This window comes from Rana temporaria, chromosome 2 (genome assembly GCF_905171775.1).
Source record: "Rana temporaria chromosome 2, aRanTem1.1, whole genome shotgun sequence".
In the NCBI taxonomy this organism is placed as follows: Eukaryota; Metazoa; Chordata; class Amphibia; order Anura; family Ranidae; genus Rana; species Rana temporaria.
The window spans coordinates 240,877,135-240,949,223 of record NC_053490.1 but is presented as its reverse complement, the minus strand read 5'-3'; the positions used below and the strand labels follow the sequence as shown (position 1 = coordinate 240,949,223).

Genomic DNA, 72,089 nt, shown 5'->3' with positions numbered 1-72,089 from the left:
GAAGTCATTTTTCGAGCTGCGCTGAAGTCGTGCTGTACGGGGCGGCTTTAAAGTCGGAAGACTTCAGCGCGGCTTGAAAAACGACTTTTGTATAGAAGTCAATGCAAGCCGCCCCAAAAGTAGCACAGGAACCTTTTTCTAAGTCGGAGCGACTTGAGTTCTGTGCGTTTTCTGGTCCGTTTCGGGTCCCAATTCAGACAAAAATGTGGGATGAAATCCAACCTGAAAACGGTGAATGGAGACGCACCGGACCCCCCCCGCTCCGTTCCTCAGTGTGAACCCAGCCTCACACAGCTCTGATTCATAGCAGTGCTACTTCATAAGCCGCAGAGCAGTGCGATTTGCCCTTCATTGCAGCTTGTGACTTCAATTAACAGAAGTCGCCCCCCCCCCTCCTGTAGTCATAAAAAAAACGGGCCCTTTAAGGCTTTTAAAATGTTGTTCTGCAGCGCCGGGCAAATAACATACATTAATTATGTTTCAAATACACAAAAATCCCAGTGCAAAAACTGAAAAAAAGATTAGTGCAAAAAGTCCATATAAGATGTATCACAGAGGATTGCAAAAAGTGACAGGAAGTTCTCCGAATGGGTGAAGCAAAATATCCAGTTAAGAATCTTGTGAATCAGATGATAAATCCACCACCACTTATGTATCAGCTGCTTACCAGAGCAAGAATATAATCAAGCATGTAAGACATAGGTCTATAAGGGTCCTGGATAAGCTGCCACTCTCTCTCCTGTATCACCAATCCTCTATGTCAGACCAACTCTCTCCATAGATGCGACCCAGAGGAGAAAAACACATAATACATAAATACAGAATGACTTCTTCCAGGGGATCATTCTTGTGACGAAACGGCGTAGGGAGGAGCGACGTGCTGACGTCACCACGATCCACGCTGTCTACCCGGAAGGACGAGCAGACAGCAGAGCGGGCCGGCTATACTATTATCGATCGCACTTTTTATACTGTTTACATGTGAGTGCAATACCTTTTATACATTAAATATTTTAAAAACGTTATTACACCATGTGAGTGTTTTTCTCCTCTGGGTCGCATCTATGGAGAGAGTTGGTCTGACATAGAGGATTGGTGATACAGGAGAGAGAGTGGCAGCTTATCCAGGACCCTTATAGACCTATGTCTTACATGCTTGATTATATTCTTGCTCTGGTAAGCAGCTGATACATAAGTGGTGGTGGATTTATCATCTGATTCACAAGATTCTTAACTGGATATTTTGCTTCACCCATTCGGAGAACTTCCTGTCACTTTTTGCAATCCTCTGTGATACATCTTATATGGACTTTTTGCACTAATCTTTTTTTCAGTTTTTGCACTGGGATTTTTGTGTATTTGAAACATAATTGATGTTTTATGTTGATTTAATTTGCAGCGCAGCTTTTCCTTTTTATATTGTATTTGTGTGTGTATCTTACATATAAGTTGCAGCAGCATTTTTTTATTTTCTTTTATTTATTTATTATTATTTTCCACATATTTTCTATAGTGTCATCACTATTCCATTTATTAGACCTGCGCAGTATCTTCCTATTATTTTAAATAACATACATTCATGGATTGCATTGCAAGAATGTATGTTATTGTGGCCAGCTGCCGCTGGTCTATTCAGATGGCCGGACATAGGGCGCCGGCTAACTGAATAACGGCAGCTGGTTGGCTGTGCGGAAGTGCCTATCAGAGCCAGCGGCTCTGATAGGCTTTCCGAGTACAGCCCTTCGGCTCCCGGATGTCTTATCCTCGGAACGTACGGGGGCTGCGTCCCTTGGATAAGACTGACGGCCGTCCCAGCCAATCAGGTTCACCGATTCTGGTTATCGGTAACCTGATTGGCTGAAGCATCATCGAGGGCGGCAAAAGACATCGAGGGACCGTGGAAGGAGGATGGCTAACCCCAGAAAGGTAAGTGCCGGGCGGGGGGCAATCAGACTGGCAGCATTTTACAGGGCACAGTGGGGACAATTGATGTGGGCACAGTGGGGACAATTGATGTGGGCACAGTGGGGACAATTGATGTGGGCACAGTGGGGACAATTGATGTGGGCACAGTGGGGACAATTGATGTGGGCACAGTGGCTACAATTGATGTGGGCCCAGTGGGGACAATTGATGTGGGCACAGTGGGGAAAATTGATGTGAGCACAGTGGCTAAAATTGATGTGGGCACAATTGATGTGGGCACAGTGGCGACAATTGATGTGGGCACAGTGGCGACAATTGATGTGGGCACAGTGGTAACAATTGATGGCATGGCACAGTGGCTGCATTTGATGGCACAGTGGCTGCGTTTGGCATGGCACAGTGGTGACAATTGATGGGCACAGTGGTGAAAATTGATGGCACAGTGGCGACAGTTGATGGCACAGTGGCTGCGTTTGATGGCATGGCACAGTGGCTGCGTTTGATGGCACAGAGGCGACAATTGATGGCACAGTGGCGACAATTGATGGCATGGCACAGTGGCTGCATTTGATGGGCACAGTGGCTGCATTTGATGGGCACAGTGGCTGCTTTTGATGGGCACAGTGGCTGCCTTTGATAGGCACAGTGAGGCTGCAATTGTCTTTTTTTTTTTTTTATTGTTTGCGCCCCCCTCCCCCCCCCCCAAATTTTTTTTAGCACCAGCCACCACTGCAGGAGCTTCTGAAGGAAAAGAAGTGGAATATTCTGCAATGCCGGAGTCAATCACCTGATAACCCAATTGAGTATTTTTCTTGCTGAAGACAAAACTAAAGGCAGAAAGACCCACAAAGAACAACTGAAGAGAGCTGCAGTTAGAGCCTGGCAAAGCATCAGAAAGGAGGAAAGCCAGTCTCTGGTAATGTCCATGGGTTCCAGACTTCAGGCACTCATTGCCAGTAAGACCCCTTTTCACACTGAGGTCATTTTGCAGGCGCTATTGCGCTAAAAATAGCGCCTACAAACCGACCCTAAACAGCTGCTGCTGTGTCTTCATTGTGAAACCCCCGAGAGCTTTCAACCTGGAGCGGTGCGCTAGCAGGACGGGAAAAAAAGTCCTGCTAGCTGCATCTTTGGAGCGGCGTGTATACCGCTCCTCCACCGCTCCCACCCATTGAAATCAATGGGACACTGCGGCTATACCACCAGCAATGCGCCTCTGCAGAGGCGCATTGCGGGTGATTTTAACCCTTTCTTGGCCATTAGCAAAGGGGTAAAACCGCCCCACTAGTAGCCGAATAGTGCCGCGAAATTAGCGGTAAAGAGCTGCTAAAAATAGCGTCGCTTTAACACCACCGCACCTCCCGCCCCAGTGTGAAAGGGGCCTTAAAGGGGTTGTAAAGGTAAAAAAAAAATCACTAAATAGCTTCCTTTACCTGAGTGCAGTCCTCCTTCACTTACCTCATCCTTCCATTTTGCTTTTAAATGTCCTTATTTCTTCTGAGAAATCCTCACTTCCTGTTCTTCTGTCTGTAACTCCACACCGTAATGCAAGGCTTTCTCCCTGGTGTGGAGTGTCGTGCTCACCCCCTCCCTTGGACTACGAGAGAGTCAGGACGCTCTCTAGATTGCAGATAGAGAAAGGAGCTGTGTGTCAGTGGGCGTCCTGACTCTCCTGTAGTCCAAGGGAGGGGGCAAGCACTATACTCCACACCAGGGAGAAAGCCTCGCATTATGGTGTGGAGTTACAGACAGAAGAACAGGAAGTGAGGATTTCTCAGAAGAAATAAGGACATTTAAAAGCAAAATGGAAGGATGAGGTAAGTGAAGGAGGACTGCACTAAGGTAAAGGAAGCTATTTAGGGGGGAAAATTACCTTTACAACCCCTTTAAGGACTCCCAACAAAATATTAAAAATGAACATTTTATTTATGATTATATTCATTTGTCCAATTACATCTGAGACCCTGAAAATGGGGGGACTGTGTATAAAAGTGGTTGAAGTTGCTAAAATTTGTACTTGATATTCATGTTCAACCCCTTGAATTAAAGCTGAAAGTCTGCATTTGGATTGGTTCGTTTTTATTTTATTCTGGTGACACACAGAGCCAAAAGTATGAAAACTGTGCCTGTGTACAAATACATACAGTTTTGGTCTCATCACTCCAAATGACTTCAAAGTATATATAAAATAATATGCAAAGTGTTTGGAGGGAAGCTTCAGAAAGGCAAAGATGTTTTTATTACAAATTATGTGAGCAGACGACTGTTCAAGTGGCATTGGCTTGTAATAAATGTAATTGGCCACAAGATGGCGCTCAGTGACAGCATCACATGCTTGTTTTATATACAGTAAAACCTTGGATTGAGAGTAACTTGGTTTGAGAGCGCTTTGCAAGACAAGCAAAACATTTTAATACATTTTGACTTGATATACAAGCGAGGTCTTGATATAAGAGTAGTGTCATGTCACCACTGAGTATAAAAGAGAAGAGAGGAGCCTCTAAGTGTAGCAATATGGTTACATTTAATGAAGGTACAACATTTAGAAACATATTGCTACACTTAGAGGCGCCTCTCTTCTCTTTTATACTCTGGAGCGCCTGCTGGATTCCATCTGTGGATGGACATTTAATGGTTACACAACTTATTACATTACCAGGCCTGCCATCGGGGGGGGGGGTATGGGTACAGGCAGTACACCTGTAAGGGGCCCGGATTGCAACTCCCTTCCTTTGTTTTAAATTTTATTATATATATTTATTAAAGGGCCTAGAGGTTCCCGGATGGCAACCCCCCCCCCCCCCGCTTCTCAATTTGCGGCAGCCCCCTGCTTCTGAATTTGAGGTGGCAGCACCCCTCCCCCGGTTCTCTGCTCCAGGGGGCCCATGCCTGAAGCTGTGTAAGGGGTCCCATAATTCCTGATGGCGGCCCTGCACATTACTAGAATATTTTTATATGGACTATAAACTAAAGGACTTATGAATAAATGGCTGTGGAGCAAATTATTTGAGTTTCCATTATTTCTTATGGGGAAATTTGCTTTGATATACAAGTGTTTTGGATTACAAGCATGTTTCTGGAACACATTATACTCGTAATCCAAGGTTTTACTGTAATCCAACGTTAGAATGACTTCAAATAAATAAATGTCACAGCCTTCTGAAAGTAAAGACTTCATTTACTATAAGCCTTATTTGAAAATGCTAGTTTCCTGGCTGTCTCTGGTTTTCTTACTTTCCAAGTCACAACTCTGGAGGAAACGTGCAGCAAGCAAAGTCAGCATAAGGTAAGCATTGAAGCCATTGGATCGGAGAGACAGTCAGGATTTTTGGAATGAAGCCCTCCTCTGTGTCCTTCTCATGACAGGTGTACTTTATTGCAGAGGTCTCCTGGTCGCTGTGGAGTGACACACAGCAGACGCTCTTTGGGATCAGACAATGTAAAATGCACAATATCCAGGACCAGGCAATCTGGCGGGAGAGAGCCGAGTCCGTATTCTGCAGCGAGACGACAATTCTCATCAATTAGCTCTCTGAGTGGCGAGCTCCAGGAAATATTGCGGTTTATTCCATTCTCTTCTGCCCCCACCCAAAGACAATTACCATGAAGCTGGAGGACACATGGAGCATTTAAAGGGGAACTCATTTTATGTTCAGTAATTTTGATGAATGTGTTTCATATACAGATTCATAGATTCTCCTTCCATCGGGCAGTACAGTCAGCACTACTGCTAAATTCCTCTGGGATCAGCCAGGCAAAGGGCCCGCCCTGCAGAAGGAGGCAACCTCAGAATTGCTGTCCCTATAGGCAACCCATGGGAGTCTTTGTATTTAAATTAAAGCTAAATATTGCGATTAGCAAATATTGTCTAAATCCATTCATCATGTGTATTCTTCCTGAATCTTGGTGCTCTTCTGTATTTCTTCCAAATCTGTGCAGTAATCCAGAAACTTCCTGTGATAAAGACCGCTCTTTGCTGCTCTCCCTTCTTGTGCAGGGGGACTTTTTGACCATCACATTATGGGCAGCTTTAGTGAGATTGGTGGCAGATTTGTACCTCTCCAGTGAACTGACCTTCCATGGCTCTCCGGGCACACCAGAGGAGATGGCAGGCGCTGTGGCAGATTTACTAATCTATAGAAAAACATATAAAGAAAGATATAATATCATTTCATTATCAATATGTAACAGATTTAATCCACAAACTGAATAAAGGGGGAGCAGATAAGCTAGTGACTTTATTTTACACAGTGTGCACCATGTCCTGGAGTACCGACATCTTGCTGCAATCCCGCAGTCTGGACTTTGTTATCGGTACAGTTTGTACTGAGGGAGAGGTGACTGAAGGTACATATAATCTGTGTATTGCATCAGATGGTACATGCCATATAGATCAGCACTCCTCGTTCCTCATCTGAAGCCCCTTATCCAACAGATCTCATCCAATGCTCCTCATCTGAAGCCCCTCAACCAACTCTCCTCATCCAATGCTCCCCATCTGAAGCCCCTCATCCAACGCTCCCCATCTGAAGCCCCTCATCCAACACTCTCATCTGAAGCCCCTCATCCAACACTCTCATCTGAAGCCCCTCATCCAACACTCTCATCTGAAGCCCCTCGTCCAACACTCTCATCTGAAGCCCCTCGTCCAACACTCTCATCTGAAGCCCCTCGTCCAACACTCTCATCTGAAGCCCCTCATCCAACACTCTCATCTGAAGCCCCTCGTCCAACACTCTCATCTGAAGCCCCTCGTCCAACACTCTCATCTGAAGCCCCTCGTCCAACACTCTCATCTGAAGCCCCTCGTCCAACACTCTCATCTGAAGCCCCTCGTCCAACACTCTCATCTGAAGCCCCTCGTCCAACACTCTCATCTGAAGCCCCTCGTCCAACACTCTCATCTGAAGCCCCTCATCCAACACTCTCATCTGAAGCCCCTCATCCAACACTCTCATCTGAAGCCCCTCGTCCAACACTCTCATCTGAAGCCCCTCGTCCAACACTCTCATCTGAAGCCCCTCGTCCAACACTCTCATCTGAAGCCCCTCGTCCAACACTCTCATCTGAAGCCCCTCGTCCAACATTCTCATCTGAAGCCCCTCGTCCAACACTCTTCATCCAATGTTCTTCATCTGAAGCCCCTCATTTAACACTTCTCATCCAATGCTCCCAATCTGAAGCTCCTCATTCAACATTCCTCATCCAAAGTTTCTCATCCAACGCTCCTCATCTGATGCCTCTCATCCAATGCTCCTCATCACAAGCTCCTTATCCAACACTCCTTATCCAATGCTCCTTATCTCAAGCCCCTCATTCAATGCTTCTCATCCAGTGCACCCCATCTGAAGCCCGTCATCCAACACTACTCCACTGAAGCCCCTCATCCAAGACTTCTCATCCAATGCTCCCCATCTGAAGCCTCTTGTCCAACACTCCTCATCCAATGCTCCCCATTTTAAGCTTCTCATCCAACACTCCTCATCTAATGTTCCTCATCTAAACCCCTCATCCAACGCTTCTCATCCAGTGCTACCCACCTGAAGGCCTTCATCCAACACTCCTCATCCAAAGTCCCTCATCCAACGCTTCTCATCCAGTCCTCCCCACCTGAAGCCCTTCATCCAACACTTCTTATCTAAAGCCCAAAACTGCTCATCCTACCCTCCTCATCTGAAGCCCCCCATCCAATGCTCCCCATCTGAAGCCACTCATCCAACACTCCTCATCTGAAGCCTTCCATCCAGTGCTCCTTATCTGAAGCCCCTCATCAAATGCTTCTCATCTAATGCTCCTGATCTGAAGCCCCTCGCCCATCACATTTCATCTGAAGCCCTTCATCCAACACTTCTCATCTATCCAATACTTCCCATACAACATTGCTCATTCAACTCTCCTTATCCAACACTTTTATCATCTTAAAGGGTCACTAAAGGAAAAACTTTTTTTAGCTGAAATGACTGTTTACAGGGCATATAGACATAATAGTTAACTGATTCCTTTTAAAAATTATTAAAAATAGATAAAAAACAATAATATAATATGCCTGCAGTGTAGTTTCGTTTTTGCAGTTGTTTGCTGGTTCTCTGATGTACAGAGAGCCACTAGAGGGCAGTCAGCCAATAGAGAGCAGTGATACTTTGTCTAAAACTCCTCAGCACCAATCCAGTTTCGTTTTACACACAGTAATCACACCTCCTTGATTAGTGACCACAGTGAGAAATCTCCCAGTACTGTGGTTATCAGGAAACAGGCAACCAGGAAGTGTCCAGAACAGAGAGGATTTACAGCAACTTGAAAGCAAAAACGAACAATGAGGACATGAAACCAGGACTGCAGTAAGGTAAAGGAAGCTATTTAGCTAAAAAAAAAAATTCCTTTAGTGACTCTTTAATTCCTTCATCCAACGCTCCTTATGCAACACTCCTCTTTCAATATGAGAGAGGGGGGCTGGGGAAGGGTAAGTTGGGACTTTAAATGAGGTAATGGGTCAATTACCTCCATCGCTGGTTTTGTATAGAAAAAGGAAGCAAAAGCGGGACTTTAAATGAAGCATGTGCGGGAAACAGATTGTAATAAATGGGGGGAAAAAATAAACCAAAGATAATAAATCTGAAATACGTTTAAATATTTTATTGCTTTCACATAGTGCACCGTCCTTCACTATATTGCACTATTGAAGAAATAGATAGACATATGTATTTTACAGATTAGTTGGGGGAAAAGGTATGCGGGTAATGACCCAAGTATATAAATACAGCAAGTACATCAATCTGTACTGTATCCATTAAGACATAAAATAGGTATCACATGTTGAACAAAGATTACATCACGTCATACTGCAGTGATTATACATTGATGCATGGAGTATGTAGCTCTACGCGTTTCGCGACTATTGGTCGCTCATCAGGAGCAGGCAGAAGAACGGGGAGAGGTGAGTGTAAACACACCTTCCCCCTTCTTCATTGTGGCAGTGTCACTGATCATCTGTTCCCTGATATAGGGAAAGACGATCACTGACGTCACACGTCCAGCCCCGCCCCCCCTACAGTTAGAAACACAAATGAGGTCACACTTAACCCCTTCAGCGCCCCCTAGTGGTTAACTCCTAAACTGCAATTGTAATTTTCACAGTAAACAATGCATTTTTATAGCACTTTTCGCAGTGAAAATGACAATGGTCCCAAAAATATGTCAAAAGTGTCTGATGTGTTCGCCATAATGTCGCAGTCACAAAACAAATTGCTGATCGCCGCCATTAGTAGTAAAAAAAAAATATTAATAAAAATGCAATAAAACTATCCCCTATTTTGAAAACGTTATACATTTTGTGCAAACCAATCGATAAATGCTTATTGGGATTTTTTTTTACCAAAAATATGTAGAAGAATACGTATCGGCCTAAACTGAGGAAAACATTTTTTTTTTTTTTATATCTTTTTTGGGTATATTTATTATAGCAAAAAGTAAAAAATACAATTTTTTTTCAAAATTTTCGCTCTATTTTTGCTTATAGCTCAAAAAAATAAAAACCGCAGAGGTGATCAAATACCACCAAAAGAAAGCTCTATTTGTGGAGAAAAAAAAGGACGCCAATTTTGTTTTGGAGCCACGTCGCACGACCGCGCAATTGTCAGTTAAAGCGACGCAGTGCCGAATCGCAAAAAGGGGCAAGGTCCTTAAAGCGGAGGTTCACCCCAAAAAAAATGTTTTAACATTACATTCAGCCGAGTTGTCATAATGACAATCGGCTGTTTTTTTAAATGTTATCCCGTACATACCGTATTTTCACCGCCGCTTCCGGGTATGTCTTCTGCGGGACTGGGCGTTCCTAATTGATTGACAGGCTTCCGACCGTCGCATACTGCGCATCACGAGTTGCCGAAAGAAGCTGAACGTCGGTGCGCAGGCGCCGTATAGAGCCGCACCGATGTTCGGTATATACACACACACACACACACACAAACAAACAAATAAACAAACACACACTCTTTAATAGCATCCCAGTCTTAAGCCTCTTACACACGATTGGATTGTGTGATGACGGGCTGTTGTCGGAAAATCCAACCGTTTGTACGCTCCATCGGACAATTGTTGCCAGATTTTCCACAAACAAATGTGGGATTGCATGCTTTAAAATTGTCTGACAACATATATGTTGTGTGTTTGATGGATTATCCTATCGTGTGTACACAAGTCCATCAGACAAAACTCCGAAGTACAAACACGCATGCTCAGAAGCAATGCTCACTATAAAACAACATTAGCAGAATTTGCCCAAAGGGTGGCGCTAAAGAGCTGAAAAGCCGCATTGTTTCGTGTTTGTTGGCTGACAATTTTTTGCCATTTGTATGTAGGACAAGTTCCTGGCCAACGCACTTCGGACAAAAGTCATACACTTTGTCTGCAGAAAATACGCTTGTGTGTATGAGGCTTAAGTCCGTAGGGTTTAATATTGAGTTGGCCCACACTTTGCAGCTATAACAGCTTCAACCCTTCTGGGAAGGCTGTCCACAAGGTTTAGGAGAGTGTCTATGAGAAGGTTTGACCATTCTTCCAGAAACACATTTGTGAGGTCAGGCACTGAGGTTAGACGAGAAGACCTGGCTCGCAGTCTCCACTACATTTTTATTTCATACCTGCATATGCAAAGTAGTAATTTTGTATATATATATATATATATATATATATATATATATATATACACACACACTTTCTTTTTTTTTATGTGTGTGTAAAATATATATATATATATACATGCACACACGTACTACTACTACTATGCAGGTGTGAAAAAAATGATGTTGATAGTTTTTTTTTTTTTTTTTTTTCAATTAACAAAATGGAAAATAAATGAACAGTAGAGAAATCTAAAATCAATATTTGGTGTGACCACCCTTTACCCTCAGAATGGCACCAATTATTCTAGGTACACTTACACACAGTTTTTGAAGGAACTCTGCAGGTTCGTTGTTCCAAACATCTCTGAGAACTGCCTCAAAATCTTCTGTCTCTTCGTGTAATCCCTGACAGACTCAATGATGCTGAGATCAAGGCTCTGTGGGGGCCAAGCAATCGCTTCCAGGACTTCTTGTTCTTCTTTACACTGAAGATGGTTCTTAATGACATTTGGCTGCATGTTTGGGGTCGTTGTCTTGCTGCAGAATAAATCCCTGAAATACATGCACATTTCTTTAAGTATTTTCTCTTTTAAACATCCTTCAAGTATAGAAAATGACCTGCTAATATGCTGGAAATGCACTCTGCACCCAATGCCTGTTGTGGAGGGACAACACTTGCCTTTTTCTGGACTGAAATTGAAAGAAATGTCATTGGGACATTTTATTCATATCTATGTAGCGCAACAAGAAACGGAGCGCAATGAGATGGGATGGGCTCACCTGAAGGCTTTCAAGTGGGAACAGGCCACATAGAAAACAATTGTTTCCTGTGTACCCTTGCAGAGAGCTGCAGTTTTACTAGTGCTGAATATCGCAGCTCTCCGCACAAGTGTGAAACATCTGCCTTGTCCTATTGGCCAGTGCTCTGAGACACCCTTGATCAGGGATCCTCAAACTACGGCCCTCCAGCTGTTGTAGAACTACACATCCCATGAGGCATTGTAACACACTGACATTCACAGACATGAGTAGGCATGATGGGAATTGTAGTTCCTGAACAACTGGAGGGCTGTAGTTTGAAGACCCATGCTCTTAATAATGCTTCTCTGTGGCACTTTTTTGATAAACACCTTACTATGTTGCCACACAACTAGTCAACAGATTGGGTAATAGGCTGGTTAGACCATATATAGCTAAACTGACTCCAGACCAAGATTGCTACGTAGTAAGTGGAATAGGCTGAGATTTCAATAAATGAAAGCTCCTTGGAACCCTAATGGAGATGTCCATCTATAATCTAGTAATTGTAAATCTGGATTCTTTTCTCTTCCTAGTCTGCTGTAGTTGTGACAGGGCTCACTCACAGTTCCCAGAGTGGACCTTTACTCTTCCCTGCTTCAGTGATGCAACAACTGTAAGCTCCCTTGCCAGTACTGGCATCTTCTCGAAGGCTTTTTTGGAATCGGGTTTCCCTGTCATGACATCACTTCCAGTTTTCAGGCCAAGTTTTTTTTTTTTTACCTGCAAAGTAAAGGCATAATGTGCTAGTATGCATTCTCATACTAGCACATTATTTTACTTACCTGCAAACAAAGCCCTCCTTGTCCCCTCTGGAGGCTGCATCCATCTTCGCCTGTCTTCCTCTGGGTCCACAGACTCCAGAGCCCTGTGTCGTCACGTCCACGACTGGCCAGAGCCACGTGTCGTCACTCCCACGCATGCTTCTGAAGAAGGCGCGGGCGCATGCACCCATGACGTAATCGGCGGCATATACAGTAAATATCTCCTAAACTGCACATTTAGGAGAGATTTACAGTAACGATTGTTAAGCCTCATTATAGGCATACCTATAGGTACAAACAATACATGAAGGTTTACTTCCTCTCCACGGGTAGAGGAGAGATTTGGGATCTCCATAAAGAGGACCTGTCATGCTGTATTGTTGTGAGAGATGTATGTCACCATAATCCAGGTCAATATATGTTTAACATAATCTAAGTGCACCACAGCAATTTTCCAACAACACACTATAGCAGGGATATGCAATTAGCGGACCTCCAGCTGTTGCTGAACTACAAGTCCCATGAGGCATAGCAAGACTCTGACAGCCACAAGCATGACACCCAGAGGCAGAGGCATGATGGAACTTGTAGTTTTGCAACAGCTGGAGGTCCGCTAATTGCATATCCCTGCACTATAGCATGGGTCTTCAAACTACAGCCCTCCAGTTGTTCAGGAACTACAATTCCCATAATGCCTAGTCATGTCTGTGAATGTCAGTGTGTTACAATACCTCATGGGAAGTGTAGTTCTACAACAGCTGGACGGCCGTAGTTTGAGGATCCCTGCACTATAGCGTTTTATGCTGCCAAAAGCGTATATAAGTATCATCCATTTCGGGGTATCGGAATCAAATTTTTAAAGAAATGGTTTTATTGTAAAAAAAAAACATCTGCAGGGTCTGTTGTGTAATAGTATGTTTTGTTAATGGAAATGTATAGTCCTTATTTATTTATTACAACCAGGGTAAAGGGTCTTGAAATCTTGTGTCCCTTGTGATTATTATTACGTATGTAGATTCCGTTTCCTGCTTTGTAGTGCCACATAAGAGTTGTCCCATATTTCTCATGAAGCTTTTACACAAGCAATCCTTGGAAAACCGTGCACGTGATGTCTTAAAGTAGACCGTACGACCAAACTCCTATCTATTGGCCGCCCATTATCCCAGGCAAAATCGCTAACAAAAAGTTTAATAATGAAAAAGAAAGGTTGAAAAGGTTACCTACCTTGAGGATCCCAAATCTAACAGGAATGCACTCCATATACAGCCCTTTATATCCCGCATTACTGCTACTGTTTTATGCATTATGAAAATATGGACTTTATATTTACATACTGATGATTTTTATGGATTAGCGAGTTTGGGGTGGAGGAACTTGACTGGCCTGCACAGAGTCCTAACCTTAACCCAATAGAACACCTTTGGGATGAATTAGAGCAGAGACTGTGAGCCAGGCCTTCTCATCCAACATCAGTGCCTGACCTCACAAATGCACAATGTACACTCACAACTTTACATTGTAGCAAAGTGTCATTTCTTCAGTGTTGTCACATAAAAAGATAGAATAAAATATTAACAAACATGTGAGGGGTGTACTGACTTTTTTGACATACTGTATATATCAGGGCTCAAATTTCAAGTCCTGAGCTACTAGCAAGGACTTAAGGGTTACTTGCCCCACCCAATCCCTAGCATGCCCTGCCCCTAAACCTGCCCTCATAATTTATCTCATTCAATGACACTTAAATGTTTATGCAAAATTAAGTTACAACAATAAATATTAACATCAACTTTATCAGTGCAGCCTGACTTGTGCCCATCAATGCAGCCTGACTTGTGCCCATCAATGCAGCCTGACTTGTGCCCATCAATGTAGCCTGACTTGTGCCCATCAATGCAGCATGACCTGTGCCCATCAATGCAGCATAACCAGTGCCCATGAATGCAACCTGACCTGTGCCTATCAATGCAGCATAACCAGTGCCCATGAATGCAATCTGACCTGTGCCCATGAATGCAACCTGACCTGTGCCCATCAATGCAGCGTAACCAGTGCCCATCAATGCAGCCTGACTTGTGACCATCAATGCAGCATGACCTGTGCCCATCAATGCAGCATAACCAGTGCCCATGAATGCAACCTGACCTGTGCCCATCAATGCAACCCGGCCTGTGCCCATCAGCGTGATCTGTGGCCATCAGCGAGCCAGCCAGATTATCAGAGAGCGGGGACTGCCCGCTGTAAAAGCCCCCCTCAGTCTCCTCCATGTGTCTCCTCGGCCGTACGTCTTCTCACTCCTTCGGCCAATAGGATGGCTTCTCCTTTTGGCCAATCAGGAAACAGGTCTCACTACCTGCTTCCTTATTTGCCAGGAGGAGAATTATTGTGATAATGCCCTTAATGGACAGGCTGCTACTGCCAGGAAGTGAAGACATATAAAAAAAAAGCTTAAAACAAGTAAATATGATATACTTTCTTTTACAAAAGTTTTATTGTCATAAATCGACAGTACAGGTTCACTACAGTGTCATATAGCAATGTACAGAGTAAATACGGACCCAAAAGCCTGCATCAACATACAAGAAGTAAGGGTCAGATTCACGAATAATTGCGGCCGTGTAACGTAACCCGTTTACGTTACACCGCCGCAAGTTTTCAGTGTAAGTGAGCACTTACCTGGAAACTTGTGGCGGTGTAACGTAAAGTCGTCCGGCGCAAGCCCGCCCAATTCAAATAGGGCGGGCACCATTTAAATTAGGCGCGCTTCCGCACCGGACGTTCTGCGCATGCTCCGTTTGCAATTTTCCCGACGTGCTTTGCGCGAACTTACGGCGGCCCGACGTGTTTGTGAATCGCGACGTGCATAACGTACTTACGCCGGGAAACAAAAAAATTCAAAATCGACGCGGGAACGACGGCCATACTTTAACATGGTGGAGTCATTTTACACCATGCGAATAGCACACCTAACTTTGCGTCGGAAAAAAAAGACTTGCGCCGACGCAGGGCTCAAGTCCTGCGGGAACGCGTGGGAACGGAGTTCCTGCACTTTTTTCACAGCAGGAACGCAGTTCCCTTTGCAGGACTAGAGCAGCCGAGCCGCCCGAGCCAATCCTTCACTAAGCGGCGATACCCAGCTCGAGTCACTGTCAGGGGCAGGCGAACCTTAGTAATCCTTTATGTTACTGGTCGCTTCCTGTATATGGATTCATCAGGTAGTGTGCGGGTATTCCGTCACTTCCTCGATGCCGCAATGTCTCCTGGGAGCTTTTGTCATTATTCCCAGGAGACATTGCAGAGGTCTGCAGCGAGTTATCGCGGGATTTAGAAAAAATGCATATGAGCGTATCATTTTTTTTTTTAGGTGGGGGAGTGGATCTTGGGTGGGAGTTCCCACACTTTTTTCCCCAGGACTTGACCCCTGCGCCGACGTAATGACGGGAAAAACCTTTGTGGATCGTCGTAAATCCTCATTTGCATACCCGACGCTGGAATACGACACAAACTCCCCCCAGCGGCGGCCGAAGTATTGCATCCTAAGATCCGACGGTGTAAGTTAATTACACCTGTCGGATCTTAGGGCTATCTATGCGGAACTGATTCTATGAATCAGCCGCATAGATACGACAAGAGATACGACGGTGTATCAGGAGATATGCCGTCGTATCTGTTCTGTGAATCTGGCCCTAAGATCTTATGCTATAGATAATTGAAAAGAGAGATGAAAATATAAAACAAAAACGAAAAAAAATGTGTAGAACAAGATAATCTAGAACCCAGGCATCGCCCGGCTGTTTGTAAACCTGTAGAACAAGTGTGCAATTCACAACAACAACAGAAAGAATGAGAAAAAACAGGTTAGCATCCTCTAGAAAGAGTACAAAGATAACAGCCAGAGAAGAGACTATAAAGGAGTGGAGAAAGAATGGAAGGTGAAGTGTGAGAGAAAGAAACGAAAAAGGGGATAGAAGGTCCACGGGGTGCGCAAGAGGAAAATATGATATACTTTCTATCTATTTACTAATGGTCGCAGCGTGAGTATAAGCCATAATGACTGTTGATTGACAGTGAACTTCCATGCTGCACACATGAATGAAATGCTCCACCTCCTGACCTTCCGACACTCCCCTGTGGGCTAATTCCATTGGATGACAGTGTCCTTTCGTGACATCCGCTTATCCACTTCCGGGGTGAGAGGTGTCAAGGTGTCCTCTCGTCACACACGTGGGTCACGGCTGTAAGCATGCTGTCCTCCTTGTCTCGCTCCGTGTTCTCTGCCGCCGCCAGGGTGCTGGTCGCTCGGCCGCTGCCACTGCTGAGTAGTCGGGGCCCGGCTGTGTCCGTGTGCCGCTCTCTATGGTTACATGGCGGAGCAGGCAGTGTGCTCAGGCCGACCTTCCTGTACCCACATAGAGGTTTCCCGGCTGTATCGTGTGGATGTGGGGGATTACATACTGAGGGTGAGTGCGGCTCCTCCATAATGATTCCTTTCCTCCTCTTCCTAGGATCACACAGCTTCCCTTCACTTAGATGACAAGGTTATGTAGTACGATCACCTTCATGGATGACTGCATGGTGTCCTGGGATGGGCAGCATTTCTCCACATGATAGAGGTTATCACTACAGCTCATGGTACACTACCATAGTATGTATACTACACAATAGGACATACTGACATACTTTACACCCACAGCTCATCATTTCTATCTTCATAGAAGAAAATCCATTTTTATCATGAAACAAGAACAAGTGTTTGCCACCTAGGGGGTGAGTGCAGAAAGGCCTCCCTTGATTGTTGGTGGAGAAAGGGGGGATGCCCCCCTTGATTGTTGGAGGATTCCCCTCTCCTTCCTCGATTGTCAATGAGTGGTGGGAGATGTCCCCCTCAATTGCCGGTGGGAGAAGGGGTGGTGGGAAATGTCCTCTTTGATTGCCGCTGGGAGAAGCCCCCTTAATGTCTGTGGGAGAAGGGGGGATGCCCCCCTTGATGGGGGGGGTGGTCCCCCACTTGATCTACCGTTCCATTGAAGGTGAGTGGTGAATTGTTGCCTCCAGTGTAAAGGGGGCGGCTCTTGATTCATTCCCGTATTAGAGGGAAGTGGAGAAATACCCCCTTTATAGGTTAAAAAAAAGATACAAGTCCATCTGGTTCAACCAATAAAACTAAGCAAAGCACACAAATAGAACACCTCCATAATACCCAATCATATACCTACAGTTAATCGAGAGGAAAGCAAAAAAAATAAAAAATCCCCCAAAAAGTATGAACCGATTCACTACAGTTGGAGTGGGGGGATTCCTTCTAAAGGCATTTGGATATTCCCTGGATCAGATTCAACTACCCCTGGCATTATCAGTATCCAGTTATATTTTTTTGCATTTAGGAATGCATCCAGCGCATTGCATGGTCCGTTAGACAGTTGACATTGCTCTGGAAAACTTTAGAGATAGCTTGTTCTAAAGTGGGGAATTGCACATACGGTAAGTAGGTATAGAAGTGATAATGAAGGAGAGAGTGGTGATGTTGAGGTCAGAGATAATAAGCTGTCGGGGAGGCACAGAAGATGATCCCATCAAGAAGGTTACTTGTTAGTGTTTAGAGTGGTCGAGGCCCAGGCACGCTTTACAGAAAGTGTTTTAACAAAATCTTTTTGCACCAGGGCCACTCTTGGCTCAGGAACATGCTCCCTTATACAATTAACTTTGCACTTCTCCTATTTAAAAAAATTCTCTTGAAATGTTAAAGTGAAATATTTCTTGTGTAACTCATCTTTAAGTCCAATGTCGTTTTGTGTTGCTATATTACAACTTCCATTGTTTTAGGAGACAAAGCCTTTGCAGAATTTTTGAACGATGAACTCAAAGAAGAGAGAAAAATCCAGAAACACAAGAGCCTCCCCAAAATGTCTGGTGGGTGGGAAATTGAAGTCAATGGAACAGAAGCCAAGTTGACCCGCAAAGTTTCTGGAGAGAAGTATGTACCACAAACTGTAACTACCATAAACATAAAGGTGCCTGCCTTCTTATTAGTAAAATGCTACAAAGCGATAAACCCAAAAAGGAATCCTCATTTCACCCTCAATATAAAACTACAAACGGGTCCATAAATAAACTCGATGGAATAACCGTGGTAGTCCCACACCATGAAAGTGTCATCTTCTTATATCTGAAAGGTGATCTTGCAACTAAACACCAATTGCCACCGCCGCCCACCCCCCATAGCTCCAGTGACCTCTAAACAAATAAAGGTCAGTAAGTGCTTCAGGGGTATTTGATGGCCCATCGAAATCGATCAGTCTCACCATTGGATCTCCAGATAATTATCCTAGTCTGTCCCCCTCTCCAAATGATATCGCCACCATAAACCAAAGTAAATGCTTTAGTGTAGTGTTTTTTTTTTTTTTTTTTATCGCACCAGATTAAAAGTAAGTTAGTAACAAAAAGGTGATGCAATTGTGCTCTGTTTCGGCACAAATGTATACAGCCTTTAATTTTGGTAAATGCCGCGCTTCTCCCATTTGGGATGGGCATGCGTTCCACCACAAGGAGGGCTGGGCCAGGCGTTCCTTCACCCATGAGGCTTCAGACTGGTTTCGCAAATTGCATCTACTGTAAAGCCACCGTGGTTTTTGTGAAGCTAGATTTGCGTAACTGACCTTTGTTCATTTAGAGGTCACTGAAGCTATGGTGAGTGGGCACTTCTCACATTGACAATTGGTGTTTTGTTGGAAGATCACCTTTCAGATATGACACTTTCATGGTATGGGACTACCATTGTTGTTCTATGGACTTTATGTACCTTTTTTGTAGTTTTATGTTGAGGTTGGAATAGTGCCCATTCCTATTTGGGTTTCTTGAATTATTTTTATTAGCTGTAAGCAAAATGTTTCCTTTTTAATGCACAATTCTACTTTTGCTATAAAAACTTCCAATACCCCTTCCCTAGTTTCCCAAGCTCAGAATCTCCCATTCTGGTGCATATTTTTTTGCACTACAGATGTAAATGCTGTAGGAAGCCACAAGTTTCATGGAACGTTAGAGGAACTCCAGGAATTTGATTAGTGTAAAGCAGAACTTAAAGTGGACATAAAGGCAAAACCTAACTGTAAACCTGCTTCCACCTTGTTAAAGCGGATGTCTGCTGAAAACAAAAATATTAAGTCAGCTGCTACAAATACTGCAGCTGCCGACTTTTTTAATATCGGCACACTTGCCTGTCCTGGAGTCCATCACTGTCCGCAGCAGAGGATGTGCGATCGCTCGCAGCCCCCCCCCCCCCCCCCGCCATCCTCGGTGAGGGAACCAGGAGGCTGAGTTGTCAGCGGGGGCTTCAGTGTGTAGGAGAGGCAGCTGACAACTTAATTTTCAGGGATTTAATCTCGCTTCTTCACTTTGTCTATAGTTCTAGTGGTTAATGCATTATTATAATCTCTATGCCTACCCTTCTATTAGAGGCTGGCATAGCACACTGTTTAAGTCGTATTTTAAAACGAGCAGTGTAAATACTGAATATCGGCTGTCTGCTGGCCGGTCACATCACTCGCGGCCGCTTTCAAACTCTGGATGTCTTCTGCGGAAGGGGCTGTGATCTCCTTCTGACGTCATAGGGAGATCACATGACCGCTCGTCTTCTCCGCAGAAGCCACCCATCGAATCTGGAAAGCGGTCGTGAGTCGCGTGACCGACCTTAAGACGGCTGATGATCGTTTTTAAATACAACTTGCAGTGTGCTATACCAACCTCTAATAGAGAGGCTGGTAGTGACAAATTTAATATTAAAATAATAGCGGGGGGGGCCCGGGCTGGAGACACACAGAGGGTGAGGAAGGAGGGGGAGAGGCACTGCACAGGGACCAGGATCTACTTTGTTACCCCCAAAAAAACACGAATACATCTCAGCTGTTTCTTTAGAATGGGATCATCTCAATTTGAGCCTGCCTTCACTTATAAGTGCATATTTGAATGTACGTGCTCCTTTATGTATTTGTAGGTATCCCAAAGCTTTTTTTTTTTTTTGTAACCTTGTAGGATTACTGTGACATTTAATACAAACAACAGCATTCCACCATCCTTCGAGGAGGAGTCTCAAGAAGGTCAAAAGGTTGAAGAGGAAGTAAGTTTACTTTTTTCTTATTAATTTTTTTTTTTTTTATAATGCGAGTTTTGTATATTTTTATAATCCAAGGAAATATAACTGCAATATTTGTTTAACCACTTCCTGCCCCCGCCTATATCTTGACTGGGCATCATAAGACGCACCGATCTCGGTAAAGAGCCTGTGATGGAGGCTTTTTACCACATGATCAGCCGTGTCCATCACGATGTAAACAGGAAGAGCCATTGATTGGCTTTTCCTGACTCGTGTCTGACAGCAACGAGTAGAGGATAGCCGATTGGCTTCTCTCCTGACGGGGGGGGTCTCTGTGCTGATCATCAGTGCAGCTTCCCCTCGTATGCCTGCCCAGGAGCACCAGAGATGACCACCACACTGGACCACCAGGTATGCCACCCTAGACCACCAGGCAGCTGCCAATCAGTGCCCATCAGCAATGCCTGCCAGAGACACCCATATGTGCCCATCAGGTGACACTGAAAGGAGGTGATCAAATACCAACAAAAGAACTTTGTTTGTGGGAACAAAATGATAACAATTCTGTTTGGGTACAGCATGACAATTGTCATTTAAACAGCAACAGCGCTGAAAATTGGCTTGGGCAGGAAGGGGGTGTAAGTGCATGGTATTGAAGTGGTTGAAACTGCAGCTTGGTCAACAAATTTGCTTCTAAAGATGCAGTTTAGTCGCATACTTTTAATGAAGTATGTACCCCATTTGTCAGGCTGCCATATCAAGTAGAAAGCTTCTCTCCAGTGATGATCGATTGTCTTCCAGCTGCTAAACTTCAGACTCTGAGGGGGATAATGGCTCCAAGTTTTTTGTCCACTGCAGTGAAAAAGATGCAATAGGGACTGAGAAAAGCCCATACATTGGTTACATTGCATGTAACACAATCTGTGAATAGGGCAGAGTCTGAATGACTGGATTATGTCCCTCATTTCTCAAATAGGATAAGTTCACCCCAGATGTTCATCCATCTGCATCCTGTACGCCCAGTCCCCCCCCCCCCCCCCATTCTCCCTGTGATACCCACTGTCACAATTTGAAAATGGTTGTGCGATGCTCCACCCACATGGCCATGTTGTTCATTCATGGTCTCCTGTGAATGGATAGACTACAAGTACAACTACATTGTGCCTGACAGTTTGTAGTTCTCAGTAGTGAGCGCTCTGGTAGTTCATTGATTCGTATGATGTATGGGCAGACAGCTATGATGAGTCTGCAGAAAAAATAAATGCACATTTGTTTTTGTTTTATATAATTTTTTTCCAAAAGGTGAACTTGGCCTTTAACTTGGCGTTGGAGGTTCAGTAGTGGGAAAGGGATCTACCATCATTGTAGAGAAGATTTCTACAAGATCAAGCTGCCTGAAATGTTTTTTATTTTACTAAATTTCAGCTTTAAAAATAAATTCTGAGATAAAATAAAACTAACCACTTTTTTTTCTTCTCCTTCTCCTACAGCCTGAACTAGTTTCCACACCTAACTTTGTTGTAGAAGTTACAAAACTTGATAGCAGCCAGACATTGGTTCTTGACTGCCATTATCCTGAAGATGAGGTAATGTGCCAACTTCCCTCACAGAGTTTGCAAAGTCTGTCTATTGGTGTATTTATACAAAATTAGCATTCAGGATGATCTGATTTCTATAAAGCATTATTACTAAGCTATTGTAATTTTTAGCAATGAGAGTTGCAAATCACACAGGCATTAGTTTAGCCTTGTACAAAAAAGGGCTACATACTCTGTATTATTATTATTATTATACAGGATTTATATAGCGCCAACAGTTTACGCAGCACTTTACAATATAAAAGGGAGACAATACAATAAAATACAAGAGGATTAAGAGGGCCCTGCTCAGAAGAGCTTACAATCTATATAAGCTGTGGACTGGTTATTACAATTATTTTTCCTTCCTATATATGAAGACAGTAATTGTGCAAAAAAAAAGCTGAACTGTAGGCAGATAGGCATAATTCAACCCAGCTTTGGATGCATTAGGTGTATTTTGCATATAGCTTGTAGAAGTATGACTTTTTCTTTCTTTTTTCCTATCTTGATATAAGCCTCTTGTATTCTTTGTACAGCTGCACTGTAAGGCACCAGGGTTTAAGGACTGCTGCTTATCTGACAGTGAGAACTTCCTGACAGTAGGAGGGAGCAGAGTGATGACATCTGTGTACCTCTGCTTGTCCTGTCATAGGCTCTATTGCTTAACTGCAATGTAGTCTACAGAGAGGTCTCCGGGTGTACAGGACCTAGCTATGCTGTTTGAAACGGGTGTTTGGTTTGTAATACTGGTTGAATAGCATAATTTATTTAATTTTTTTTGTTCACTTGTTAGACAACTTTCATATTTGTAATTTAATGGTTTGTGTCCTGTTCGTTCACCATTTAAAAAAAAAAAAAAAGGAAAAATTAAGTATAAACGCCTATTCTTTCAATGTAATTTTAGGACGTCTTAAAGCCACAGTAAATCCTAAAATATAAAGCAAAATCCTTTATTAAACCTACTTAAAAATAATGCAAGGTAGGTACAAAAGCGTTTTTTGTACACACTGGTCTTTATCAAATCTTTGATTTGATTCACAATGAGTCTCATTAAATCACCCATCCCATTCATTTAACCACTCCTGTCACATGGACCAACCAATTGAACCATTTTAAAACATGCTAAATATTGTAACTGGTGGACAGGAGAAGGAACCAGTATATAAATTGACATTTTAGAAAATGCAACAAAATACTCATAAGAAGCAGCCAAGATAAAACAAAACACGGAAAGTTTATCTAAGATGTAAACAAAAGAATACAAACTGTAAAAAATATATATATTCTTGTGAAGGAAAAAGAACCCTTCTCAGGAGAAATTCAAAATGCACACAAGTACTTTTTCAAGGTAGTAGAAACCATTTTACGGATTTTCACTAATTAGAAATAAAGCGGTTCTAAAGGTGTGTGTGTGTTTTTTTTTTTTTGTTTTTTTTTTTCCTTAATTCAAGGACTGCATTAAAGTGATTGTAAACCTCAGACATGAAATATTAACAAAACTGTCAGTGTGAATTACTTCTGACAAGTTTTCCTGACAACAAAACAAGGCGACACGGGAGGGAGCTCCAGCTGATTGACAGCCTCAGCTCTGTTCCTTTGTCTCTTTCCTCTAGAGCTGCACGATTAATCGTTAATCAAAATTGCGATCTTTTTCCTTTTCCGATCTTCAAAATGGCATGTCACGATCTTTCTAACAAGTGCAGAGAGTTCTCACAGCTGGGGGTAAAAAATTGAGGCAGACTGCAAAGTTTAATCACAACACACAAATAAGTAGAAACTTCATTCTTTTATCAAAGGAAAGAACTCTTAAATGAAGTTAACCATTTAAAGACCAAACCTTTTCTGGTATTTGTTGCTTACAAGTAAAAATCATTTTCTGCTAGGAACACCCAAACATTACATTTTCCTTTTTTTTAGCAGAGACCCTAGAGAATAAAATGGTGGTTGTTGTATTTTATGTCGCACTGTATTTATGCATAAAAAATCCCTTTTTAGTGAATAAAAAAAAAAAAAAAACAGTAAAGTTAGCCCAATTTTTTATTTTTTTTTGTATAATGTGAAACATGTTACACCGTGAGAATAGTGATCTTTTTTCTAAGCAAAAAAATTGATTCTCATTTTAGCCCGAATTGTGCAGCTCTACTTTCCTCCAACCAGCTCTCAGAGCTTTCCTCACCGAGCTCTGTAAAGTGTAATTTCAGCTCTGTCCCCTTTTTTCTGACTGCAGATATGCTTTATCAATTCTGCACTTTTGAATGGATGTAGTGAAGAAAGGATAGTAAATAAACGCCTTATATAGGAGGATTTGTTGCCAGGTTTATAAGTTTTTCCACCTGATCTTCCTATTCTATATAGTTTGTAAGTCAAACCCCATACAGTTCATGGCTGCAGTTTTATTTCTAGCCTTCAGTGCCAAGTGGTTAGGACTTTCAGGCAGAGACTTTATTTTTGCCCTTGCTCATTGTGGAAATGACAGTCCTAATCTGTTAATATTCATAGGTTAATGTCAAACAGCAGGTCGCCCTCAAGTGGCTGTGGCAGAAAGGCTGCATGGAGGCAGTCTGTCCTGTCCCTGAAAGACCTTCCGTGTCATACCCTTGGCCCTACCCTGTGCATGTCACTACTGAGCTGCTCTGGCTAAGTGTGTTGTGTTTTTTTTTATCATTATTTGGAACCTAAATGACAAACCCATGCCAGGTTTCCTTTTTTTTTTTTTTTCTGTCACTCCGCACAAGTATTCACCCATTCTAACTTTCAGATCCAGCAACTGGTAGCACGTAAGACATGTTACCAAATACATGACATTCCTAGTGTTACAAGTAGCATAATGGCACATTTTTAAAAGACTTGCTGTTTGCAGTACAAAAGGATTCTTTACTCACTTTATTGAAATGTCATGGCACAAATATTGTAGGCTTTTTTCCTAATGTATTATACTGATGCCACCCTTATAAAATGTAACCTTTTGCTGTTCCTGCTGTATTTAAGGTTGGACATGGTGAAGAGGAAGAGAGTGACATTTTCACTATCCGAGAGGTTAGCTTCCAGCCCACCGAAGAGACAGACTGGAAAGAGAACAGCTATACTCTCGGCACAGATTCCCTTGATTGGGTTGGTATAAACATTTCTGCTTGATTGTAATCTTCCGCTAACATTTTTATTAACTCAAACGATTGCCTTAAGGGCCAGTTCACACCAGGAATTTGCTCATGTTCCTGTGCAATTTGAGAGCAGTTAGTTTTTCAGTCTATTCATTTGAATGGACTGAAATCCAAACCAAAGTAGTGCATACCTTGGTACCATGCAATCCAGTGCAGGCAAATGTACTACGTTTGCTATCTGTGTTTGGGGAGTTGTTACCGTTACACCTGCTGCAGTTTGCAGACACAACGCGCATCACGTTCCAATGTGAACCAGTGTCCTGCCGAGAAAGGTCCCCCGGTGCATAATATGGGGGGGGGGGGGGGGGTGCTGCGCAGTACGGAGCACAATGGAGCTGCTGAAGATGAACAGCTGTACACGGCGCCTGCGCAATGAGCACGACATTGTGCCGCACGCTCCAGATGCTCGTGCAAGGGGCGCTGTATTACTGTTATATCGTGTAAGGGGCGGATGGCATCTCTGTCCATCAATTTAAAATACAGCCTCTTCTGTATCCATCCGACCCTTGCACGCTTCTCAATAACACATCCACCTCATTGTGTTGGTTAATTGGGTCCTGCAAACCCACCCATCAAAATTGCAAAACCCGCCCTTCAGTTGTTTAAACACGCTCTGCCATCCGCCCCTTGCACGATATAACAGTAATACACCCGCCCTGTAGCAGAGTTGCACGAGCATCGAGAGCGTGCGGCACAATGTCGTGGTCATTGCGCAGGCGTCGCATGTACAGCTCATTCACAGCTGTTCATTTTCGGCGGCTCCGTTGTACTCCTTGCTGCGCAGTACATGGCGGACACTATCCACCGGGGGGACCTTTCTCGGCAGAACACCGGCACTAGATGTTCACCATCTTCCTCCCCCCTTTTTTTTTTTTTGCTTTCACATTGGTTAAGACAGATTACATAATTATACAGTATATTACATTTAAAAGATGGATTTCTAAAAAAAAAAAAAAATACCTCTAATCACTCAGTTCTTCCCTCCGCTCTGAGCAAAGTACCAAGAATATCGGTCACTGACTCTCTGCCCCTCCAGCACTCAGTGGAGCACCAAGCTGTGGGGGCAGTATTGACTGCCTCAGTCTCCCATTGGCCCACTGAGAGGCTGGTCCGGGCTTTTGGGTGGATCTCTACTATAAAGTCGGGATCAATCCAGTGCCTGGACTGGCTGAGTGACATCCGGCATCAGCGGACTTTAGCCGATGTTGGCTGAAAACGGGTCAGAATGAACTGCACACCTGTGATCCATAGAACTAAAGCCAGAAAAAGCTTTGGCCATTCCTTTTACGTTTTTTATTCAGAACAATATTTTAATTAAAAAAAATATGTCTGTATAAACTTTGCAAAGATTTTTAGTAGATTCATATATTTATGTCCTACTGAAATGGCCAGTTACACCAAGGCCTTTCCCTAACAGATATGAGAGGGGCTGCCTTCATTATGATCAGCTGGCACAATGTTAGTTTGGTTAAAATAAAAGCTCCAGTTTCTGCATCCCTCAGTGTCCTCACCAAAAATGGAACTCCTATTGTAAGGAAAGTACAATATTTGTCTTGTATCTCAGTTTAAACTTTTGCAGAAGGCAATTAACCAATAGTTTCAAGAGGAAAAAGGAGTTTGTTTTTAGTCCACTGAAATACTCTGAACATTGGGAGATTGCAAATGTCTTTTAAACTAGGCTGTAATACTGTCTTTATTTCATACACAGTCACATATCTAAATTGTAAGTACATAATTTTTATTTTATTTTTTTCCAGGCCCTTTATGACCATTTGATGGATTTTCTGGCAGACCGTGGCATTGATAACACCTTTGCTGATGAACTTGTGGAACTCAGCACTGCTTTAGAACATCAAGAATATATCCATTTCCTTGAGAATCTGAAAAAGTTTGTTAAATGCTAAAGATGTTAGGATTTGTTTTCTTATGGTGTTACATGTATGCCATTTTCACAGCGAAAGCGTATACGTTCGAGGACTAGGAGAAATTCACTTATGTGAAGATAGCGGTGCAGGGGTTGCCATGGCGACTTTATTTTTAAAGGCGCAAGCACTGTATCCTGATCTTGGTTTATCCTCCTAGTGCATTACTGATCTGATACAACCATGCATGCAGTGAAGTCTGAAATGTGTTAAAATCCTGCCATTTGCGATTGTTTCAGGTCAGTGACTGACTAGTTGGTAAAGCCTATTTCTAGTCCCACAGGTTTCCTATAAAATTGTCCACCCAGCTAAAATGTCATGTCTAATTAGTGTTTACCATTTCATTGGATTACTTGGCAGGACATTTCTTCTTCTGAATGTCATATTAGCTGTGGAAATTTTTTCTGTGGGTTTATGCCTTTTTGAAAAGATAATTAAGTAGTCTGTAGGGAAGTGGAAAACCATTTCACAAGTTTCATTTAACAGCTAAAAAAATGGTTAAGATTACTGATCATGCTGAAGAAGTGTCCTGTAGAAAATCCTACTAGTTTTTTTTTTTTTTTTTGTTTTTTTTTAATTTAACAGTATGTTCTGTGCACGTTTTTGAAGAGGAGTTTTCTTTATGCCGTTTTTTTTTTCCTTTTTGTACAAGTCCCATTAAAATGTAACATTCTATTTGATGGATTTCTTGATTATGTAACTAGTTTACAGTCTGCTTGTATAGACTTGGTCTAAAATTCAATATGCAAAAAAAAAAATATGCGAGGTGATTTTATAAACATCATTGAAGGAGACTTGGGCATAGGATCTTTCCTACATGTAATGCTCCACTTAACCAGTTCAACTATGGGGGGGGGGGGGGCGGGGTGTGGGTGTTACAGAGTGGAGTAGATTATCAGCACAGCCCCCCGAGGATGCCCACTGGACCACCAGGGATGCAAGAAAAGTATGCCACCTGCCCATCTGTGGCCACCCATTCAGTGCAGGAGAAAACGATTATTTACAATGTTTCATAACAAACAAAAAAATCAAAATTTTCGGTCATATTTTTTTTATTTATTTTTTTGCAGAAAACAAATATCCCAGAGGTGATCAAATACCACCAAAAGAAAGGTCTATTTGTGGGTACAAAATTATAAAAATTTAGTTTGGGTACAGTGTAGCATGACCGTGCAATTGTCATTCAAAGTGCAACAGCGCTGAAAGCTAAAAATGGTTCTGGGTGGGAAGGTGTATAAGTGCCCTGTATGGAAGGGGTTAAATACTTATTCTGCCAGATGATTTATAATAAAGTGATCTTAGGGCTTATGGGCAGGTTTACACTTGTGTGGAGAGCTGGGTTTCCATGCAGAAGAAAAACTGCTCTCTGCAAGGGCACATGCTACGTAGACTCATCCCGGAAGAGGACACAGCAGTAGTGGTTGGTACAATCACCAACTCACGACTCGACTACGCAAATTCCCTCTACTTAGGACTACCAAAATACCAGATTTCACGTCTACAAGTTGTCCAGAACACGGCAGCCAGACTGGTAACAGGTAAAAAGCCGTGGGAATCGGTCTCCCGGGTCTTGAGGTCCCTCCACTGGCTGCCCGTACAGGACCGGTGACACTCTGCCTCACCCACAAATGTATACAGGGGAACGCTCCCCAATACTTAAGTGAGAAAATAAAACCCTACGTCACCAAGCGCGTGCTCCGGTCAACCAACCAAAACCTTCTCCAAATTCCTAAATCCTGCTACAAATCGAAGGGAGAATGTAGATTTTCGGTCCAAGGACCACGGCTCTGGAATGCTTTACCCACGACCATCCGCTTGGAGGAAAACCATCGGGCCTTTAGGAAAAAACGAAAGACCCACCTCTTCTGAAAGACCGGTACGACGCTGGATGTAAAGCGCCTTGAGGCGATTAAGTTCGCATTTGTTGCGCTATACAAGTTACTCACTCACAGAATAAACTGGTGCTCAGTTCACACTTTAACACAGCTGCAGAGCTGTGAGGGAAAACTACCCATGCCACTCCCCTGCACATAAATCAGTTAAAGTGATACTAAAGCTTTAAAAAAAAAAATTATATAAACATGTCATACTTGCCTCCACTGTACAGCTTGTTTTGCACAGAGTGGCCTGATCCTCCTCCCCCGCATTAGATGACCCCCTAGGAGAAGTGCTCTCCCAAGGGCTTGCAGGCACGCTCCTGAGTCATCCTCGGCATCCATAGATGCCGAGTGTATGACTCTGTCACGGCGCCCGCATCATTGGATTTGATTGACAGCAGCGGGAGCTAATGGGATGAATTAAGGTGAAAAGAAAAAAGGTTTAACAACCACTTTAAACTCAAATTTGCTGTAACCGAATGCAGCAGAAGGTAAACAAAAAATAAATAAAATAGTTTCATAACGGATATTGGCTTGTACCATGACAGCTTCCTGAAACCGTGCATAAAAAGGAATAAAAGCAGGTGAATGCATGAGTTTTAGTATCTGATTAGGGTGCCGAAGGCGTTGAAACAGGTTTAATGTTTTACACCAAATATGGGTGTAACATGTTCCAAAGGGTGGACTTGGCCTTCACCTTAAACAAAAAGCATTCAACTCTATGCACAACAGATCATTGAAAATCCGTAAAGTGTGAACAATTGTTATCTGTGTTCTTGCTTTGATCACTGCAGCTCAACAAATATGGTGTGGATTAGCCCAAGTGAGGGAAAAATTAGCTGCACACCAACATCCGTCCAACAGGTTTATTATTGAAAGACTGCCACAAAAACATGGTCACCCTCTTGGTCTGTTGTTTTAGTCCTGGTGGCAGTCTTAATAAACCTGTTGGTGTGCAGCTAATTTTTTCTCACTTGGTCTACATGTTTACAGTTGCGCGCTGGAGCTAGCACCCTGCCTTTCCTTATTGGTGTGGATTATTATGCTCACTGAGAGCAGCAATCTGTCTCCTTTCTCCTGGTGTGGCGTAGCCCTGATATCTTAAAAGGAAAATTTCAGGTATTTTTATTTAGGGTCAGCTTGGACCAAAGTAACTATGCATAAACCATACCTGTGGGATCTCTAGTTTAGAAGCTGGAAATCATGCTAGTTGAGTGATCTCCACTTGCTTCCAGGTCCCCAATTACCTGCCCTGCTGCATTGTAAATGCAGAAAGTCAGTTATTTGGCACAGGCACCATTCAGAGAATACTTTCCATTTTTAGCAAATAACTTGCTCATTTGGGGGGGGGGGGGGGTGAGTGACATCACTGCTTAAGTAGCAGAGACCTAAAATATTTCTGTTTATCACGTGCCTCTGGCTGAGAACCAACATTCACTCCCAAAATGAGATTATGGGGGTACAAAATGCAGTGCTGTTTTAGCAGAACAGACGGCTATTTGGCTCAAGTGTATACATTTTAAAAATGTAAAATCATTCATGTCCATATTTTAATTTAATTACTTCCAGTCTACTCCTAAAGTTGTTTCCCTATGAATTGGCATTGCTGTGTCACATATTTCACAGGGCCTGCCTTCTGAATTGTACAAGAATTGCTGCTTGTGGGCAGCAAGGTACCATAGGATTTGTAGTCTTTAGAAATTGAACATAAACAGCAAAAGTGAAGCATGCAGGCTATCCAAGCAGTTGAGGAAATAGATTGATAAGCTGATTAACAATGATCAGCTAAAGAACTAGTGTGTGTCTTTTCTGCAGTTAAAGAGAGCTATAATTATAAAGTGATGCTTAACAATATCCTTGTTACACACACTACTTAATGCTCTTGTAATACATTTTTCATAAAAAGGTTTCCTCCTGTGTTTTACCTTCTTGTAATGGCCTCTGACCTACCAAACCCTCTCTCTTGCCCCAAGTCCATTTGGAGCAAGCAGTGCCCACTACCCATGCATTAGTCCATTTCAGGAGCACATGAGAGGGTGGGCTATGTTCCTACATGCAGCACAAACCTAGCCACCTTCTAACAGGAGGTTGGATCACAGCAGCAAAAAGGAATTTAAATGAGGCCAATAGCAATAAGCCAGAGTTTAGTGTCCCTTTAAAGCTTTACCATGATTCCTGTATGTGCCTGCAGCAAAAAAAATAATGTTAAGTTTGGTCTATTTTAATAAACATGAAGCTTTATTTTAATCTTCCAAACATGCTACTAGTTTATACATTAGTAGTCATGCAACTTTTTTTTTATTAGATGTGTCTGCAGCTCTCACAATATGCTTATTAACCACTTAAGCCTCGGACCAATATGCTGCTAAATGCCCAAAGGCGTTTTTGCGATTTGGCGCTACGTCACTTTAACAGACAATTGCGCGGTCGTGCAACGTGGCTCCCAAACAAAATTTGCGTCCTTTTCTTCCCACAAATAGAACTTTCTTTTGATGGTATTTGATTGCCGCTGCGATTTTTATTTTTTGCGCTATAAACAAAAATAGATTGCTTAGTGACACTGGCAATAGGGGGTGAAAGGGTTAACTAGGGCAGTGATCAAGGGGTTAAACCTTTATTTGTGGGGGGGGGTATGGGGCTATATACATGCGGGGGGCGTTAAGCGGTTAATCAACCTTATTGCAGTGTTCTATGGGATGCTTTACTGCACCCTTCTAATCAAGTAGGTCAACAGCTGTAGTTTGTTTTTCTTACACACCTATATAAAATATTTGCACCAAATTATCTCCTACTTATCTTGAGTTCAAGCACACCCAATTGATGCAAGTTTTGATACCCATCTCAGCACTGTGGTTAAGCCACAAGTGTTAATATTTTAGATTTCACTATATTAGAGCAATGGAAAATATAGGGCAGTATTGCATACATTTGCACCAAAACACTTTTTGAACATAAGAGAAAAGGGGTTAGCGTTGTACTTTACTTTCACATCAAATGAGATTAAAAGCTTCCCTCTATATATAGATTTCTCCAATTAGCAAATAAGCCTTTTGCACAGTTCTACATACAAACTATCAGCACCACAAACCAAATGCAGCACATGCTGGTCCCTGTCCGGGGGTGCACACTGGTTCCAGACACAACGATAAAAGTAACCTCCGTCCCATACCAGCTACTCTCAGAAAGTCAGTAAAAGTATGGGTGGAATAAAAAGGATAGCCAGAGAACAGCACAGGGTCCAGGTGGAGAACATACAAACTGACAGTTCAGTAGAAGGCATTCTTTAAGTACTTTTGGTGGTACATTTCCTGTTCGAGGAGGTGCCTATAAGCTCATGGGCTGACCTGGAAGATGATTTTTTTTTTTGGGGGGGGGGGGGGGTCCACATTCAATAGTTAAACTTCTAAATGTGTGAATTCTATTACTGTACCTGTTGCAGAACTTTCCTCACTGCTTAGGCCAGGGGTGCACAACCACTGGCCTGCCACCACCTGCTCTGGGATAGTGGGTCAGCAAGCTCAGATCACATGTTCCCGACCATCAGCGTTAAGAACTAAGCCGGCACTAGAGCTGATGCTTCTTGTATAGCACCGGCTCCCATCACAAGCCAAGTGATACCAAATGTGACAGGAGCGATACAGGAAGCATCAGCTCCGCTCTCTACTGCAGCTTCATGCTTCCTCTAGCGCCAGCTCCTGGTCACACTGATGCTCAGGGCTGGTGGGTCAGAAAACCCACCAGCAGTAGCAGCCAGTGATACCTGCAGGAAGACGTGATTGAGGTGAAGGTAAATCCCAGTGCAGTGTGAAAGTAGCCTTAGGCCTCTTTCACACAATCAGGTTCACCTCTAAAGATTGGCAGATGTAAACAGACTTGTGTCCTTTTACACCCACCTAATCTCCAATCTGGTCCACTTAAAAAACAGGAGATCCAATCTGCCCAGACAGAAGGGATGGAGGGCCCATACAGCAGGCTGTGTCTGGAATGGATCCAGTGAATGCCTAAAATCCACGGCTTTCAAAGTGGGACTTCCCAAACACCCCTGACCCTTCAATGCAATCATGTGCTTTATTCCACTGGCAGGTACATGGTAGGAAAAGAACATGAGACAATGTGTGTGCGCGCGCCTAGGTGTAATGGGCCCATAGCAGTATGATTTGGTTTAGTGCAACAGTGCCAACTGTTCTGGCAAAGGCACAAAGGAGGATATATACATGCTTTGCATAGTTAGGGTGAATACATTAAGTGATCCTTTGTTTCTAATGCATTAGGGCAGCTGCTCAGAATGGGATCCAGAAGCAAAGGAGGTCAGCTGCTCTTCATATGCACGCAGGGATATGCAATTAGCGGACCTCCAGATATTGCCAAACTACAAGTCCCATGAGGCATAGCGAGACTCTGACAGCATCAAGCATGACACCCAGAGGCATGATTGGACTTGTAGTTTGGCAACAGCTGGAGGTCCGCTAATTGCATATCCCAGGTTTAGAGAATGATTTGCTTTTTCTGAATGCAAGCAAAGCATTCTATGCTGGAACAAGGAGGCAAGGCAGTGACATCACAACCCCCATCCAATCAGCATGGAACGCAAAAGCAAGTGGAGATCACTTGAGTAAAGTGTGTCAAGGGTGGATGCGATTTAAAGGGGAGTTCCAGCCATTTGTATGTTTATTAAAAGTCAGCAGCAACAAAAAGTGTAGCTGGTGGCTTTTAATAAACAGACACTTACCTGCTCCAGCGCTCCGCCGGCCGGGGCTCCTCTCCTCTCCCCCCCTCCCCGGCCGGCGTCTTCATTCTCAGTGTGGGCACCCGGCCGTGACAGCTTTCGGCTTCACGGCCGGGCACCCACTGCGCATGCGCGAGCGGCGCGGCCTGGCGCTGCGCCGTGTAATTGGCCAGGAGATCGCCTAGGACCTGTGACGTGTCCTAGGCGATTGCCTACAGCAGCCCCTTCCTGTAGGCGATTAAGCTTAGTCGTCTACAGGAAGTGGGACAGGAAGTCCCACTCTTCCTGAAGCCCCCACTCCCCCCCCAAAAAAAAAATTGACATGCCAAATGTGGCATGTAAGGGGGAGAGGAGTGGGTTAAGAGGAAGTTCCAAATTTGGGTGGAACTCCTCTTTAAATCCATAGTAAAATAGCTTGATTTAAATCATAATTTTTAAAAATCTATCCCGCAGGGGCTCCTCTGACCCCGCTGTTGACTCAACAGTCCCATTCACTTTAATGGGACAGCTGGTGATGCAGCAATGACACAAGGGAAGTGACATGGCAGCAGGTGAGTCAATACCTGCTGACATGCACTGCCATGATGGATCTGAAATGACAGGTGCTCTTTAAATGTAAGGACCAAGTTTATCAGCAATAATCTTTACTATTTGCAAACAAAATTGAGGTTCCATATTTAGAATAAGCCGTCAGGTTCGTAAAACAGCGATATCAGAACCGATTCAGTGATATAGATTAGAGGTCGACCGATATGGGTTTTTCTCTGGCCGATGCCGATATTTAGAATTTGGGGCGGCCGATGGCCGATATATGATGCCGATTTTTGCGGCCGATATTTTAGGCCGATTTTTTATTTTTTGGCAGGTGGCGCTAATTGGCACTGGCAGATTGCACTGGATGGAACCAATTGGCAAAAGCAGATGGCACTGAATGGCACTGGCAGGTGGCACTAATTGGCATGTGGCACTGGATGGTACTGGCAGGTGGCACTAATTGGCAATAGTTAGCACTGGCAGATGGCACTGGCAGGTGGCACTAATTGGCAGGTGGCACTGGATGGCCTTGGCAGGTGGCACTGGATGCCACTGGCAATGCCAGGTGGCACTGGATGGCATTAGCAGGTGGCACTGGATGGTATTGGCAGGTGGCACTGGATGGCACTAATTGGCATGTGGCACTGGATGGTACTGGCAGGTGGCACTAATTGGCAATAGTTAGCACTGGCAGATGGCACTAATTGGCAGGTGGCACTGGCAATGCCAGGTGGCACTGGATGGCATTGGCAGGTGGCACTGGATGGTTTCACAGCACATAATGTAGCGGATAATGTGTGAAACTCTCTATACAGTTTCACAACTGCTGCAGAGAGAAAGAGGAGCTCAGATTCATTGCGATGTTGAAGGTGGGCGGGACCCGGGTTGGGCGGGGCTCAGCTGTCCACCAGCCAATGGGATGAGATCATTGGCTGGATAGCTGCTGAGTCCCGCCCACCTTCAACATCGCAACGAATCTGAGCTCCTCTTTCTCTCTGCAGCAGTTGTGAAACTGTATGAAGAGAGAGTTTCACACATTCAGCTACATTATGTGCTGAGTGAGTGAGTGAGTGAGTGAGTGAGTGAGAGAGAGAGTGAGAGAGAGAGAAGCTCAGATTCATCGTGATGTTGGAGGTGGGCGGGACCCGGGGTGGGCGGGACCCAGCAGCTATCCAGCCAATGATCTCATACCATTGGCTGGTGTTGGACAGCTGAGTCCCGCCCACCCCGGGTCCCGCCCACCCCGACAGCTCCATTCTCCTTCACACACACGGCACTGCTCTGCAGACAGTGTGGAGAAGGGAGGGGGAACCCCATGTTCCTCCTTCCTTCTCCACACTCTGCTGATGCAGATCTGCTAAATATCGGCCACATTTGGATAATAATCGGCCGATGCCGATTTCTCCAAAATGACTGAATATCAGCACGATATATCGGCCGGCCGATATATCGGTCGACCTCTAATATAGATGCCAGTATACATAGATTTGCAAAACAATGGGATAAAAAACGGGGTTACTTACCGGTAACATCCCTTTTCCTGGAGTCTTTCAGGACAGGTACTGTAGAGAGACACAGGCTCCTCCCCTCACAGGAAACACCGCCTTCCAATTAAGAATTTAAGCCTCATCCTCCCTCAGCTCCTCAGTTTTTTCCAGAGTACCTCCGGCCAGCTGGGGAGACACAAGAACACGTCATAAAAGTATAAAATTACATCTTACCTGACGGCCTCGTCTGATGAGTTTCCATAATATCCCCTACAACAAAGAGGGTGGGTACCAGTGCTGTCCTGAAAGACTCCAGGAAAAGGGATGTTACCGGTAAGTAACCCCGTTTTTCCCTGTTCGTCTTTCAGGACAGGTACTGTAGAGAGGATAAGCGAGCACCTTACCCTAGGGTGGGACAACTGCTTGCAGTACTTTGCGTCCAAAAGCCTGGTCTTTGGTTGAAAGTAGGTCCAGTCTGTAATGTTTTACAAACGTTGAGAAACTAGACCATGTTGCAGCCTTGCAGATCTGCTCCGGGGAAGCACCAGCACACTCTGCTTGGGAAGTTGCTACTGCCCTGGTGGAATGAGCCTTGATACCCTGTGGAGGCTCTACTCCCCTAGAAGAATAGGCTAGAACGATGGCTGCCCTTAACCACCTGGCTATCGTGCGTCTAGAAGCCCTAGACCCTTTCTTGGACCCAGAAAACAAAACAAATAGTGAATCAGCTTTCCTGAACTGACTTGTGTAATCCAAGTATTGTAGGACACACCTCCTAACGTCTAGGTTGTGAAACTTGTGTTCCTGTTCCCTCACAGGATTTGAACAAAAAGAAGGCAATGTTATTTCTTGACTTCTGTGAAACTTAGAAGCTACCTTTGGTAGAAAAGCCGGATCTGTCTTAAAAATGATGCGATCCGGAAAAACTTGAAAAAAGGGGACCCTAATAGATAGGGCCTCGAGTTCGCTCACTCTCCTGGCAGTAGTGATCGCTACTAAAAATACTGTTTTGAGAGTGATCACTTTTAAACTACATTTGTCTAAAGGCTCAAATGGTTCTACTGTAAAGGCTTGAAGAACCAATGAGAGATCCCAAACTGGGAAGTTGGAGGTTTTAACAGGTCTCCGTCTACTCAAAGCCTTAAAAAATCTAGAGACCCAAGGGTCAAATGCTAGTTGTTTTTCAAAAAATACACTTAGAGCTGACACCTGACCCTTCAGCGTGCTAGTTGCCAACCCTTTATCAGCTCCAGCTTGAAGAAATTCTAAAACAGCCACAGAGCTGTTGACACTGAATGAGCTTTCTGCACACCAGATGTTAAACCGTTTCCACACTTTTTGGTAAATGGCTTGCGTCTCCTTCTTTCTACAGCTTAGGAGTGTTTCAACCAAGCGTTCTGAAAACCCTTTGCCCCTCAGCAGCTCTTCCTCAGAAGCCAGGCTGCCAGGTTCCATCTCTCTACCTGCGGGCAGCAGATTGGACCCTGCAAAAGGAGATCCTCCCGAATTGGTAGAATCCAAGGAGATTCTATCGATAGATTTTTTAGGATAGAGAACCATGGTCTCCTGGGCCAATGAGGTGCGATGAGAATGAGTGTTGTGTTCTCCCCCTGCAGTTTCCTCAGGACTGCTGGTATTAGAACCGGAGGGGGGAAAGCATAACACCTGGAGAACTTCCAGGTTTGGGCCAGAGCGTCCACCGCCAGAGCTCCATCCCATCTGTTTAGGGAAAAAAAGAGCCGAGTTTTGGCATTTTCTCTTGAGGCGAATAAATCCACCTCCGGAAGACCCCATCTTTGAGTGATCGCTCTGAAAACTTCCTGATTCAGAACCCAATCGCCCTCCCTCAGTTTCTTCCTGCTGAGGAAGTCTGCGACTTGATTTAATTCTCCCTTCAGATGTATGGCTGAGAGGGACAAGACATTGGCCTCCGCCCATATGAGAATAGATTTTGTCAGATCCCATAAGGACTTGCTCCTGGTGCCCCCCTGCTTGTTGACATAAGCTACTGCCGAGGAGTTGTCTGTCCTGATTCGAACATGCTGTCCCTGCAGCTCCTTCTGAAAGGCTTTGAGGGCTAACTCTATCGCTTTTAGTTCTCTCCAATTCGAAGATTTTTGCGAGTCCTCTTTTGCCCAGCGACCCTGTGTCAGAAGGGAGTCCAGGTGTGCTCCCCAACCGGAGCCACTGGCATCTGTTGTCACTGTTCTGGAGATCGGGGAGATCCAATCCAGGCCCTGTAAAAGGTTCGCCCCCTTCCTCCACCACCAAAGGGACCTCTTGATGTGAACCGGTATGGATATCAGGGAATCCAAGGATTCCTGTTTGTGGTCCCAAATGTTCAGTATGAACAGTTGTAGAGGTCGGAAATGCAGACCCGCCCACTGCACTGCAGGAAGACAAGAGGTTAATAACCCCAGAGCTGACATGACTTTCCTTATCGGAAGCTGGCCACTGCTCTGAAGAAGAGATATTACGTTGTCCACCTTCTGAACTTTTTCTATTGGGAGAAAAGTCATCTGTCTGGTTGAGTCCAGTACATATCCCAGAAAAGTGACTCTTTGGGAGGGTGTCAGGCTGGATTTTTCCAGATTGAGTAACCAACCTAGGTTTTCCAGAATCCCCTTTGCAACCTGGAGGTCCTGGGACAACCGTGTCGGGGAGTCTGCAAAAAATAGCAGATCGTCCAGATAAGCTACCACCAGGATGCCCTTGAGACGTAGAAAGGCTAGTACCTCCACCATCACTTTGGTGAATATGCGGGGGGAAGAGGAGAGCCCGAAGGGGAGTGCTTTGAATTGCAGGTGAAACATCCCCTCTCTGGACCTCACGGCCAGTCTGAGAAATCTCTGATGGCATTCCGCTATTGGGATGTGTAGGTAGGCATCCTTTAAATCTATGGATGCCATGAAGCAGTTCGGAAGGAGGAGTGTCCTCACGGAATAGATGGAATCCATCCGAAACCGTTTGTACGTGACCGAGGTGTTTAGAGGTTTTAAATTCAGTATAAGCCTGAATTTCCCTGAAGGCTTGCGGACCACAAATATGTGGGAGTAGAAGCCCTTTCCTATCTCCTCCGATGGAACCCGAACTACCACCTCCTGATTCTCCAACTCCTGAAGAGAGGAGATCAGAGCCACAGATTTCTCTTTGCATTGGGGCAAATTGGTGACTAAGAGTCTGGATGGGGGGGGACTTGAGAACTCTAGTCTGTACCCTCTCCTTATGATCCCCAGCACAAATTGGTTGCTGGTGATCGTCTCCCATTGTGGGAGAAAGGCCCCCAACCTTCCTCCCACCTTGACTCCGTCATTGAGGTTTTTGGGGCTGTTCAGGAGCACGAAAAAGTGCCCCGGCACGGCCTTTCCCTTTTGGTCCCCAAAACTTTTTCTTTCCCTCAGGTTTGGGGACTTCCACCTTCTTTTGGTTCCAGAATTTTTTCTTTGTCTGTCCCCCAAATTTTTTCTTTAAGGGGAAAGCCTTCTTCTTGTCAGCTGTACGATCTAAGACAGCCTCCAAGCCTGGCCCAAATAATAAGTCTCCTGTAAGGGGGATCCCGCACAATTTAACCTTTGAGGCGCTATCCCCCTGCCATGTCTTGAGCCAGAGAGCTCTTCTTGCAGAATTAGATAGAGCTGCAGATCTGGCAGACATGCGGATTGACTCTGCTGAGGCGTCCGCTACATATCGTACGCCACTCAGTAAAGTTGGAAAAGAGGAAAGTATAGTCTCTTTTGGCGTTCCGGCCTCAATATGTGCCTTAATTTGTAAGAGCCAATGCTCTAAATTACGGGCCACCACTGTTGCTGCCATAGCTGGCTTAAGGTTCCCCTGGGAAGCATCCCAGGACTTTTTTAATAGCGAATCCATCCGCCTGTCCATGGGGTCTGAAAGGACCCCCATGTCCTCAAACGCCAAGTCCGTATGTCGGGATACCTGCGAAAAGGCGGCATCTAGTTTGGGGGATTTGTTCCACACTGAAGCCTCCTCTTCAGAAAAAGGAAACCTCCTCTTCAAAGAGTTTGAGAAGAAAGGTTTCCTCTCTGGATCCTGCCATTCTTTTTTGATGGCATTGACCAGTACTTCATGGACTGGAAAAACCCTTTTCTTTTGTTCTCCTAAACCACTGTACATCTGGTCATGGAGTGACAGTGTCTTTTTCTCCTCAACTATCCCTAAAGTAGCGTGGATAGTTTCCAATAACTCTTCCACCTCTTCAAGGGAAAGCTTGTAGCGAGAGACCTTTGAGGACCCTGCCTCTGTCTTCTCACTATCTGACTCCTCTTGGGAGCTAGAAGCGGCACTGTCTTGCTCCTCCTCAGCATCCTCTCTGATATCCGCAGGTTTCTCTCTACTCCCAGAGGGAAGAACCTCAGGATTCGGTGGAATTACCTGTTGCGCTACAGAAGGGCTGCTTTGGGGCAATTGAAAATTAGCAAAAATATCTTTAAACGATTGAAAGGTGCCAGAAAGCTCTTTCATAGAAGCTGCTAATTCAGATGCCTGCTCTGCCTCCCTTTCTTTAACCAGCCCCTCAATACATCTCCTGCAAAGTGCTTTGTTCCAACTCTCACTAAGTGAAGATCTGCAGGAAGGGCATTTCTTCCTGCTGTGGGCTGATTTTTCTGTGGATTTCTGAAAAACACAGAAGAAAGTGGAGGCTAGATTAAAAGAGAGACCAGCGCATAACACAGGTAACCACCAGGAGTGTTCTAGGACCAACCACCACCAGGGTTCCAGACACACTACACTAACAAACTCCCCGACCACCAGGAGAGAGAAAAACAAAAAAATCACCAGTGAAGCTGTACAAAATGATAAGGGAACACCACCCCAGGGTTCTCCTTACCTTAGAGTGGCTGGTGCTGTCGTCATCCGGAGGTGCACGGGAAGCCTCTGCTTCCGACATCTCGCTGAGGAATGTGGTCGCGACTGCCTGTCAAAACGCCGACCCTACGGCTGAGAAGAGAGAGGCCGCACCAGCCCAGCGTCAGGCCTTTTCACACTGCAGCGTCCGGGACCAGTGACGCGTATCCGGCGGAAGTGCCCGCCCCCCCCGGAACTGACGTCACTCGTCATCCGGTCCGGCCCAGCTCCTGGCCGACTGTGAAATCTCACAGGGAGCGTGCACCCCGCCTGCAGCGCCACCCCTGTGCGTTTAGTAAATAGGCCTCCGCGGTTGAATCCACCCCAGGAATGTCCGCGGGACGCTACACGGCGATGTCCTGGGTAAGTGACTTCCCCAGTCAACCAGGACGCCATGCATTAAAAAATAGCCCTGAGCCCAGGGAGAACAGGTCCCCCCTCTCAGGAAAACTGGCCTCAGCTTCCCCAGCTGTCTGGCCCTTGGCCCCCAGCGGTGTCTCCCCTCCGGAGGAAACACCATAAAAACTGAGGAGCTGAGGGAGGATGAGGCTTAAATTCTTAATTGGAAGGCGGTGTTTCCTGTGAGGGGAGGAGCCTGTGTCTCTCTACAGTACCTGTCCTGAAAGACGAACAGGGAAATAAATATTCCTGAACTTTGTTTAATCTCATGGTTACTGTCAAAGTGTGACTGCATCAATGCAGGGCATGTTATCTCAGCTTGCATTCATTGAATGAGTTTACCAAAAATTTAAATATTGCAGAATATACAGCCTCAAGCTACATAACTAAGCTCCATTAAATGCTGAACAATTAATGTATCTTAAATAGAAAACTGTCGATATTTTTACTCCAAAAACAAATTTGGAAAAACAAAACGTTTATAGCCACACTGGGCAACGTCCACAGCAATGATTACTAGATTCTATTGACATTGCCAGGTGTGGTATAGTTCCATTGGTCCAAGCTAAAAACCAATGTAGCCATAAACAAAAGTTTACACCTGGATAGAAGTGATTAAGAGTGATCTCAGAAGGTCGACAGGTTTTAAGCATCATCCCACAGAAACACGAAGATGAAAAAGCCTGAAGAAGTCAAGTCACAGACCTTCAGTTTTAGGTGCTTCCTCCAGCCTGGATCATAAGGGAAGAGGGTTACGCTAGGTGGCAGGTGCCTCCCAGTATAGGGGCAGTGAACACGTGGAAGAACTGTTACTTTAATGGGCCTTGGAGTGGGGACTCTCTGCCTCAAAACCATTTTCATGACAAGGTTACTCTGAAGACGCCAGTCAGTGGAGGTCGATTCCTATCCCAGCTGGTTTTGGCTCTGAGGTACCTTACACCTGCAGGCCAAGATTCTTCACCAGTGTGCAGCTAGGGGTAGATGCAGACATTGCTGTAATTTTAGGCATGGTTTCACTGACCCCGTTCTGGTGGAAGTGCAGGTATGTGTGGAAGTGGCAAGGCTCTTACTTTGGGAAAAGGCAGCAGCAACCTGGAATTCAGGTTGCGGAAGATGCATTTAGTCACACAGTGGAAGTCAAGGGCAGGCACCCAATCCACACTAAGACCTTGCACTGATGGAAAGGGGCTGGGCTCTTGGGGAGCCTATTTTTGCCATCAGTTAGACACCAGAAGTCAGCCGACAGGATTGACGTGGCTGATCAGCAGAGCATGCCATTTCCAGCCTCAATGTGGGAAGTGAGTGGAATTGTATACCCATTTGCCTGCTTCTTACTTGGTGGAGGGGGCACCAACTAGGGCAAGGCTTGTTTGACATGGTTGGTGTCAGGAGGCTTTTTTGTTCTTGGGTTCAGATATGCTTTAACACTTGGTTCTCCATGAACAAAAATGGCCTAAAACCAGTTAAACAATTTTATTTAGTCTTTAAAAAGTTACAAAAGATAAACTATACATACAAAATAAATAGACTTTGCAGCTATAATCTTCAGTGGAAGCCACCTGAATTCACATTTCAGTCTAGATTATGACTGCCATTGCATCGCACACCTAAGAAATAAATAGATAAAAACACATGTAAAAACGGGGAAGAGAAAAAATAAAAATATAATATAACTCAACAGCATGTTTCAAGAAACTGCCGCTCCATATGACATTACAATTCCAACTGCTTTTGTAGTTCCTTACTTTGGACAAAAAAGAAAAATCTCCCCAGCTGGTCACGGCAATAAACCAACCTTTTTCTGGTCAAGGCATGCTTTACATTACAATCTTGATGCACCCCATTTACACATGTAGGCCACGCAACATTAATGGTGATTTATTTATTTATTCTTACAAAGCAAATAGACTTTAGTACACTAGCATTTTCTCTCCCCTACACAGCTAATGTAGGCCCAGTTCTGGGGGAGGGTGTCAAACAAGGATGCTGTGCAGGTGCCCAAGTCCTCCTTATCAACTGATGACATCTGCGGTTGTTGGTAGCTGGCCTGCATGGTGCCCAAGGTTGTAAAGTTAAGCGTTCTTAAGGCATTTTGCCAAGGCACCCCTTGACAACCACCAGCAATCAAGGCTACGCTCTGCAATTACAGGTCTCATTTTGCACACTACAACAAGGCAAGTAGGGAAGTATTCATTTTGCCAAGTTCATTGCAATCTGTGTCCCTGCTGGGAAAATGTACCCATTTATTTTACCTGAAGACCATTGACACCAAATGAGAAAAAAAAAAAATTCTAATCAGTTTAAGAAGTTGGGAGAAATCTTAATGCGGACACCCATTCCCATGACACTGTAAAATAGGAATTTGAGAAATGTATTCTCATTTCCTGTTGCATCTCCAGTACAGGAAGTGATGGAAACATTGCCTCAGCAGGCAACAGACCGCAAAACAAACCTGATAGTTAAACTACCTCTATACTCTAGATACAAGTCTTTGCTTCAAAATATTCACATGAACATACAGTATATTTTGATTCAGGCTATAACTGTATACTTACAGTGCAACTCATAAATAAATTGGATACTCCTTCAGCATCTAGGACAACTGAAAACGCTGGATGCTCAGAACAGCCGTTGGCATGTGCAGACAGGTTTAGCTCAAGTAATGATTGCAGCTTGTCACTGTTCATGCCTTGAGACTGAAAAAAAAATAACAGAAGAAAAAGAAAAAAAAAAAAAAAAAAACTCCCAAGTTATAGCCAACACGATCATGATCAATTAATATTTTTTTTTTTTTTTTTTTTTTTTAAGACCGTCTGTAAGGGTTTACATCATGGGTGCTTAACCTGTGGCCCTCCAGCTGTTGCAAAACTACAAGTCCCATGAGGCATTGCAAGACTGACAGTTCCAAGTATGACTCCCAAAGGCAGAGGCATCATGGGACTTGTAGTTCTGCAACAGCTGGAGGGCCGCAGGTTGAGCACCCATACTTTACATCCTAGTATTGTCCTTTAAAACTGTGCTGACCTGGCAATATCTAGACAAAACAGCAATCGGGCATCTGTGACACTAGGTAAACACTTCATTGTGGAAAAACATGGGCAGCAATCAAATTGTTACAATACCTGGAAAACTATTTTTGCATACTGTAATAAACTAACTCACTTGTGTCTTTGCTCCCGACCTCTAGTTTAGCACCAGGCCAAGAGTATCCATCTCCCTCTGGTCACACACATGGACAAGAGACTTGATAATTGATTTTACTACCTAGAGTTTCTGGCTATTATGGTTGTCACTAGAATAGAAACATGGGATGAGGGAGCGGAACTTGGGTAGAGTTTGGGCTTTATTAAAATGTAAAATGGTCTTTTACATGCTAAGAATCAGGTTCCTAAAAGATAAAGCGCGCAAAAAAAAAAAAATTCTCCCGAATGATTAACCCCTTAACGCCCGCCGCATGACTTTTTATGTCCGCAAAATGGCACGGTAAGGCAGATGGGTGTGTGTGTATATATATATATATATATATATATATATATATATATATACACACACACACACACATATATACACATATATACACGTCCCTGCCTTCTAGCAGGTGGGGGGGTCCAATCGGGACCCCGCCCCCCCCGCTGCGTGCGGATTCCCTCGGGGAGCGATCCGGGACGACGGCCCGGCTATTCATTTATAGCCGCTCCGTCGTGATCGCTCCCCGGAGCTGAAGAACAGGGAGAGCCATATGTAAACACTGCTTCACTGTGGCGGCGTATCGATCGAGTGATCCTTTTTATAAGGGAGGCTCGATCGATGATGTCAGTCCTACAGCCACACCCCCCTACAGTTGTAAACACACACTAGGTGAACCCCAACTCCTACAGCGCCCCCTGTGGTTAACTCTCAAACTGCAACTGTCATTTTCACAATAAACAATGCAATTTAAATGCATTTTTTGCTGTGAAAATGACAATGGTCCCAAAAATGTGTCAAAATTGTCCGCCATAATGTCGCAGTCACGAGAAAAAAAAAAAAAAAAGCTGATCGCCGCCAATAGTAGTAAAAAAATAATAATTAATAAAAATGCAATAAAACTATCCCCTATTTTGTAAACGCTATAAATTTTGCGCAAACCAATCGATAAACGCTTATTGCGATTTTTTTTTTACCAAAAATAGGTAGAAGAATACGTATCGGCCTAAACTGAGGAAAAAAAAAAAAAAAAGTCATCAAAGTAGCGCAGGAACCTTTTCTGAAGTTGCAGCAACTTTAGTGTTAATTGGAATGGCTCTCACATACAAGGCATTTCACATGTCCTATGGCTCTCAGTCGGATCCTATGTCCCAGGAGTGTGAACTGAGCCTTAAAAGCAGTTGATGTTTATTTTTGTAGTAGTAAAACTAAATTGTATTTAGAAAAAAAAAAACATTTATTTGCCATTTGTGGAAGAGACCCCTCCCTCTGTGGGCAAAAGTATTCCTTCTAGGTTTTCAATTGTCAAACTTTACAATTTAGGTTTAAAATATTAAGGGGGGGGGGGGTACCAGTCCCAGCCTTCAATATCTAGTCACTAAACAAAGTGCTGCACCATAACAATTCTTACCTTACAATTGATGTACACACCACACTGGCATAAGACAAAGCAACTTGTTACGGTTAGGTAGTTCCTGAAAAAGACATCAGTACACATTTCTGTAATCTTGAAGATTTGATAACGGGACAGAACACTAGTCAAGAAATACATACCGATTACAGACAGGGCACACAATGAGATTTTCCGTACTCATCCCCACAACTGAATCCAGACAGTCATCCTCAAACTGAAGAATGCTTTCTATTTCCGCAACCATTGCCTGCTCTGGAAGGAGAAGCAAAAAAAGGGTACATAAACATTGAATCTACTGCAGACATTAAACTGCAGACTTAAAGCAACTATACCTTCAAAGAGAAGTTCCTGTCTGATTTCTTCCAATGTTACCAACTCATCCGGATCTTGTAAAATGCCCAGTGCCTAAAAATACATCAAGTATTACCACTCTCACGTATATAGCGCCTATGGCACAGCACAATTTTACATTCTGCAAGGGGCCCGTTTATATAGCAATAACTTAACCCATTCACCCCACCTCCTGATGTGCCTTTAAAAGTGTTAAAAAAAAAACAAAAGTGGGGGATGGGGGGAATATTCAGCCGATTGACAGTCTCAGGTCTGTCCCCCCCATCATCATCTAGGTCAGGGATATGCAATTAGCGGACCTCCAGATGTTGCAAAACTACAATTCCCATCATGCCTCTGCCTTTGGGTGTCATGCTTGTGGCTGTCAGTCTTGCTATGCCTCATGGGACTTGTAGTTCTGCAACAGCTGGAGGTCCGCTAATTGCATATCCCTGATCTAGGTTCTCCTCGCCAAGCTCTGCAGTGTATCATTTCAGTTATCTGTCCCCTGCTTCCTGAAAGCTCAGACAAAGCTTTATAAAATTCCGGACTTTGAACAAGTCTAAAGAACAGAAAGCAGCACATAAACAGGTACATCTTATGTAGGAGGATTTGTCTCCTTGGCAAGTGTCATATTGACTGGGTGAGTTTTTCAGATCTGTGCAGTATTCTAATGTGCAACTTTGCTTACATCATGGAGCTTCCTGTAAGAAAGAACGGTCACTGCTGCTCTTTCCTTGTGCAGGGTGACTGGTTGTCCACACCCCCTCCTGTAGTTTTCTGCAGGCAGCCTGTAGTGGGTGGAGCTGCTGGCTCCTCCCACAGCGCTGCTCTCTGCACATGTACAGCACACAGTGATGAGATTGTGGCAATTTTGCAGGCATTTGGTGCCCACAAAGTGCATTTTTATTGCTCCTGACTATTAAATGATGCACTCCCTTGACCAGTTTTCAGCCAGAAGGGGGCTAAAGTCCACTGCTGGGGGGGGGGGGGGGGGGGGCATCCAGGAGGCAGGCTCTAAAAAGATCCAGACCAAATGTTTGGGATCCACCCAGATACCTGGAGCGGCACCTGGCCCAGCCTCTCCACAAGAGGGGTATAGAGAAGACAGCTGGTGACCAATAGTCCCAGCTCTCTGCTCAGAGTGGAGGGGGAGAACTGAGCAATCACTGGTGTTTGATCTTGCCGTTCTCACTGCAGAGCCAGCGGGGGACAGCTGCAGTACCAAATAGATGCTGCATCCATCCAAGTATAGAAGGTTTTTAAAAACCAGGGAGGTTAAAGTAGATCTAAAACTTGGAGGGTTAAAACCAATGTCCTTTTCCTCGTTTTATCCATGTACACAAGTGAGGGCATCCTTTTGCAATGCTAGGGAAATCCCCTCATACAGTTAACAAAAAAAAGCCAACAATAAGTGTATATTGATTGGTTTGCGCACACTCCCACCCAAGCCTCCCATTGGGGTGGCTTTGTATCAGGAATTACCCCCCCCCCTCACTTTTAAGTCAGTGGGACAGCTCTGTGAATGCAGTTGAAGTAGGGTAGTGTGAGGTCCAAGGGGTTAAATTAGATTGTGAGGATGCAATACAAGGCCTACTCTACCTGTCAAATGCCCGCTGAAGAGTGATCCTAACATGGATCATGCTTCAGAGAGCAAAGCTAGCGTAATAAGACTAATGGGGACAAAGAAAAAAAATTTGTGTTTAGTCCACTTGCGGACCACCCTTACATTTAGCAGGGTGGCCACTAGTATGTGATCTGGACACTTTCTGGTCTGGGGCACGTGCGCCTCCAGCGACCCCTCTGACACACAGCGGGAGGCCCAGCAGCAGGTGCCACAGACTCAATGTCCACTGGCACAACATCAATCTGCCTATGTAAACAAGGCAGATTGTGGTTCTGTCACAAGGGAAGACACTGATCCAGTGTTTCTGCAAAGCAGCAACACACATCTTTGCCTTCCCCTAGTGAAGGACCTCTCCAGCAGCGAGTAAGCACAGGCTAGGCACACAGTTAACCCTTCGATGGCCCCTGAGGTGAACCACTTCCCACCAGTGTCATTAGTACAGTGCATTTTTTAGCACTGATCACCATTAGTGTTACTGGTCCCCAAAAAGTGTTTAGGTGTCTGATTTGTCCACCACGAATAAAATAAAAACCCACACATCATTTGTAGACACAAATGTTTTGCACAAACCAATCAATACACACTTATTGTTGGCATTTTTTTTTTTACACACACACACACACACACACACACACACACACACACACACACACACACACACACACACACACACACACACACACACACACCTAAAAGTGATGAAGAAAGTAAACCTTCAGGGAGGAAAATTGGTTAAAAACGTAAAAATTGTATTATAAAGTAGGATTAAACCGCATAGAAAAGGCAAAGGTGGAAAAAGTCAGCTAGTGTTAAAGTGATTGTAAAGGCAGAAATCCGTCCCGTCCCCCCCCCCCCCCCCCCCCCCCCCCCCCATTTTTTTTTTTATCTTAGTGTTTTTTTTTTGGGGGGGGTTGACAAAGGGGGAGCAGATCCCAGTCCCTAAAGCAAAATGACAGTGCAGTGTAATCTGCCCCCCTCTAAACTGAAAAAAAAAAAAAACCTGAACCTGGCACTTACTGTATGCCCCTCTCTAAATAGACCACGATAACCAGGGTAGCTCCACCCTGATCACTGTGCTCAAATTGCCTCCCTCCATCATACGCTGCCCCCCCCCCCCCCCCCCGCCATTCCCCTGTGTCAGTCTCCAGCCAGCCCCACCCCTATTGTAGAATAAAATGAAAAAGGTTTCACTGCCAGCCTCTATTAGAGGTTGGCATAGCACACGGTATATCAAGTGTAAATACCCAGCCACTTTACAGCTATGAGACACGGCTGTTGCGGAACTACACGTCCCATGAGGCATTGTAAAACTGACATTCACAGACATAACTAGGCATGATGAGAATTGTAATTCCTGAACAACTGGAGGGCCGTAGTTTGAAGACCCCTGGCTTATAAGGAGGAGACAAATGGGGAGATCACAGCCCCTCCCTCAGAAGCAAAAGATCAGAGCTGTAAAGCGGCTGCGAGTGATGTGCCCAGCCTGAAGACAGCTGACTTTTTTTTTTTAATTACAGCCTCTAATAGAGGGGCTGGTATTTTATATGGATGGGTTAACAAACCCTTTAATGGATTATATGCAGCAACCTCCCCTAATACTTACCCAAGGTCCATCTACATCCAGCAACATTGCAGAAGTGTCTTGGCTGCCCAGGACACCTCTCCTTACTGGCCAAGGCAGCAGCGTGGCGCCATTGGCTCCCACTGCTGTCAAAGCCAGTCAACAAGAGAAAAGGTGCAGGGCAGTGTCTGAATGGGCACAGGGAGCGGTGGCTTGGCTGCCCCCATAGCAAGCAGCACAAGACCGTACAATTCATAGCAGACCTTCATGACAAGATACCCCTTTAGATCATAGTAAGCTTCCTCCTCGTTCTCCTCCTACCAACCACATTACATGTGTGGCATCAAGAGTGAGCTTTAAACACCACATAGGCTGCACATGTTTGTTTGTGGCAGCCAAGGTTTCTGTCCCAAGAGCACACTCCCAGCACAGGGACTGAGCAGTCAGACATTTACTGGTCTCTGGTTATCAGGAGCTGGCACAGCCGGTCTCCAGTAATTACAATTGGCAAGTCTGTCCCACCTCGGATGTGAAGACCCAGTTATAGGGCTGCAGAGAAGAGGTTACTTGAAAAAGCAGCACTTTATTTCCTTGTTACAGTCCACCCTGCCTCCATTCTTATTTAGGTGGAAGGACCAGCACCCTCCTGGGACACCTACATTAGATATACCAGGAGGTGATGCTTTAGGACAGGCATGTCCAAAGTCCGGCCCGGGGGCCAATTATGGCCCGCATTTCGGTTTAATGCGGCCCCCATGGTAATTTGGATATACATATCTTTTGTGCCCCCCCCCGTATTTTCCGGCGCTGTCTCGGAGGGGACGGGACGAGCACCGTCAGATTACATACAGGAGAATCTCCTGTTTCCTCTGTAACGTCTGTAATAGGAAGTCCCGTCTCTTGGGCTGTCATTGGACGACTGTTCTGTCTATCATAGGAGGCGGGACTGTATTAAAGAGGCAGCCGAGTAAACAGGAGACTCTCCTGTATGTAATGTGTTGGCACTCGTCCCGCCCCCTCCCTGTCCCCTCCGAGGCTGCAGATGGGCATGGATCAGGCTGCACTGATGGCACTTGTGAGGCTGCATTCAAGTCAATAGGGAGGCTGCAGCTGGGTACTGATTAGTGCAAATGGGAAGAAATTCTGGACAGCCGCACTCTAAAAAAAAAGTTTTTGCCTTTATTCAAAAAATAGATTAAATACATGCCACAGTAGATCAGAACGGACAGAAGAGCTGACTCATTTCACACTAACAAACAGTGCTTAGTCATAGTTCTATGATTAAGCACTGTTTGTTAGTGTGAAATGCAGTGAAATCCCTTTCTCTATTTTGATTCCTGGGTACTGATTAGGCTGCATTGATGGGCACTGACCCTTATTTTGCTTCACAGTTCTTTATTTAAAATAAAAAAAAATCCTGAAACTTCCCTCTTAAAGTGAAGGTGTGTGTTATACGCCGATAAATGCGGTATATCCAAATAACACGCCTGAGCTCATCCTTAGTCCTGAGCGGCGCTCAGGGATTCGTTGGGGCCACAAAAGATATATGTCAAATAAATATGCCTGAGCTCTTTTCTTCACACACAGCCACAAAGGCAAGATAATTCTTGTTGGGCAGTGCATAGTGCTAAGACTAACACACTTACACCGGATTTTGATAGTTCAAAGAATGTCAAGCAAATTGGTTGGCCCTCACACATGTTCACTTCATCAAATCTGGCCCTCTTTGAAAAAAGTTTTGACACCCCTGCTTTAAGAGGAAGGACCTTGCCCCACATCAGCAGGGGGCTGGCATGGAGAAGCAAGAAGATATAGCCAGTTTCTAATAACAGATGGAGGGTGGCAGTTTGGGAATCTTTTTACAATAAAAAAAGCCAACAAAGCCTCACAATTTCTGACATGAATGATACAATGCTTGCACTCCCCTACCCAGCCGCCAGCAGTGCACTCCCCTACCCAGCCGCCAGCAGTGCACACCCCCTACCCAGCCGCCAGCAGTGCACACCCCCTACCCAGCCGCCAGCAGTGCACACCCCCTACCCAGCCGCCAGCAGTGCACACCCCCTACCCAGCCGCCAGCAGTGCACACCCCCTACCCAGCCGCCAGCAGTGCACACCCCCTACCCAGCCGCCAGCAGTGCACACCCCCTACCCAGCCGCCAGCAGTGCACACCCCCTACCCAGCAGTGCACACCCCCTACCCAGCAGTGCACACCCCCTACCCAGCAGTGCACTCCCCCTACCCCTTACCTGTGAGATGTTCTCCTTCCTCCATAGAGAGGGAAAGCTCCCACTGCTTTCCTGCATGGCTCTCCATTCTTCTTCCATCACCTCCTGCACCAGGAAGGACCCTCCAACGCCTCCATTCACTCTCTCCCCCACTTGTCGGAACTTATCCAGAAGTTTGGAGCGGTTGCTCTTCAATCTTTCCACGCACTTCTAAGAATAGGAATAAAAACAACACCGTGCTCAGTAATGAGACATGCATGACAAGCCAAGCCACCTGATCACCATACACTAACGTCATAATAACCGTGCACAACAGGCTCCAACGTAGAAAAGCCCACCCTGCGCCCCATGACATTACCCTTCTGTAGGTCTCCTTCCATGGTGGCGTTGCCCCCTTGTACAAGGCGCGATGTCTCTGCTCGGACTCCATCATACACTCCCACTGCCCTGTACACTGCAGCGCCCAGCCACTCCCATTTAAATGCCCGCCCCACGTGACGACAGCCTGCCAGCGCAATGCGTGCCGGGAGTTGTAGTTTTCATCTCGCTGCGATGATTAATACTGTGTAGAGGTGTAATCCATAAATCATAGAGCTCCATAAACATACTAGAAAGAAAGTTGTAGCTTCTGAATGTCAAATGATGAATTATGTCATTTTAAAAGTTGCTAGTCACAAGAATGACTGTCATTTTAGATTAAGAAGGTGTTGTCTCCTACATTGAGGATTAAACTAATGTTCATTCCTTTATTTAGCATAGGAGCCTGCCAAACATTGCAATCCATAATCAGTGGATGGCTGGTGCAAAGCTCTGACTCTTGCAGACTATTCCTCCAGCTAGGGTTGCCAACTCATCCCTTTAAAACAGAACACATATTAATTACACAGGTTCTGTGGCTGATTAAGGAGGTAATTAAACTCACTTGGTGCCTTATTTGCATTAAATTAGCCTCAGAACCTGTGTAATTAATATTTAAAGGGATGAGTTGGCAACCCTACCTCCAGCTGTCATCAATTCAACAGGTCCATAAGGGGTGTCGCCGCCCCTCTAGTTTGCATGCGGGGATACTCGAGGGGTGCCAGCCTCATAGGTTTCTATAAAAAAAAATTATTGAAATCTATACAGCGAGATCAGTACTAGTATCGGTGCAACCAGTGGTGGTGCATCCATAAAGGGCGCACGGGTGCCGCCCACCTCTCTCCTGCCACTTGTCTATCACCATAGATAGATTCATGCATTTCTTGAATCTATCTATGGTCTCTGCTGCCACCCCTATTCAGGGTGCCAGACACCTGAATTACAGTGGCGGGGTATTTTTTGGAAGCACCCGATTAGAGCCATAGGCTCTAATAGGCGTCCAAAAAGGTGAACAGCGGGCGCCATGCTGGGCGCTCGCAGTTCACTCAGCGTTGTGTTAGGAAAGCGAATGAATATTCGCTTTCCTAACACTGAACCACCTCTCAGCCAATCAGGTGCTCAGGTCTGTTACCTGTCACCTGATTGACTGAAATGACAAGTGCTGTCATTGGACGCCTTTAAGAGAGGACGGGAGAAGACATTGAGGAGCGTAGAGGACATCACCGACGTGACCCGCTGCCCCACCAAGACAGGTAAGTGCTGGGCGGGTGGGGGATGCACACTGGCAGCATTTGATGGGCACAGTAGCGGCAATTTATGGGCACACTGGTAGCAATTGATGGGCACAGTAGTGGCAATTGAGCACACTGGCAGCAATTGATGGGCACATTATCGACAATTGATGGGCACAGTAGCGGCAATTGATGGGCACAGTAGCTGCATTTGATTGGCACAGTGGCTGCAAATGATGTTTTTTTTTGCGCCCCCCCCCCCCTCCCAAAAAAAATTGGAGCACCAGCCGCCACTGGGTGCAGCCCTAGTTTTCAGTTTTGCAGAGACACACTACAGTCCATTTAACATGGTTTCCTATGGGTCATGTTCACATCTGTGCATTTTATGGAAAGGGCCAGGGACTTTTTTATGGTTTTTGGTTCCATAGACTTCAATGGATCAAAAACGCATATTGAAAAACGCAAAATGCATCTGGAATATGCAAACTGCAACCTGCATAGGTGAGAACCAGGAAAACGTCAAAGTTTTCCCTTTAGTTACACTTTGTCAAAGCAACTAAGGCTGAGGTAGACATGAATTACAATGGCTTTTATCAGGGTCTGCTGGGTTTGCACTTCTCTGGTGTGTCAGACGCATGACTATACTGAGGGTAGCGTGTGAGTGCTGATAGGAAACTGACATGGCGGCCAGGAGTGTGAGGGTGCTGGGCCCAAGGCTGGGGGCGCTGCTGAGGATGCAGAGGTCACTTCTGGGGTGAGTAGTGACAGACTGACACCTATCATCTGTATAATATACACTAACTTGGGGCATGCTGGGACCTGTAGTAGTTCTCGGTTATGTGAGGTCCCTCTACAGTGGCCATGCTGGTACTTGTAGTGCTGTAGGAGCTGGAAGCCTCGTGTGACCTCAGGAAGGATGAGTTGTCCCCTATGTAGGATGGCAACACACGGCTGGGTGAATATTTGCCCTTGTAAACTTTGGGTTACTGTTTTGAAAGGGCACCCTGCCATGGGAAAGAAAAGACTCCTGGGTGCACCCCCAGAGTCCTAGGAGATGTTATGGTCCATGGAGACCAGAAAGAAGCTGCTTTTGGGTGTACCCCCAGAGTCATAGGAGATGGTATAGTCCAGAAAGAAGCGGCTTCTGACTGCATCCCCAGAATCATAGGAGATGGTATGGTCCATAGAGATCAGAGAGTAGCGGCTTCTGGGTGCACCCCAGCATCCTAGGACACCCCCAGAGTCATAGGAGATGAATGAATGAATGAATGAAAAAATTATATAGCGCGGCACATGCGAACTGAATCGCCTCTGGGCGCTGGTTGTTTGTGTCTCATGCCTTCAGAAAAGCAGGGTTTTGATCTGCTTTCTGAAAGACAGGTGGTTTTGCTCCAACCGAATGCTGGTTGGTAAAGCATTCCAAAGCCTGGGGCCCTGGAAAGCAAACCTTCTTTCTCCTTTGGACTTGTATTTGGTTTTAGGAACCTTGACCAGATTTTGGTCGGTGGATCGCAGAATGCGGTTGCAATTGTGCGGTTTGATCTTGTCGCATAGATATCTAGGAGCCTTCCCATGGATGCACTTATGTGCGGTCCAGAAAGAAGCAGCTTCTGGTTGCACCCCCAGAATCATAGGAGATGATATGGTCCATGGAGATCAGAGAGTAGCGGCTTCTGGGTGCACCCCAGAGTCCTAGGAGATGGTATGGTCCATGGAGACCAGAAAGAATCGGCTTCTGGGTGCACCCCCAGAGTCATAGAAGTTGGTATGGTCCATGGGACCAGAGAGAAGCATGTTCTGGGTGCACCTTGAGAGTCATAGGAGATGGTATGGTCCATTTAGACCAGAAAGAAGCGGCTTCTGGGTGCACTCCAGAGCCATAGGAGGTGGTATGGTCCATGGGGACCAGAGAGAAGTGGCTTCTGGGTGCACCCCAGAGTCATAGGAGATGATATGGTCCATGGGGACTAGAGAGAAGCAGCTTCTGGGTGCACCCCCAGAATCATAGGAGATAGTATGGTCCATAGGGACCATAATGGCGGAGGCCATGGGGACAGCAGAAAAGAGGATTCTGGGGCACCCAGGTTATTGGAAATTAAATGGCCCATAGCAGCCTTTTTCAACCAGGGCGCTCAGGCACGATAGGGTGCCCTGAGGTATCATCCGGTGTGCCTTGGCAAAATGCCTAAAAAATGCCCAAGAATTGTATACAAGCCTGCCTTTTAGTTGCACAAAGCCACATATTTTTTTATTGTGCACCATTACAACCTTCTAGCTGCCAGCGCCCTAACAACCAATGACATCATCAGTTAATAAGGTGAATGACGGTTGCCTGCACAGCATCCTTGTTTGACCCTCCCCTGCCCATCTCCATCAGTGGCCGGTGAGGTCACATTAGCTGTGTGAGGGAGAAAAACTGAAGAAGAGACACATTGGAATACTAGTCAGTACCAGTGTTCAAAAGTTGCTGTATTATGTAAAACTATTAGAACAGTTTTTTTTTACATTTTAGAATGGGTGTCTTGACTGAAAAAAGGTTTAGAAACACTGGTCCTTAGGAACCAGAGAGAAGAGGCTTCTGGGTGCACCCTATAGTCATAGGAGATGGTACAGTCCAGGTTGAGCAGGGAGAAGAGGGTTCTGGGTGCAACCCAGAGTCCTATGAGAGGATACAGTCTTTGGGGACTGCAGAGAAGAGGGTTTTGGGTGTCCAGCTTATTGGAGATGGTATGGTCTTTGGAGTCCAAGGAGAACAGGCTTCGAAATGCCCCTAGGTTATTGGAGATGGTTTGGTCCATATGGAAGAAGCTTCTGGGTGCACCCCAGAGTCATAGGAGATGGTGCAGTCCATGGGGACCAGAGAGAATAGGGTTGTGTGTGCACCCCAGAATCATAGAAGATGGTGGCGTCCATGGGGACTGCAGAGAAAAGGTTTCTTGATGTCCAGGTTTTTGGCCATGGTATGGTTCATAAGGCCCTGAGAGAGAAGAGGCTTCTGAGTGCACGTTGGAATCGTAAGAAATGGTGTACCTGAGGACCAGAGAGGAGAAGATTCTGTGTGCACTTGGGTTATTGGAGATGATATGGTCCACGGGGACCAGAGAGAAGCCGCTTCTGGGTGCTCCCCAGAGTCATAGGAAAGGGTACAGTCTTTTCTCCCCTATGGGGGGATCGGGTGAACACGAACCGTACAGTGGGGATCGAAAGTTTGGGCACCCCAGGTAAAAATTTGTATTAATGTGCATAACGAAGCCAAGGAAAGATGGAAAAATCTCCAAAAGGCATCAAATTACAGATTAGACATTCTTATAATATATCAAAAAAAGTTAGATTTTATTTCCATCATTTACACTTTCAAAATTACAGAAAACAAAAAAATGGTGTCTGCAAAAGTTTGGGCACCCTGCAGAGTTAATATCCTGTACTGCCCCCTTTGGCAAGTATCACAGCTTGTAAACGCTTTTTGTAGCCAGCCAAGAGTCTTTCAATTCTTGTTTGAGGTATTTTTGCCCATTCTTCCTTACAAAAGTCTTCCAGTTCTTTGAGATCTCTGGGCTGTCTGTCACACACTGCTCTTTTAAGGTCTATCCATAGATTTTCAATTATGTTGAGGTCAGGAGATTGTGAAGGCCATGGCAAAACCTTCAGTTTACGCCTCTTGATGTAATCCCCCGTGGATTTTGAGGTGTGAAATTTTATTGAATCCATTTTTCCTTCTACTCGTGAAATGTTCCCTGTGCCACTGGCTGCAATACAACCCCAAAGCATGATTGATCCACCCCCATGCTTAACAGTTGGACAGAGGTTCTTTTCATTAAATTCTGTGCCCTTTCTTCTCCAAACGTACCTTTTGCTCATTCCGGCCAAAAAGTTCTATTTTAACCTCATCGGTCCACAGAACTTGTTTCCAAAATGCATCAGGCTTGTCTATATGTTCATTTGCAAAGTTCAAACGCTGATTTTTGTGGTGAGGATGTAGAAGAGGTTTTCTTCTGATGACTCTTCCATGAAGACCATATTTGTACAAGTATCTCTTTATAGTGGAATAGTGTACCACAACTCCAGTGTCTGCCAGATCTTTCTGGAGAAATCGAACAGTCAAACGTGGGTTTTGAATTGCTTTTCTCACAATCCTGCGAGCTGTTCTGTCTGATATTTTTCTTGGTCTTCCAGATCTTGCTTTAACTTCCACTGTTCCTGATGACTGCCATTTCTTAAAGAGGAGCTCCACTGAAAACAAATATTAAAAGCCAGCAGCTACAAATACTGCAGCTGTTGACTTTTTATATTAGGACACTTACCTGTCCCGGTCCAGCGCCATCCGCAGCAGAGGACGAGCGATCGCGAAGCCGTACGCCTGTCGGCTCGAACCCAGAAGCCGTCGTATCTTGGTTTGAGAATTCAAACTAAAGATACGATGCGGCAAATTTGAAAATACGCCGGAGTATCAGTAGATACGCCGGCGTATTTCGACTGTGAATCTGGCCCTATATGTTTAAAGGTGGACAACATTTGTTATGATTCTATCTATTTGTTATGGGTTATTTTTGAAATCTGAAGTTTATACAGCCTGAGCCGTAGTGGCTGGGTTTGTTTAAGTGTTAATAAATGAATTTTATGAATTCAATTGTCTTTAAACCAATAATAAAGCAGCTGCGGCCTTATTTATTCCATGCAAGTGTTAGTTTGTTATTCTTTTAAAGTTATTTATTAATTAGTAAGGGGTCCTGCCTGCTGTCCCATGAAGTTTCCAGTGGACTTTGGTAAATTTTTTAAAATTTTATAAAAGCTTACCAGTTTATAAGCCAGATTTTTTTTTTATGTTTACTTGTGTCAATTTTACAATTGCTCAGAAAGAAACATTACAGGCATGATGCTGAACTTGAAAAGCAGGCTGGGTCTTTTTATGAACCTCCTCTTTTCAAGTCTTATCTTTAGCACAATAGCTGTAAAGAGGATCCTGCAGTGATCTGACAAGGCCATCTCCTTGTTCACCTGGCTGGCTTCTAGAGCTACCCTTCCCATAGGATGAGTGCTATTGTACAAGGGGTTGCAAGTTAAACTCCTGTGCTCATAGTAGTTGAAATGTAAAATACCTTTAATTATGCTTAAAGCGGAGGTCCACACAAAAATGGAACTTCCGCTTTTTGGAACCCCCCTCTCCGGTGTCACATTTGGCACCTTTCAGGAGGGAGGGGGTGCATATACATGTGTAATACAGGTATTTACACCCACTTCCGAGCTTAGACCCCTGCAGAATCGGGGGTCTACGTCACTTCCTGTCCACCCCCTGTCTTATGGGAAACACACAGGTCCCAGAAGACAGCGGGGACCAGTGAGGACATGCAGCGCGACTCACACATGCGCAGTAGGGAACCGGGAAGTGAAACCACAACGCTTCACTTCCTGATTCCCTCACCGAGGATGGCCGCAAGGGCAGCCGAGAGCCGAGCGATTGATCGGCTTCGGCTGCCGAAATCGCGGGTACCCTGGACAGGTAAGTGTCCATATATTAAAAGTCAGCAGCTGCAGTATTTGTAGCTGCTGTCTTTTAATATATATTTTTTTTTAGGCGGACCTCTGCTTTAATTAACTAATAACTGCATTAATTGTATTTTTATATCTGCCTGGACTTCAGATTTAGGTCACATGTTAACCCCAATATTTGAATGTAGTAAGTATTGCTGTTTACAATCATTTTCCATCCATATTTATCCAACTTTGGTCTTTTTTTCTGGCTTGCTTCATTTTCGGTGCAGGTCATTGGGTGACTGATAAGTAGTGATTAGGTAAGTTCCTTTGGACCCCTTACCTATTTACCAAACAACTTCTTTAACCACTTGCCGACCGCTGCACGCCGATATAGGTCGGCACAATGGCAGCAGTGGGCAAATGGGCGTACAGATACGTCCCCTTTAATTTGTCATGTAGTGGGCGTGCCCCTCCGGTGGGGTGCACGATGTCCGCGTACTCCGTGAACGTGCCCCGAAAACTTGATGTTCACCAGCGGCCCGCAATCATGACATGGAGAGGCAAAAAGGGGAGATGCCTATGTAACCAAGGCATGTCCCTGTTCTGCCTAGTGACATGACAGGGATCTACTGCTCTCTGTCATCGGGAGCAGTGATCGCTGTTAATCTCAGTGGTAGCCCACTCCCCCCACAGTTAGAATTACACCCTAGGACACACTTATGTTTAACTCTTTCCCTGCCAGTGTCATTTACACAGTAATCAGTGCATTTTTATAGCACTGATCACTGTATCAATGACAGTGGTCCCAAAATAGTGTCAAAAGTGTCCGTTCTTTCCGCCATGTCGCAGTACTGATAAAAATCGCAGATCGCCGCCATTACTAGTAAATAAAAAATAATAATAAAAATGCCATAAATCTTTCCCCTATTTTGTAGACGCTATAACCTTTGTGCAAACCAATCAATATACGCTTATTGCATTGTTTTGTTTTTTTTACCAAAAATATGGTAGAAGAATACACATCGGCCTAAACTGAGGGAAATTTTTTTTATATATTTTTGGGGATATTTATTATAGCAAAAAGTAAAAAATATAGCTTTTTTTTCAAAATTGTCGCAAAATTTTTGTATATAGCGCAAAAAATAAAAACCGCAGAGGTGATCAAATACCACCAAAAGAAAGCTCTATTTGTGGGAAAAAAAAGGACATACATTTTGTTTGGGTGCAACGTCGCACAACCACACAATTGTCAGTTAAAGAGACGCAGTACCGTATCGCAAAAAGTGCTATGGTCTGGAAGGGAGTAAATTCTTCTGGGGCTGAAGTGGTCAATTAGTTAATTTTCTAGCTAGTAATCTAATAAAAAAAATAACAAAAGGAACAAATCCTACCAATCATGGATTCCCTCATCATTGCACCACAAAAAAGGACTTATTCTATTAGTTTGGGAGCTGATCTCGAAAACAATTCAGTAATGTCTTCAGTACTTTTTTGCACTAATTTGCACGAAGTTCGCTAATATGGCTACAATGACTTTGAGTTGGCCACTAAGATTTAAACTTAAACTAAACAGTATTTTTTGTATGGACCTCAAAAAATAATAATGATCAGAATTAGCAAAAAATTAAGTAGTGGATTTCAGAGATTATATTGGCACAGAAAAGTGAACCTATGGTATGCCCATATAGGGCAAAGCAAAAAGATTATTTAGCTTCAGCCGACCCTCCTATCCAGCAGCACATAGGGCCAAATCCACAGCCAGCGGCGCAAAATACGTTTTTTAAAACTTATGTCATTTAAGTTACGGCGCCCTAAGTTGGTGTCGTAAATGCCGTATCCACAGCGCATTTGCGCACAAAATTGCGCCTGCCGTAACCTAAATTCGGAGGCGTAAGGCGGGGTTATGGCAAGTGGGAAGGAAGTGGGCGTGCTTCATTGTAATGAGCCGTGACCCCATGCAAATGAAGGTCCGGCCGTACTGCGCATGCGCGCAGGAATTTGCTGCTCACTGCGCATGTGCAGAACTTTGCTTGGCGCAATCAGTGAGATAGGTAAAAGGCCAAGTGTACTTAGTTTGAGGATCGCCCTGTGCTTAACTAGCTCCAGTCAAACACACTTCATTTGCAAAAGTATTTCCCTGTGTTCCCTTCCATGAGCAATTTGCTTCTGCTCTTAGTTTGTCAGTGTTTGTTGGTAAGTTGTGTGTGATAGAGAAGTGTTGGAGGAGTAGTAGATAGTAGTTGTTGTTTGTTTGTGATAAGTGTATTTTGTGTTTGATTGTTTCTGCTAAGTTTGTTGTTTTGTTTTTTTCTGCTTGGATTTTGTGTTTGGTTTTTGTGTGTTTGTATTTGACTTTGTAGTAGCTGTCTGCTTGTGTGTGTATGTTTGTGTATTTGTTTGGTGTGTATTTTTGTGTGTTTGTCCTGTTTGTTTTCTTGTTGCTGTGTGGTGTTTGTGATGGCTCCCAAACGCAGGAAGCTGAATTTTTCCCATGTTGAAAAGCAAATCCTTGCCAGGTATATCATCCAATATGGAAGATATTTACATGGGCCTGATAGCCGGAACACCTCCCCGGCCCAAAGGAAGAGGATATATGCAAAAATTACAGATCACATAAATGCGGCGGGGGGAGGGGAGACGAGGACCCCCGCTGGCATTAAGAAAAAGATCAATGATCTGAGGAGCGTGGTCCGCAATAAGGTGGCCAAGCTCACTGCGCATAGGAGGGGCACTGGAGGAGGGGGACCATGCCCCATCCGGCTGACTGAGGAGGAATGGGCAGTGGCCCGGTGTTTCGAGCCAGAGCAGGTGGTGGGCCTGCCTGGTTATCAGTCTGATGTTCCTGTGAGGCCAGGTAAGCTTTTTGTTTTTCTATTTGGTGATTAGCATGTGTGGGTGGGGGAAGGGAACATGTGCCAAGTGTGTGGATCCTCAAACCTGTGATTGTTTGGTGTCTTCCACAGATGACCAGGAGATTGCTGGGCCATCAGGCCAGGCTGCTGCACCACCCCAAAGACAGGAGGCTGTTGAGGAGTCCCCAGGGGAGGGGAGTGGCCAAACCTCCCCTCATGAGGAGGAGGAGGATGAGGATGAGGGGGAGGAGGAAGAAGATCTCCAGATTGGCCGGGAAATCATTATTGCCACTGATCTCATGACATTTGACGATACCCTTGAGGCTAGCCTTAAGGCTCCCCCAGAGGCTGGCACCAGTCAGGCCACCATCAGGGGTAGCCCCTCCCACAACATGCCGCAACCCACAAGGGTCACTCTATCCCCTCCTACCTGGCCACAAGCCTCAGGGGCAGGTAGGATGGCGACCCAGGAGACCAGGGGGGGGTCTGAGCATCTGCCGGCCAGTCTGCTGAGGGACAATGCCCAGCAGACCCGCAGTCTGGGTGACATCAAAAAAACTATGGCCAAGATGGAGCACAGCCTGGATGTAATGAGGGAGTCACTCAGTGATGTGGCCACCAATTCATTGGGTGTCATCACCTGTTTGTGGTCCCTGCATACCGCCACAACAGGCGTGGGCCAGGAGGTGACTGCCCTCACCCGGGCTGTGCAGGACAACACCCGGGCTGTGCAGGACAACACACGGGCTGGCCAGGCCAATACGGCTGCCATCACTGACTGCCTGAACAGGATAGCAGTGGCCTTGGAGGGCAGGCCAGCCGGAGGTCAGACACCAGGGGAGGCTCCTCCCTCCCCTGCTCCCCCCCCCATGAAGATACTCCCTCCCCTTCTTCCCCCCCCAATGAAGATACTCCCTCCCCTGCTCCCCCCCAATGAAGATCCTCCAGGTGCCCGTGGCTCCTCCCTCCCCTGCTCCCCCCCCCCATGAAGATACTCCCTCCCCTGCCCCCCCCCCCCAATGAAGATACTCCCTCCCCTGCTCCCCCCCCCAATGAAGATCCTCCAGGTGCCCGTGGGCAGCCCAGACGGAGCACTCGCCGCCGGAATTAAATACCAGGGGTACTTTTTTTAAAAAAAATTTTTGGTTTTATAATTTTGTTTATTATACTGTACTTATGATTTGGTTTGTGTGTGTGAATGATGTGTGAATGTGGGGGGGTGGCATTCCTGACAAAATAAGGGTGTCACCCTCAGTTTTGGTGGAGAAGGGATCCCCAGGACCAGGGAGAAGTCATCCTAGGTTCCTGAATGGTGTATGAATGCACAGTGACATAATTGGAGCCGTGGCGTGGCGTTACTGCTCCCAAGTACCAAAGGGGGGGGGGTACTTGGATCTAATCCAATTCGATGTGCATGTGATGTGTCTGTGCTAGGGACCACAGTGGTGTGCATTCATGCATTCTCATTGTGACATAAATCATGTGCGTTTTCAGAGACAAAAACATTCTCAATGTGTCATTAATCATGTGCGTTTACTGTGCAAAGCAACATTCTCATTGTCACATAATTCATGTGCGTTTGCAGTGAAAACAAATAATATCATTGTGACATAATTCATGTGCGTTTGCAGTGAAAAAAAATAATATCATTGTGACATGATTTATGGCCATTTACTGAGAAAAGATGCCTTCTGCGAGGCGTCTCCTGGCTACTGTGCCCTCAGTAGACCGGGTAGAGTGGGCTAGGGGGGGATTGCCTGGGTGGGGGGTCAGGTCAGCACGTAAGTTAATCTCCAGTCCCCTTCTCATTGCAAAGTTGTGAAGAATACAACAAGCCCCTATTATTTGGCACACAAAGTCTGGGGAATACAACAGTGTACCCCCAGTCTTGTCCAGGCATCTGAAGCGGGACTTCAGCAGCCCAAATGTACGCTCCACTACTGCCCGGGTACGAATATGAGCCTCGTTGTAGCGTTGCTCTCCTGGGGTTTGGGGGTTCCTGAAGGGGGTCATCATGTGAGGTCCCAGGGCATATCCAGAGTCACCTGGAAGGGAAAAGACAGGAGGATATTAGTCATGCATGTGCCCCTTGTGATGTCTGCATCATGGGGGGGGAACAGTCATACCTGACACCCATGTCACTCACCAACCAGCCAGCTGTCTCCATACACGTTCTGCTCCAATTCACGTGATATGTTGGTTTGCCTGAAGATAAAGCTGTCATGGCACGAACCAGGAAATTTGGCACAGACATGCCAGATGAGGCCATGGGCATCTACGATTACCTGCACATTTATGGAATGCCAGTTTTTGCGATTCCTGAACATGTGCTCTGTATCATGGGGGGGCTGTAGTGCCACATGGGTACAGTCAATGACCCCGATGGTCCGTGGGAATCGGGCAATCTGATAGAAGTCGGCCATGCTCTTCATTCGCTGGTCCTCCTGGGTGGGCTTTTCAAATTGACTGCCCATGCGTCTCAGTATTGCAGGGACAACCTGGTGCACACACCTGCTCATCGAGGACTGTACCATCCCAGCCAGACCTCCACATGTTCTTTGAAAAGACCCAGTGGCCAGAAAATGCAGGGTGGCCATAACTTTAATGTGAGCTGGCAGGGCATGTGATCGTTGGGTTGGGGTGTTCACATCATCCTGCAGGATCCTGGTTAAGTCCAGGATGGCTTCCTGGTTAAATCTGAAGTTGCCAATGACATCAGACGCAGTCATGCCAAACAGATCTTGGCGTGGGCGGTATAACCTCTCCTGTGCCCTCCTCCTCCTCCTCTGTGCCCTCCTCCTTCTCTGCGCCTGTAAAGTTGCGAGTGCCGTTATAATCATTGATGGCCCGGGCATTTTGGCAGTCACAATGAAGTCCAGCAAAGAAGTGTTGGCAGCTCTTCCTAAATGGTGTTGCTTCAGCAGACCTTTACAGGGTTGGTGTAAAATTAGGGCTGCTTTTATAAAGTCTAATTTTGCTCCAGAAAACTAACAGGTGCGCACAGGGCGTTATCTACGGCGCACAGGGCGTAATCTACGGCGCACACACTTAATTTTGAGGATCGCCCTATCTCCCTCATTTGCATCTTTGCCTATCAAATAAAGCGGCGTGACTAGCGTAATTTGCGTCAGAGGATGCGCCGGAGTAATTATTTTAGGTAGGACGGAAAAAACGGATTTTTCGTTTTGAGGATCGGGCGCAAAGATACGCGCGGAGTAAAATTAGAAATCTCGAGTTAAGTCGGCGCATCTGCTTTGTGGATTTGGCCCATAATCCCCTTTTGTTTGCTCCCTGATGACATGACACTTCTAGAACAATGAGGAGGCCTTAGTATAGGGCCATGTCATTTACTGTACTTCCCTTTCATTGGACAGTGCTGGCACTTGGGAAATGGGCTAGTACTGTCACATGGTGGGGACTTGGAGCATATATGGCCTGCATGTTCTTCCCTTGTCACAATAGTGGGCTTCCTCTGGTGCATGTAAATAAATGAAGCATGTATTGATTAGTGATTTTGCCCACTGAGCTGCTTAGCCAATATTTGCTTAAAACAAAAACGAAAAAAGCTATTTTGCTATATATATATATATATATATATATATATATATATATATATATATATATATATATATACACACATATATATATTTTTTTATATTTAGGCTATTTTAGTGTTTTTCAATTATGTTCTTTGCAGTTGTTTCCTATTTTGTGTGCATTTTATTGTATTTTTGTATGCTGTCATTTTGCATTTGTCTTTTTACTTCCGTCCTCAGTCTATTTCTTTCTGTGTTATAAATAAATAAATAAATAATATTAAGGCCAATGAAGGGCCATTTTTGATACAAGAATAGATGAAAGAACATTTTGTATTAGATAGAAGTAATTTAATTCCTATTGCACAAATGAAAAAAGCTGAATTTAGCTTTCGCCATTGCCTCCAATGCATTGCATCAAAATAAGAAAATTCCAATGAAAACGGATTGTTGCCAACGTTCATCCCCCTGTCTGAACATAATTGCTCAGTGGGGGAGATTGATATAATAACTTTACATGGTATAGCAGATCCGACCGGATCTGGGTTGAACGAAAAAACTAATAGTGTGTACCAGGCTTTAAGCTGGCCATACATTATACAGGTTTCTAATGTAATTTTCCTTGTTGTGCTCGCACCCTCCCTTGGACTACGGGAGAGTCAGGACGCTCTCTACGTTGCAGATAGAGAAAGGAGCTGTGTGTTAGTGGGTGTCCTGACTCTCCTGTAGTCCAAGGGAGGGGGTGAGCACGACACTCCACACCAGGGAGAAAGCCTTGCATTACTGTGTGGAGTTACAGACAGAAGAACAGGAAGTGAGGATTTCTCAGAAGAAATAAGGACATTTAAAAGCAAAATGGAAGGATGAGGTAAGTGAAGGAGGACTGCACTAAGGTAAAGGAAGCTATTTAGGAAAAACAAAATTGTACATTTACAACCCCTTTAACTGTCCAAGTATCTCCTTTTGTTTATGGAAGATGTGACATGGGATGTTAGTGTTCACTCGCATGTGCACTGCTGCCATATCAGTTGGAGAATTTGATGGAATTTTTATCATGCGTTATATGAAGGACGCACAGGCGTGGTGCAGTGGCGAGAGGAGTTGTTGTATTTGATAGATTTTACATGAGAAACTGACGTGCAGCAGAAAGACGTAATTGTGCGTGCGCAGTACACGCAGTTGGAGTTTTTGATAAGTTGAAGCTTTTGGTAGAACAGCGGCAGTCACGTGTTGCACGTAGCAGGCAGAACAAGGCCACGTGACTTTCCAGGAGGAGAAGCATGAAATCCTCCCTGCAGCTACTGCGCATGTGCGGCTCAGAGACGCCAGCAGGTAAACAAGCCGAGGTGATGATTTCCCTGGAGACCATTAACCCCATGAATGCCAGACAACACATCGGCACTGGAGTCTCCGCCCAATGCAGGTTTACAGCCTATCTCCTGCAGGCTGCAACTTGAGTGGGCGGGATGGGTGCGTGGCCTGGAGGTGAGCTCAGCTAACGGTAGCATTACTTTCCAGGCTCCTCTATGCTGACCAATGGGGTGCCATCTCCTTCTAATGTATCCTGTGTGTCATGCATTTAATCTGTGACCATCCTGTGTATGTAATCTCTGACTGTCCCATGTGTCATATATGTAATCTCTGACCATCCCATGTGCTGTGTATGTAATCTGACTGTGCCATGTATGTAATCTCTGACAGTCCCATCTGTCATGTATGTAATCTCTGACAGTCCCATCTGTCATGTATGTAATCTCTGACAGTCCCCTTTAGAGGTCGACCGATATGGGTTTTTCTCTGGCCAATGCTAATGGCGATATTTAGAAATCGCGGCGGCCAGTGGCCGATTCCCCCCCCCCTCATAATATATAACGGTTAAACCCCTTTCACACTGGGGCATTTTTGGGCTAAAAATAGCGCTGTAAAATGCCTGCAAAACTGCTCCCATGCAGTGTCAGTGTGAAAGCCCGAGTGCTTTCACACCGAGGCGGTGCACTGGCAGGACGTTAAAAAAAAAGTCCTGCAAGCAGCATCTTTGGAGCGGTGTATACCGCTCCTCTACCACTCCTGCCCATTGAAATGAAGTGGCATCGCTGCCGAAGTGCCTGCAAAGCGCTTCTGCAGTGGCTCTACATGGGAGCATTTAACCCCTTCATCAGCCGCTAGCTGGGATATAAGTGCCCCGCTAGCAGCCAAATAGCGCCGCTAGAATGATGGTCCAGTGTGAAAGCAGCGGAGTTCTGCAGGAAAAATAAAAGTCAGCAGCTACAAATCCTGCAGCTGTTGACTTTTAATATATGGACACCTACCTGTCCTGGGTGCCCGCAATGCACCCAAAGTGGATCTCTCCCTCAGGTGCTGCCACCACCATCTTCGGTAAGGGAATCAGGAAGTGAAGCCTTGGGGCTTCACTTCCTGGTTTCCTACTGTGCATGCGCGAGTCGCGCTGTGCGATCCCACTGGTCCCTGTTATCTCCCGGGACCTGTCCGTCTCCCAGAAGACAGCGGGGGGCGGAGTAGGTGCCAGATGTGGCATAGGTCACCACAGTCACCGTGGTGATCTATGCCCGAAAGAGGGAGCAAATACCTGGGATTACGCAGGTATCTGCTCCCTCCTCCCCCCTGAAAAGTACCAAATGTGACACCGGAGGGGGGGGGGGGGGGATTCCGAAAAAGCGGAAGTTCCTTTATTACTCTAAGTAATAAGTGATACAGAAAATTTCTTAAATTTAAACATTTGTGTTTTTTTTTTACTTATCTTTTATTTTATTTTATCAAAATAGAAAACAGGAAACTACAACTGATAATAGTACACATACAAACCAAAATACATATTCCATAAAATTCACCATACATCAATTCTTGATCTATACATTCATCACTCCTATTTCATTGTTCTCTTATACTAATCCCCCCCCCCCAAAAAAAGAGGGACAACTGTTAGGAAAACCAAGAGAGATAGCCCGGACATTTGGGGAATATTATTCCTCATTATACAACTTAACACCAGTAGGTGACACACAGCTGGGGGTAAAGGATTATCTATCTGTTGCAGGAATGCCTAGATTGCCATCCCCAGCCCGAAATTGTCTAGAGAGCCCCATCTCCACTGAGGAGGTAGGTGAAACCCTAAAAAAGGTTAAGTCCGGGAAATCCCCAGGCCCAGATGGATTCTCTATAAAGGTACTATAGAGAATTCTCTTTGATACTAAATGGACAGATGTCAAAACTTTTCAATGCATTAGGCGGTACTGTGGCACTCCCTCCGGATGCACTCCTTGCTCATATCACCGTGATCCCCAAAGAGGGGAAGGACCCGGCGGAATGCGGCAGTTACAGGCCAATTTCATTGTTAAATGCAGATCTAAAACTCTTTTCAAAAATAATAGCCTCCCGGCTCCAATCATGGATAGCACAGTTAGTAGATCTAGATCAGGTAGGATTCATCCCTGGCAGGGAGGCCAGGGATAATACGATTAAAATCCTTAACCTGGTGTATTATGCCGGAGAGAAAAAAATCCCCTGCGTATTCCTGAACACCGACGCAGAAAAGGCGTTCGATAGGGTGAATTGGCGTTTCTTGGAGGAAGTACTGAGACAGGTGGGACTGGGGGAACGCATGGTCAGATGGATCATGAGTGTCTACACGAACCCACGTGCCTCAGTAAAAGTTAATGGAGTACTATCATGCCCCTTTAAGATCACAAATGGTACGAGACAGGGATGCCCCCTATCGCCCCTGTTGTACGCTCTCTCATTAGAGCCCCTATTAAACAGAATCCGCCAAAATTCGGATATTCAGGGAATACAGATGGGAGAGCGGATACACAAGGTGGCAGCGTACGCGGATGCCCTGCTCTTTTCAGTGACCAACCCCCATGTTTCACTCCCCAACCTAGTAAGAGAAATTGAGACCTACGGAAGAATATCTCATTTGAAAATTAATAATACTAAATCTGAAGCTATGAATGTGGTGGTCCCTGTCCCTATGGGAGATATAATAAAACAGAATTTGGGGTTTAAATGGGAGAAGGCCCTAAAATATCTGGGTACATATATATCATCTAACATCAAGAATATCTATGCGTTGAATTTCCCCCCATTGTATAATGCAATATGAATACTCTTAGACAAATGGGCTGCACTCGTGGTTTGGGAGAGGCAGTATAGTGAAAATGTGTATTCCACCAAAAGTGTTGTATCTGTTTCAGGCTCTGCCAATCTCCATCCCGGCAGTTTTTCTCCGTCAGGTGAATGCCTTGTTCATGAAGTTTATATGGGCAGGGAAACGAGCTAGAATCAAAAGAGATTTGTTGAGAATGCCTAAGAGCTCAGGTGGGATGGCAGTTCCAAATATAGTAAAATACTACAGAGCAACGCACTTGACAAGGCTGGTGGACTGGTGCAGACATGGGGAGTTTAAACGCTGGGTAGACATAGAGCAATATGTAAGTCCGATCCCATTAACTAGAGCACCTTGGTGCTATGCGGTACTCCCTAGACATCTCAAGAGACACCCTATAATAGGCCCTACATTACAAATCTCAGCAAAAATATGTGGAAACAAAAAATTTCACCAGGTAAATCACCATTGCTACCCATAATAGGAAACCCTAATTTTACTCCAGGGATGGAGAGGGTTACAGCTGAAAAGTTTAGAGAAAAGGGCCTCTGTCAGGTCTCAGATTTTTCGAAGTCAGGTGCGTGGCCTTCCATTGGGGACCTAACAGAAGTAGGAGCCTCATCTGAATCCGGGCCATTGACTACACTGACCTGACTACACTGACCTAACTAAAACTACACTGACCTGATCTAACTAAACTACACTGACCTGACCTAAACTACACTGACCTAACTACACTAACCTGACTACACTGACCTAGCCTAACTACACTAACCTAACTAAGCTAAGCTACACCGACCTGACCTACACTACACTGACCTGACCTAAACTACACTGACCTAACTAAACTACACTGACCTAACTAAACTACACTACACTGACCTAGCCTGACTACACTGACCTGACCTAAACTACACTACACTGACCTGACCTACACTACTGACCTGACCTACACTACACTACACTACACTGACCTACACTACACTACACTGACCTGACCTAAACTACACTCACCTGACCTACACTACACTCACCTGACCTAAACTACACTGACCTGACCTACACTACACTAACCTAAACTACACTACACTACACTGACCTGACCTAAACTACACTGACCTGACCTAAACTACACTGACCTGACCTAAACTACACTGACCTACCCTACACTACACTGACCTACCCTACACTACACTGACCTACACTGACCTGACCTACACTACACTGACCTAAACTACACTGACCTGACCTAAACTACACTGACCTACCCTACACTACACTGACCTGAACTAACCTGACCTACACTACACTCACCTGACCTAAACTACACTGACCTGACCTAAACTACACTAACCTGACCTAAACTACACTGACCTGACCTACACTACACTGACCTAAACTACACACACAATCACTGACCTACACTACACACAATCTCTGACCTGACCTACACTACACACACACAATCACTGACCTACACTACACTGACCTACACACACAATCACTGACCTACACTACACACACAATCACTGACCTACATACACTGACGTCACCTACCTCAGCTGTGGTGTGCCGCACCGGCACGCCCAATGTGCCCATCATAGCGATGCAGCTAGGGAGGCTTAGGAGCCAAGGAGGAGAGAGACTCAGGAGAGGAGAGCCGCCGAGCAGGGAGTGGGGATGTGGCGTGGTGTGCCCGTCACACATATGCAGCCACTGCAGCCAGAGGAGGAGGCTCGGGAGCCGCCGAACCGAGCATGGAGCGCCGGGCGGCATTGTAATTCCCGCCTTCTAAGCTTGCGGCGCCGATGATGGACGTCACACGTCCCCAGATTGGACCAGTGGGACGTCCATCATAGGCACTGCAGGCTCCAGAAGGTGAGACCTGTCACTCGGCAAAAAAATGCCCCCTGCTCGGCAGCACTCGGGGCTAGTCATTAAATACTTTGTGGCCAAGACTCTGGGCTTTTCAGCGACCCATTCGGGGCTCCAGCCTCCCCAGCCCACCCCTAATGATGCCCCTGATCCTCCCCCCGCAGGCCCAAACCCACCCAAATCCTGGGGTGGAGGAGACCCACCACCCATGGGAGAGGAGTGTTAGGTGTAATTACTCCTGAAGAGGGGGGAGGGGAGCAGGCTGTGGTATGTATGTAGAGATTGTTGGGGAAAAAAAAAATCAGACATGCTGGGATATGTAGTACTGTAACATCTTATTCCAGGCTGGGAGCTGAAACCTCATTCTATACTCAGTGCATGCTGGGAGTTGTAGTTCTCCATGCGGACAGAGATTGCTGGGAGTTGAAGTTCCTCAGAGCCTGAACAAAGGAGGAAGAGCCCCGGACACAAGACACGCTGTGACCTGCCTGTAGTCCGGAAAAGGTGTCTTCCCTACGGAGCTCCGTGGAAAAGCTGCTTCCTCTTCTCTGATCTCCTCAGACTGACACTGCCCCTTTCCCCCGCTCGGCTATTTACCAGCTCAAGCCACGTCTACTTCTGACGTCACAATGTCACGTCTCCAGCTGTTGCGCATGTCAGATAGAAGTCACGTGTCATGTTCACGTGATGCTAGCATGAGAAGACATTCCCTTCTCCCGATTGGCTATTTACTGAGCTGAAGCCACGCCCACCCCGTGCGCTGATCACGCCCGTCCCATGCGCTGATCACGCCCACTCCCATCTGAGCCGTTGTTCTGTCGAGAAGCACTGCCTATCATTCTACGACACAAGTCTTACAGGCCCCGCCCAGTGCCTCTAAAGTCTCCACCCGCCCCTTCTCCTCATAGGCTCCGCCCACCATCTTTCACATTGCAGGAGTCTTCCTCCATTCAGTTTGACAGTTCAACTCCTCTACAAACCAACTTGATTAATTCGTGTGGCCTCTGTGCACATGCGCGATAGGAGATCGGGAGCTGACGATTGGCTGGCGCTGGAAGGAGCGTAGGTTGTGTCCTCTGCGTGTTTCTTGGAGGAAGTACTGAGACAGGTGGGACTGGGGGAACGCATGGTCAGATGGATCATGAGTGTCTACACGAACCCACGTGCCTCAGTAAAAGTTAATGGAGTACTATCATGCCCCTTTAAGATCACAAATGGTACGAGACAGGGATGCCCCCTATCGCCCCTGTTGTACGCTCTCTCATTAGAGCCCCTATTAAACAGAATCCGCCAAAATTCGGATATTCAGGGAATACAGATGGGAGAGCGGATACACAAGGTGGCAGCGTACGCGGATGCCCTGCTCTTTTCAGTGACCAACCCCCATGTTTCACTCCCCAACCTAGTAAGAGAAATTGAGACCTACGGAAGAATATCTCATTTGAAAATTAATAATACTAAATCTGAAGCTATGAATGTGGCGGTCCCTGTCCCTATGGGAGATATAATAAAACAGAATTTGGGGTTTAAATGGGAGAAGGCCCT

General features: G+C 45.2%; 2 protein-coding genes and 1 long non-coding RNA gene across 3 annotated transcripts; 1 reads left to right on the top strand and 2 right to left on the bottom strand.

The window, feature by feature from the left end:
- Nucleotides 1–5,086: 5,086 nt before the first annotated feature.
- On the bottom strand, nt 5,087–11,029 carry LOC120928589. The gene is made up of 2 exons (XR_005747245.1): nt 10,866–11,029; nt 5,087–6,060 (listed from the first exon to the last, which is right to left on the bottom strand). It is a non-coding gene; the product is annotated as an uncharacterized LOC120928589 (long non-coding RNA).
- Nucleotides 11,030–16,284: 5,255 nt separating this feature from the next.
- On the top strand, nt 16,285–27,536 carry LOC120926589 (complement C1q binding protein). Its single transcript, XM_040336688.1, has 6 exons — nt 16,285–16,569; nt 17,933–18,083; nt 20,138–20,222; nt 21,689–21,784; nt 24,767–24,889; nt 26,697–27,536. Exons 1-6 carry the CDS (start codon nt 16,353–16,355, stop codon nt 26,841–26,843), a joined length of 819 nt encoding a protein of 272 aa, XP_040192622.1. The 5' UTR covers nt 16,285–16,352; the 3' UTR covers nt 26,844–27,536.
- A 14,673-nt stretch (nt 27,537–42,209) lies between these two features.
- Nucleotides 42,210–51,569, bottom strand: RPAIN (RPA interacting protein). Its single transcript, XM_040336687.1, has 7 exons — nt 51,456–51,569; nt 51,119–51,307; nt 45,683–45,755; nt 45,491–45,602; nt 45,348–45,411; nt 43,306–43,446; nt 42,210–42,357 (listed from the first exon to the last, which is right to left on the bottom strand). The coding sequence occupies exons 1-7, from the start codon at nt 51,528–51,530 to the stop codon at nt 42,328–42,330; spliced, it is 684 nt and encodes a 227-aa protein (XP_040192621.1). The 5' UTR covers nt 51,531–51,569; the 3' UTR covers nt 42,210–42,327.
- Between the last annotated feature and the right edge of the window lie 20,520 nt (nt 51,570–72,089).

What these genes read in the sequence shown, in the direction of transcription:
- LOC120926589 (XM_040336688.1), top strand. Translation starts at nt 16,353, where the DNA reads ATGCTGTCCTCCTTGTCTCGCTCCGTGTTCTCTGCCGCCGCCAGGGTG. An exon ending in TGGGGGATTACATACTGAGG is followed by an intron (nt 16,570 to 17,932) that starts GTGAGTGCGGCT and finishes CCATTGTTTTAG; the next exon opens with GAGACAAAGCCTTTGCAGAA. An exon ending in GCCATTATCCTGAAGATGAG is followed by an intron (nt 21,785 to 24,766) that starts GTAATGTGCCAA and finishes GCTGTATTTAAG; the next exon opens with GTTGGACATGGTGAAGAGGA.
- RPAIN (XM_040336687.1), bottom strand. Translation starts at nt 51,530, where the DNA reads ATGATGGAGTCCGAGCAGAGACATCGCGCCTTGTACAAGGGGGCAACG. An exon ending in GGAAGGAGAACATCTCACAG is followed by an intron (nt 45,756 to 51,118) that starts GTAAGGGGTAGG and finishes ATGTATTTTTAG; the next exon opens with GCACTGGGCATTTTACAAGA. An exon ending in GTGTGTACATCAATTGTAAG is followed by an intron (nt 43,447 to 45,347) that starts GTAAGAATTGTT and finishes TTTTTTTTTCAG; the next exon opens with TCTCAAGGCATGAACAGTGA.